Source organism: Danio aesculapii, chromosome 12 (assembly GCF_903798145.1).
Source record: "Danio aesculapii chromosome 12, fDanAes4.1, whole genome shotgun sequence".
NCBI lineage: Eukaryota > Metazoa > Chordata > Actinopteri > Cypriniformes > Danionidae > Danio > Danio aesculapii.
The window spans coordinates 15,421,558-15,493,646 of record NC_079446.1 but is presented as its reverse complement, the minus strand read 5'-3'; the positions used below and the strand labels follow the sequence as shown (position 1 = coordinate 15,493,646).

Sequence of the window (72,089 nt, the reverse complement as noted above, 5' to 3'; positions counted from 1 at the left end):
AAGAAAACAGGAAGTGCATTTTCTGGCTTTCAATTAAAGATTGGAAGGGCAAACTATTTTTAATGACATCACAGATGAATAGTTCACCACAAAACCAGCTAACTATGTGAGCTAATGAAATTATATGGTTCGTTTTGATTTCTTGGGGACTTTAAAAGAATGAATTGTTTCACACAGTAATATTTACATCTAAAAGCAGCTGTTCAATCAATTGTCCAGTTCCACATAAGAGGTCCCAGTGATCTCTTGAATGGGCCTGAAGATCCTGAGGACAAAGAAGTTGGTATTTAGAAAAAGCAATGGCACACATATCATTACAGCTTCACTTTGAAGAATTATTATTGTATTGAGCCATTTTAATCCATAACAAATTTTCAAATTTTAATGCCTCAACAAATTGTCCTTGCTTGTTATTCTGCACTGGTTATCTCTTTATCCTCCAAATACAGCATTTTTTTTTTGTTTGTATAAAGACATTGCTTCACGCAGATCAGGGTTGGACCAGTTCATCATCAGTAAATGTGATGCTATTTCGAAACTGTATTGTTTACCGCTGCCACCATGAAGTGCTACTGGATGATATTATATGTTGGTGTGATCTATTTACTAGGTGATCAACACATGTTCAGCATCTGGTACATCGATGCAGTGTACAACATAATATATTACATACCATAATAGATGAATGCCAATTGTGGCTAAATCACTGTAGCTTATTGGTGTCAAGTGACGTAACGGAAGTGGGGGTGGAGCTAGAGGGGGAAGCCGGTGGTGGAGCGACGGTGGGAAAAGCATGTTACTGCTGGAGAACGTAATAAAAACAAGCTAGAAGCTATTATTTGTGTGTGTGTGTGTGTGTGTGTGTGTGTGTGTGTGTGTGTGTGTGTGTGTGTGTGTGTGTGTGTGTGTGATCATCTAACATCTACATGGTGTAAGAAGTGGGTTAAAATGGCGCAGGCACTTCGTCGCATCGATCGTTGTTTTTTGATGACAACATTGCTGACAACTGGGGAAAGTTTGAAAAGGAATAGTGCCTCTACTGCTTCGCTGGCCTGTCTGACAAATCAAAGAAGGTACAGGCTTATACATTGCCTAATTTAGCCGGTCCCGAAGCTGTTGATAAGGCTGAAACGTTTGTGTATGCGGATGAGGAAGATTGTAAAGATCCAGATGTGCTTTTAACTAAATTCTCTGAGCTGTGTTTACTTGCAAAGAACGTCATCATGGATAGACACGTGTTTAATACCGCCGTTCAAAGACCTTGGGAATCCATACAAGCTTACGTGTCCACGCTGAAGATTCTGGCAAAGAAATATGAATTCGGAGCCCTACATGATGAACTCATTAGACCCGTATAGTGTGTGGCATTGAAAATTATACAGTTCGCAAACAGCTGCTCTGTGAAAAATAAACTCACTTTGGACGTAGCTATTAACATATGCTTGCTGCATGAACAGTCTGAGAGAGGCATGAGAGAGCTGAAAAAAGACACTGAAGTATGTGCGCTGAATAAAATACGCTTCTCAAACTGTAATGGCCAACATTCACCAGAGAAAAGTCAATGCTTTGCGTACAGCAAACGTTGCAACAACTGTGGCAAGCTAAGTCACTTTGCGAGATGCTGCAGATCTGCACGTACTCAGCCAACAGGTGCTAAAAATTACCACCAATCTGGGACTCAGCAAAGAGATAAAATCCACGAATTAGAAACACAGCCTGATAACGTGCAGGACACATTCTACTGTGACCCTGTTGATTCTAGCAGTAAAAAGGGTGAAATTTTCACAATACTAAAACTGAAAAATGGAAATGGCCAACTGAAAGTGAAAGTGGACACAGTTGCCAAATGCAATGTTGTATCCAAACTAAGTCTGAACAGCCTGAAACACAACAACCCCATTAACAAATCAGAAAAAGTAAATCTTGTGGCTTATGGAGGTGAGACAATCAACACTGAGGAAACCACAGTGCTGCAGTGTGATCGTGGTGATTTCAAATTTCATGTCGTTGATCGAGATGTAAAACCCCTCCTTGCTCTTCAGGACAGCATTGCCATTGGACTCATTCACCTGGGACCTGATGTACATATGCTTCAGCATGAACTACCAGAGGTACGTGAATACAGAGATCTTTTTGATTATGAAGTCATTGGCTGCTTACCTGTCATTTGTCATATGCGATTGGATGAAACAGTTGCTCCTGTAGTCTGTGCACCTCGAAAAATACCAATAGCCATGAAGGATAAAGTCGAAGCAGAACTGGATCATATGACTGAGTTAGGTGTAATAACACCTGTAGATGAAGCAACGGAGTGGGTATCTGCCACGGTTGCAGCTAAAAAAAAGATGGCTCAGTGAGGATTTGCATTGATCCAGTTAATCTCAACAAAGCCCTCCTCAGACCACGACATCCCCTAAAAACAATTAAACAGATCATTGCAGATATGCCTGGTGCTAAGGTGTTTACCATTCTGGATGCTAAGTGTGGGTTTTGGCAAATACCCCTTGATAAAGCTTCATCTAAACTAACCACGTTTATGTCCCCATTTGGCCGTTATAGATTCCTGAGGATGCCATATGGAATTTCACCAGGCAGTGAGCTATTTCAGAGATCAATGGGGCAACTATTTGCTGGACTTCCTTGCGAAATTATAGTAGATGATATTCTTATCTGGGGCTTCACACGTGAGGAACACGACAATCACTTATGACAGGTACTGAACAAAATCCATTCCATCAACATGAAACTCAATCCTGACAAATGCAAGTTCAGAGTCAATTCAGTCCAGTACGTTGGTCACCTGCTAACAGCCGATGGTGTCAAACCTGACCCTGAAAAAACAAAAGCAGTATGTGACATGTTGACGCCTTGTGACAAACATGCACTGCAGCAGTTCCTAGGCATGACTAATTATCTATCTAAATTCATTCCCCAATATAGTGAGTTCACTGGGCCATTGAGACAATTACTTCATCTGGATTCAGAGTGGTGCTGGCATGAAACCCATAATCAAGATTCTGCAATTTTTTTGATACATCTGTACCAATGGTTCTCTCTGCTGATGCTTCTCAACATGGTCTTGGTGCAGTATGCTTACAGCAGGGACAGCCTGTAGCTTTTGCATCACGTGCCCTCACACCAACCGAAACACGCTATGCACAAATTGAAAAAGAAATGCTAGCAGTTGTGTTTGCAACAAAAAAATGTCATGATTTCATTTATGGCCGCCCTGTCACTGTAGAAACTGTTCATCTGCAGATTTATGTGCCCTCCAGAAACTTGCGTTCTGTGAATGAATGTCGCCTCGTGGTTCCATCCCTAAGAGGGAAGAAATCACTTTCCCGAATTCTCGCATTCAATCTGCCCAGTTGGTGGAATGAACTCCCTAACTGCATCAGAACAGCAGAGTCACTTGCTGTCTTCAAGAAACGACTAAAAACTCAACTATTTAGTCTCCACTTTCCTTCCTAATCTGTAACTGCCTCTCTGGCTATACCACTAACTGTACTCTCTCTCTCTCTCAAAAAAAACTAACAAATTTTTTTCTAATGCTTTGCTTCTTAGACTTTACACACCTGAAACTTGTCTATAGCACTTGTTCACTGCTGCTCTTATAGTTGTGTAAATTGTTTCCTTGTTCTCATTCGTAAGTCGCTTCGGATAAAAGCGTCTGCTAAATGACTAAATGTAAATCAGCCTTTGATAACAATATTAACAAAAACACTTCACATTGCCTCTGCCCACTTACAGGGTATGATGATGAAACTGCATCGCTACCACTTGGATGTGATTTTCAAATGTGGCAAGGAGCTTTTGTGGCTGATGCTTTATCTAGAGCCCACCTTCGCACATCTGACCCTCAACTAATAGATGACCTACTGGAGATTATGACCGTACAGATACTCTCCTCCTGCCGCACTGACGAACTCAAAGCTGCCACATAAAAGGATATCACATGCCAACAGCTTTCTAATCTCATCAGGAATGGCTGGCCACCTACCTTAAAAGAGCTTCCATACTCATTGCGTCCCTTCTTTTCAATGAGAGATGGGCTGACCATTCATGATGACCTGCTACTTCGCAGAAAGAGATTCATTATTCCTCCGACACTGCAAAAATTTTATGTTGCCCAGCTACATCAGGGTCATTCTGGCATCGCAGCAACAAAGCGCAGGGCTAAGAAAACTATGTACTGGCCATCCATGTACATTGACACTGAAATTTCTTGTTGTGCACCATGTAATGCGCTTAAACCTCATCAGCCAAAAGAACCACTACAACTGCATAATGTCCCTGATTTTCACTGGTCCATCACTGCTGCTGACCTGTTTGAGCTGCATTGAAAAATACATCTAGTCCTTGTGGATACCTTCTCTGGCTAGTTTGAACTGGACTACCTGCGTGACATGAGAAGCAGCACAGTCATTGCAAAGTTGAAAAGGCACTTTTCTGTACATGGTGTTCCACACAGTCTGATGACAGATAACGCGACTCAATTTGTGTGCAAGGAATTTGAAGATTTTGCACTAACATGGGACTTTGAGCACATTCGCAGTAGTCCACACTATCCCCAGTCCAATGGACTGGCTGAACATGCTGTCAGATCTGCCAAGCATCTTCTGGAAAAATGCTACCATGACCTGATATCCGTGCTGCTCTTTTCCATGCTAGTAATATTCCCAGAGATGGATTGCCATCCCCTGCACAATGCATTCTTTCTAGGCAAACAAGGAATTTTATTCCTGTGACCAAAGCACAGCTTCAGCCTGTTGTTCACATTAATGTGAAGGAAACTATCACTAAGCTGAGGAGGAGGAGGGGAAAAGACTTTTATGACAGAAATGCTCATCAGCTTCCTGCACTCAAGCCAGGGCAAGCTGTCAGGATGCAGACAGCACGTGGTTTTGACAGGTTGGCAATGGTGATTTCTCCTGCAAAGCAACCAAACAGTTATGTTGTCACATCACATGGTACCAAGTATACCAGGAACAGGCGACATCTTCTCCAGGTCTCAGAAACTTCCTCAGCAGGCGCTATGGATGACTTTTATGTAGCAAATGCTGCTTGCGCTACACCCTTAAATAGTGAGGAGTCCACGCAAGAACACCAAGTCCCTAAAATGGGTTGTTCCAGTAACACAGATGTTAAATGTAGAGTGATAACTCGTTCAGGGAGAGTCAGCCGTCCTAACCAGGTGCTCTCTTATTTCTCTTTTAGAGCCTGTTTTTCTTTTTCTCCGATCTAATATTGTTTATATGTATATACATTTACCTGATGTTATTTTTTCCTTTCTGTTGCCTTGTCACCTGGTAAAAGAGGGGGGATGTAGCTTATTGGTGTCAAGTGACGTAACGGAAGTGGGGGTGGAGCTAGAGGGGAAAGCCGGTGGTGGAGCGATGGTGGGAAAAACATGTTACTGCTGGAGAACGTAAAAAAAACAATCTAGAAGTTATTACTTATGTGTGTGTGATCATCTAACATCTGCAGGTACAGTACCTTCAATCTAACAAGCTTTCCTGATTTAACTGTCTGCTACTGTATGTCTACGTGTTTATAATTGTAAAATTTGGTTAGCAGAACAAACAAATTAAATAAAAACAATTGTCTTCTTTATAAGGATAGTCAGTAAAACCAAAAAGTTAAATTTCCCATTACAAGGTTTTGAAGAATGATATTATCATTAATACATTTTTGAACCTCACACCATACTATAGTGGATTATGCACAATACCATAATAAATGTAAGGCAAGGCAAGTTTATTTATATAGCACATTTCATACACAGTGGCAATTCAAAGTGCTTTACATAAACAGGAATAAAAGAAACAAGTATAAGAGAAATAAAAAACAAATAATAGAAATGGTAAAAATAGAAATAAAATAAAATAAAAGCTGATAAAATGTGTTATAAAAGAATTAAAAAGAAGAGAAAAACATAGTAGTTCGATCTGTCGGACGTAGCACAGTGCTCATTCAGTAAAGGCACAGCTAAACAGATGTGTTTTCAGTCTTGATTTGAACGTGCCTAATGTTGGAGCACATCTGATCATTTCTGGAAGCTGATTCCAGCAGCGAGGGGCGTAATAGCTGAAAGCCGATTCACCCTGCTTTGACTGAACTCTTGGGATTTCTAATCTATTTGATCCTAAAGATCTGGGCGATCTGTTAGGTTTGTATTCAGTGAGCATATTTATAATGTATTGAGGTCCTAGGCCATTTAGTGATTTATAGACCAGTAATAATACTTTATGTAAATAAATGTAAATATGAGGTCTCCTCATATTCATTGCAAAAATGACACTTTATATCAATACCAGTTTTAAATTTTGGTAAATAATGTTTTGCTGGAGGGTGGCGCAGTGGGTAGCCTCACAGCAAGAAGGTTGGTGGTTCGAGCCTTGGCTGGTACAGTTGGCATTTTCAGTTTGCATGTTCTTCCTGCGTTCGCATGGGTTTCCTCCGGTTGCTCCGGTTTCCCCCACAAGTCCAAAGACATGTGTATAGGAGAATTGGGTAAGCTAAATTGTCAGTAGTGTGTGTGTGTGTGAGAGAGTCAATGATAATGTATAGGTGTTTCCCAGTGATGGGTTGCAGCTGGAAGGGCATCCGCTGTGTAAAACATATGCTGGAAAAGTTGATGGTTCATTCTGCTGTGTCGACCCCTGATTAATAACGGGACTAAGCTGAAAAGAAAATGAATAAATGTTTTGCTGGATAAAATCTGTGAATAAATTTATAGGATTTTCTTTAATTGGATTTCTAATTTGATATTTCTGTGGTAACAGCCACACTTTTCTGCAGCAAATTGATTTATTTTTTAATAACGCCATCCAATGAGACTGAATATAAGGTACAGTAATGATTTCTTCTTCTTCTTCTAAAATTTTACAAACAGAGGATTTAGTAGTATCAAAGATCAGGGGTCTGTTCTTCGTACGGATTTAGCTGGATTTGGTTGTTGACGATTTGACACGATCCAGGATCATTTCGTTCTTCAAAATTCATCCGAGAGTTGTTGTCATACTGTAGCAACAGTTCTGGTAGCTCAAACCTGCTAGGGAGCAGGCATATTTCATGTAAACAGGATTAGATCAGGTCAGTTCAAGCAAAGGTAATACAAAAAGTATGTACCGAATGCTGATATTTTCTTACAGTTGTAATCTATAGATTATATATACACTTGGTGAAACAATAAAATTGTTTTAAAAAGTTTATATATATACACATTTATAATTTATAATAATTAATAATATTTACTATTAAATAATTTGTAATTTTTATGTTTATATACATATAAGTTTAAATATATATATATATAAATAAACTTTACAAAAATGGGGTGGTTCTCCCCAAGGGAATCAAAGAGAACATTTATTAATATGGATTTTTTTTACTGTTTTTTGTTTGTTTGTTTGTTTGTTTGTTTTTATAAAAGAATAATAATTTATGCAGTTATGCACGTTTTGACAGCTAATATGCCGGTGATTTGATGCTTTGCCAATATCAAAATGCTTTTAAATTTAAATTCTTTTCGCTGATTAAGAAACTAAAATATGGCCTAGGCTATAGTAAAGAAAATCTGATCTAAAATGTAAAACTAAATAAATTGATAAATACTGTTGACACGTGAAAGTATAAAGCCTGCAGCCCTCAACAAAAAAGTTATTGCATATCATATTTACCAAACCGTTTACTATGAATTTTATGTAATTTTTCTCAAATGGGTAATTGAATATTAATCAGATGATGTCATTATGCTGCTGTGCCGTCAGCCAATTGTTGCAAGGCTGATCATGATTTCGTGGATCGATAGATCTGTTCTTCACAACACACGCAGCAATCTCAAATCAGTTCATCCAGACCTTTTAATCATCACCTCCTTTTAATTAGTTATATGGGCAGGGGCATAGATTTAGGGTGGACGGAGGTGGCGTGTCCCCACCAATGTCCACCGACCATACTGTTTTAAGTGAGTGATAATAAATTAGTATTTTAAAAATAAGTATCTTTTCATATTTTTTATTAAAAATGTCATTATTTATATAACTGTAATATAAAACTTACAGTTTAAATATCATTACTTTTTTAAAAATCTGTTAAAACTTGTTTTAAATTAAAAACTTCCTCTGTTCTGGAATATATCAACACCACCATAGACAGTGTTACAACCCAGAAACAGATCACCACATACCCAAATCAAAAGCCATGGATGAACAAGGAGGTGCGCCTCCTGCTGAAGGCACGCAACACTGCCTTCAGATCAGTGGATGCACAGGCCTACAGCACTTCCAGGGCTAATCTGAAGAGGGGCATCAAAAAGGCCAAGCACTGCTACAAGCTAAAGCTAGAGGAGCACTTTTCCAACTCTGATCCTCGGCGCATGTGGCAGGGCATCCAGGCCATCAGCAACTACAAACCCAGCCAGTCCACCCCCACAGCCACAAATGTCTCCTTCCTGAATGAGCTAAATGACTTTTATGCCCGCTTTGAAAGAGACAATACAGAACCCTACACCAGGAACACTACCTCAACCGACCACTCACCTATCACACTCACCTCCTCAGAAGTCTACACCACACTGAGTCGGATCAATGTGCGCAAGGCTGCTGGACCAGACGGTATTCCTGGGCGCATCCTCAAAGCATGTGCAGAACAGCTCGCTGAGGTATTCGAAGACATTTTCAATCTGTCGCTTAACCTAGCAACTGTGCCAACATGATTTAAAACCACCTCTATTGTGCCAGTCCCAAACACTCCAGCCCAACATGCCTGAATGACTACCACCCTGTAGCACTCACACCCATCATCATGAAGTGCTTCAAGCGGTTGGTCCTGGCACATCTGAAAGACTCTCTGCCATCCACACTGGACCCCCATTAGTTTGCCTACCGTGGCAACAGAAGCACAGAAGATGCCGTCTCTATAGCACTGCACTCTGTGCTCACTCACCTGGACAATAAAAACACTTATGCACGAATGCTGTTTGTTGACTTCAGCTCAGCATTCAACACTGTCATACCCTCTAAGTTACTGATCAAACTCAGAGACCTGGATATCGACGTGTCTCTCTGCAACTGGGTTATGGACTTTCTGACTAACAGACCTCAGAATGTTAGATCAGGCCACACCTGCTCAACCAACGTCACACTCAACACTGGTGTACCACAGGGCTGCGTGCTGAGCCCCTTCCTCTACTCCCTGTTTACGATCGACTGTAGGCCTGTGAACAAATCCAACACCATCATCAAATTTGCAGATGACACCACAGTGATTGGTCTAATCAGCAATAATCATGAGACTGCCTACAGGGAGGAGATACAGCATCTGGCCACTTGGTGCACCGACAATAATCTGCTCCTTTACACCAACAAGACCAAGGAGCTCATTGTGGACTTCAGGAAGGGACGAACAGGCTCACATGATCTCATCCACATTAATGGGATGGGTGTTGAGCCTCTCTCATCCTTCAAGTTCCTGGGGACCCACATCCTAAAGGACCTTACCTGGACCACCAACACCTCCAGCCTGGTCAAGAAGGCTCACCAGCGCCTATTCTTCTTAAGGCAACTTAAGAAGAACCAGCTTTCATCAGCCGTCTTGGTGAACTTCTACTGTTGCACAATAGAAATCATCCTGACCAACTGCGTCACAGTCTGGTATGGAAGCTGCTCTATTGCTGAGCGTTAGGCACTGCAGCGGGTGATGAAAACTGCCCAACGCATCACAGGGACTACACTGCCAGCCATTGAGGACATCCAGAAGAAACACTGTCTGCGCCGAGCATGCAGTATTTTAAGGACACCTCTCACCCTGCTCACAGACTGATTTCTCTCCTGCCTTCTAGCAGGCGCTTCAGGCTACCCCAGACAAAAACCAGCAGACTGAAAAACAGCTTTTTCCCCAGAGCTGTCTCCCTTTTGAACTCTGACCCTCACTGACTCTTTTGCACCCCCCAATACACCCTCCACACTCCTCTAACTTATACTCCTCACAATCACTGCACTATTTAACATTTGCACATTTAAAGTTTGCACATATTCATTGCAATGATTCATTTTTTGAACTGTACATACCCACTGCACATGGACATTTGTAATTATGTACACACCCACCGTACATAAACATTTGTAATTATGTTTATCTATCTGCACACTTCAGATTATTAATAGCTACCTGTACATATATTCAATTATTGTTAATCTCTGTTCATAGCTAATACAACCTGTATATAATGTTCATAGTACATCCATCCGTAAATATTACCATAGTTTTTCTATAACTGCACTTTATAACTTATACCTGTATCCTGCACTTGCTGCTATTGCACTGCTGGTTAGACCGAAACTGCATTTTATTGCCTTGTACTTGTACATGTGTAATGACAATAAAGTTGAATCTAATCTAATCTAATCTAATATATTAGGAAAAACATCAAGAGACATTAAGTCACAGTTATAATATTTCTTAAAGGTCACTGGTTTAGCAAATAGGATATAAAGTGTAATATGTGTAGTTAGGTATGAAAAGAGTAAAAAAAAGAAATGGGTGGAGAGGTGAATATAAAATAATAGGGTACAGTAATTATCTCTGTCTAAATCCAGTCCACATTCCAGTACAGAAGGGGGCGGTAATGCACCATTAAAGATGGATGCCAACCTCCATTAAACACCAAAGAAGAAGAAGCATCATCGCAGAGTGTGTCTGGTATTTTTTTAATAATTCTCTCCCCTGTTTCAGGTATGTGATTTTATAATCAGTTTAATGGAATGTGTTAATGTTCTGAAAGTAGTGGTGGGAAAAGCGAGGCTTCGTGAAACGCTGAAACAGTTGGAGGAAATGTGTCGAAGCTTCGGAACGTTTCGAAACGCTACTCTACCTAGTGGTCATTTTTATGTATTGCACTGAAATAGCTTCAGCAAAGAACAGTTGAGCAAATTGAGGTATTAAACCCCACTTTGCAAGATTGGATCTACAACTGATTTAGTGGAGCGGTTAGGGTTCCTGACTGCCGTGTGGGGGTACTGGGTTCAGATCCAGACTGATAAAGCATATGATTTTGAAATGCTAAATATCAATTTGAAATGCTTTGTTCTTGTATTATTTTGTTTCAACATTGGTCTGACATCCGAATAAACACTTTGTGAATAAATATGTCTTGTTTTGGTCATAAAACAGGGTTGTTGCTAGATCAGACATGGTTGTGGCCAGAAGTTAACAAGAATTATTTATATTATTCAATAAATTTCCCATTGTATTTTATTAACATCTACCCAAAACGTAAACCCAACCATCACAGTACTGTAAAATATTCATTATTGTTTTACAGTGTTACAAAAATGATGCTATATTGATGGCGTATCAGCAGCTGTATCGTATCTAGACTACACTATAAAACAGTAACATTATTACAATAGATAAAATCATGAATTCGGAGTATATGTACAAGTCGGGATTCGAACCCAAAAGTCATTTGAACCTCAGTAACAACATGCACACGCATGGTCCACGAGGCTATATGACACAGAAGTTTTATTGATCCTGTCAGTCAAACGCAGATTCGCCTGGTCTCAAAGCGCTTCAGAACTGATTGATGCTTTGAATCACATTAGTCACGTGACCAGGTGTTTTAAAAACACTTTAGTCACGTTATCTGGGTGTTTCAGATCATGCTTCGGTGCAGTGTTTCAAAACACTTGCGCTTCGGGATCTTGATACTGTGTCGAAACGTCAGTTTCACGTCAGCCATCCCTATCTGAAAGTGTTAAGAGTGTATATCATTGTGGTATTGTCCGGATTCTGTTGAAAATATTAATAAGAGTATTTAGTTTGGAAGAGCACAAACTCTGGGCTCCATTTTGAGTATGACTAAAACAAGGCCACATTGAAGTGACAATATGAGCGTGCACATTTTCAACTATTGTTTAAGTCGGTTATTTAATTTTCTGTGCGTGTATCGCTGGGAAAAGTGGAAGTAATGAGTACTGTAACGGTGATAGATAAATAAATAGATAAAGACTATGCACATCCTGCTAAAATAATAGTTTAAAAAGAGTAATTGTATGTTGTTTGAATTATTTGGTTTTAGTTTATTTATGTAAAAGTATCGGGTTAAAAAGGATAAGTGATTTTCCGATGTTGATAAAATGTATAACTTTATAAGTATTCTATAGTATTGTTAAATGTGAAGAAAATATCTATAATATAAATATAAACTAAATAGTGTTGTTAAGTTTACGTAGCAATTTTTGGAAATTGTGTGACATTAAGATGACAATGATGCTGTTTTGAAGAATATGTTTATTTGAATTTGTAAACAAAAAGATTATGCATAAAGTTAGCAGTGGAGAAGCATCGCAGAGTGTGTCTGGTATTTTTTAGTAATTCTCTCCCCTGTTTCAGGGGTACAACAGTATGGCAGGGCTATGTGAATTACACTGAAATCTCAGCTTGTCCAGTTTTCACCTTACATTTTATGTGCTGGAAGCAGGACTTCACTTGCGTTTCAGGCAACTACTGTATCTAAAGCACATATAAAAATGGTATGGCCACGGTTAAGAATACTGCTCTGTAAAGATATGGTGAAAATCCTTAATCTTGGCCAACACTATCTTCAGTTTATCCTTCAAAGGAAGAATTGTCATTCTGTAGAAGAAAAGTGAAGAAAGAAACGATACATTTAATCAACAGAGGAACTAAAAAAAGTGAAGAGAGAATAAAAGAGCTCATATATAAAACATATACATGATTTTTCCAAATGTCTAAAAAAACAACAACTAAAAAACAACAACAAAGGGCTATATATATGTATATATACAAAATGAAAAAACATTAAATTAAATTACACACAATTTCCATATCAGTAGCTGTCTTTAAACTGTGTGCAAAGGGGAGAGTAACCTGAAATGGTAGGTGCCCTCTCGCTGTCCAAAACCACTGCCCGGAACCAAACAAATGCCTGTTTCTTCCAGAAGCTTCATACAGTAGAACATGTCTGGAGATTGTCCATTCTCCTAAAATTGTTGGAAATTATTTAGTGTTTCATTTTACTACTGCCTGTATCACAAAGTAAGCTAACGCACTAATATGCCATCAGAAATATGATTTTATGCAAAATTCAGCAAAAAAAACCCTAATTTAAATGAAAGAGCTGACACTAATATTATAATATCATGAGCAAAATACTCTGCGTGAGTAGAATGAATATATCACACTGATGTATGGGGTATCCTGGGGCATGAACAAAATATTCTGGGCAATGTTGAAAAGTGTGGGTCATTTCCCACACAAGCTTGGTGTAAATCGATAGCTCTGGTCTTGGCACTGCAGTGCCAAGTATCAGACTGCACACAATTATTTTAGTCATTTGTGTTTCAAGTAATTCAGATCATTTAAAAAAAGCCATCCCAAAAATAATTAGCAAATCAATTATAGTCCTAATTTCATACCATATTGCACACACACTGTCCATTTTATTAGGTACATCTGTTAACATTTTGTTATCAAATGTATCTAATTAGCAAATAATATGGGACCACATATTTAGAGATGGTAATAAAAATATATACATTTCTTAAATTTAACTGAAAAGAGATTCATTTTACCTTGGCCTTCAGTATGGCTTTCGGTGGGAGGTGAATCCTTGGGAAAGTGTACATTGCACCCTGCACTGGGTTACATTTTATTCCAGGTACTTGATTTAAGATGTCTTGCGTCATGTTTGCTTTCTCTGCTAGAGCAGCCAAAATGTCTGAGCGTTCCTGATGACAAAGAAAAAAAATATGTTTCCATTTTAAATCACTAAACTCTTTATATACCTTACTAAATAAGAATTGTGAAACAACAAATAAATCTACGATTTGAGTAAGTTTAAGGATAAATCTAAATAACTACAACTGGTAGAATGACAAAAAAGACACAATAAAAGATAAAACTTAGAGGGCGACCTACAGCTTTCTTGGGATTCAAATTTACTTCGCTGCTTTGTCCTAATTAAAGTACTTAAAAGAGTATATGAGAGTTTTAAAAGCATATATGAGTCATAATCTGAAGCACAGTTTAAAAAAAAATGTATGAGTTATGTAGACAAAATCAGACAATCCTTACAGATATCTCACACTTATTGGTGTTAGTTTAATCATGTGTTATTAATTTTAATGATCTGACAAACTTTATTTAACTGATGATGACAGTGATAGCAATGTATATTTTTTCTAATTCCAAATATGTGGTTTCTAGAATGTTACATTTTTACAAAATTACTATTTTAAGCCTCCCAAAAGGCTGGTCATCCATGAGAAACAAATACACAATGCAAAGATAAATGCATACAATTTTACAACTGAAAAGGCGTTACACAGAAGAAGTGCTTATTATACAACGGGACTGTTAAGCTGCGGTCACACTGGGCTTTGTGTGTGCGAAATTCTGTCATATGGCGCTGCGAAGAGGGGCAGGATTAGACAAGATGATTAGACATTAAAAAAAGCGTGCGATTGCTCCATGTTTTAAATTTCTGTGCAGAGAGGTCCTGTTTTGATACTCGATTGGTCTCACACAGTCAAGTGATGCGATTTTGCAGGTCAGAGTTCACCAAGCTTGAACTTTGCACCGCAGCAAACTGCGAAACTTGAATGATGAGGTTTTGGAAAGTGACTTGTAGCCTCTCTGTGATGGTACCACAAGGCAATGCTCACTTTTCGTTTGTTGAGGTTTAAGGGTGCAAGACGGAAGTCCAGCTAAGAGAGCATTGCAGTAGTGTAGCCTTGAAATTATAAGAGCTTGGACTAAAAGTTGTGCAGCATGATTTGTTCGGAAGGGTGTGATTTAGTGCAAACCTGCATGTTTCAGCTGTGTTAGCAATGTGCTCTTTGAAGGACAGCTGATCATTCAGAATCACCCAAGATTCCTTGCAGAATTAAATGGACAATAGTAGATGATCCCAGTTGGATTGAAAAATTGTGTTGATTGTGTGGAGTGGCATGGAAGACGAGAAGTACTGTTTTTGCCAGATTAAGCTGTGTGACTTTTCATCCAAACTGAGATATCTCCAGGCAATGCAAGATCTGGTTGAAATGAAAGATAGAGCTGTTTGTCCTCAGCTTAACAATGGTAAGATAAACTTTGTGTTATAAATGAAATTTATGAAATAGAAAATAGAAAGATCAAGAACAGATGCCTGAGGAACCCCTGTGACCAGCTGATGAGTTTGGATATCTCTCCTCTCCAGGCAACTCTGAATGGTCAGGTTAGGCTGGTGAGGTAAGACTCCAATCAGCAGAGTGGAGTTCCAGTGATGCCCATTGATGCGAGGGTGGACAGTAAAATCTGATGATTCTGCTTTGCCAGTCCGCAAAGCCTGCTTTGTCAATCCACTTAAGTTAACATTTTCACGTAAAATCACTTTTACAGAATAAATGGTTATGTGACATTTTATCTCCATCTGATATTTTTTAAGTAAGGCAGACTATCACAGCCATGCCAGGTTCTCCCCTTCCTTAGTCACCTCATCCCCCACAATCACTGCCACCTGATTACTAATCAGACCCGCACCTGCGCGTCTTTCTAGCACAGTGTTTCCCAACCCTGTTCCTGAAGGCACACCAACAGTACATCTTTTGGATGTCTCCCTTATCTGAACCATTCATTTCAGGTTTTCAAGTATTTTCTAATGTTCTGATGATTTGATTCAGGTGTATTTGAATAGGAAGAGATTGAAAATGTGTACTGTTGGTGTGCCTTCAGGAACAGGGTTGGGAAACACTGTTCTAGCACATCATCTTCTCACTATAAAAAATGAAGGACTACACTCTTCAAAAGGTAAGTGATTTCTAATCAGTGAGTAGTTACCTAATTGTCTCAGTATACAGTATGCATCCCAAATCGCTATTCACTATTCTACGCCATTTTACAGTATAAATAGTGAAAGTTTACACTGAAAACTCTAATAGGTGCACTTTAATTACCCGGATGATGCACTCATTCAACTGGTAAAATGAAGTGTGTAATGTTGGACACTTCATGCACTCAACGACCGCAGTTTTGCTCACGTAGTGGAAGGGGCGGAGCTATCGGGCACACATGTTGGATAATTTTATTTATTTTGGATTGTGAAAGCGAAATTCTCTTATGAGAGTGATTATAGCGCCTCCCGATGGAGAATGCGGCAATACTCAAGGCAGGTATTATTTGGTACATTGTTTCTTTATTTCACTAATTTGGCAACCGTCAAATGTCATCTGGAAAACGTGTTGAATTTTCGCTTTGTAAAAAAAATTTGTGTTCAATTTGGGACGACACCATATACGTATACTATGCTGTTGAGTGTGTAATTGCATAAGTACATAGTGCATGAGTGCATAGTGTGCCATTTGGGACACAGTAAGATTAAGATTACAGCCACCTCCACCACCATCACCATTGCCGAGCACTCCTGCCTTCACCCCATATTCTTCACCAGCAGTCAACACCAGTCCCATATCTCGACCAGCACCATACTCAGGCTTGGTGAAGGAGTGCAACGGCTTTTTGCTCCAGGATTCGCTAGTGTTGGAGATGCAACCTTTACAATACCCCACTGATCCTTCCAAAATTGCGTTTTATTTTAATCATTTTAATTGAACAATATAATTAGAGTTTAAAGTATACATCAATTCATATTTTATATATTTGAATTGCATTAATATATTTCTTTTGATCATTTGTTTGTTAGCATGAATGCAAGATTTGCATTAACAAATTAACATTACATTAGCTTACAACTAACCTGTGGAAAGGCTGTCATCAAAATCAGTGAACTCTTTGGGGCTTGAGACATCATTAGCCCCTTTCACACAGTGATACCGGTAAATATTCAGAAAATTACCAGAACGACTTTACTGGTGAATTCAAAAAAGAGAAATTCATTCTGGAATTTTTTCCGGAAAAGACCGTTCACACATCCATTTCAAAATACCAGTAAGTTTTGACATCACTAACCAGAAATGAGCTCAAAACGGCTGTGATTGTATTTGTAAAAGTAATAGGGATCCGGCTTGATGGTTTTACTTTTATTTAAAGCTTTAGCATTCATGCAGGCACTCACCGGAGCACTCCTGTACTTCACGTGCACATGCGTCAAGCAGAGCTTGAAGGTAAACAAACAACGGTTTATCATAAGCATTTTATTGATAATTTTTCAGATAGAAATTTTTAACATAGAAATGTTAACTGACTAACATCTAGCGGCTAAATGTGTCTGGGAAAAACATTAAAAGGCTTTTATGTTCATAAACCGCACGGAAGTGAATGCGTCTGAGTGTTCTGATTGGTTAAAGTAGACGTCTCACGTCAGCACGTTCTAGACATGAACGTGCTCTTTCCGGCAATCTTCCTTCTGCGTTCACACAGCGGAGCATTCCGGCAAATTACTAGTAATGTTACAACTTCTCTTTCCCGAATTTACCAGTATTTTCAAAAAGGTTCACACATACAGACCTTATGTTTACATGGACACCAATACTCAAATTTTAATATGATTAAGACAATACTCTGATTAAGAGTCTACCATATAAACAGCAAGTTTTAATGACCTTAATCTGACTAAAGTCATAATTGCACTAAAAAGAAATTAAGTAGGCTATGCATATTTTAGTGGCATTATTGAAGTTCAGTATAAACATGTAAACACCTTAGTCAAACTATTACTATCATGTAGGACTTCTTGTCACAATTGACGACAGGATATTCCATACACACACACAGCTGTTTGACACTAACTCACCCGCCACGCAGATCATCGTTTCTGGACCGCTTCCTACCTACCGCAGAGGAAATGAAAGGTTCGGTAGACTTTTTGCTCCGAATGAATGGCTATTAACATGGTGTAAAGAACAGAAATTGCTCTTTGCCAATAACTGGAATCTTTTCTGGGAGCGTCCTAGGCTTTTCCGTGCTGACGGCCTGCACCCCAGACGAGCTGGAGCTGAACTCCTGTCGGACAACATCTCCAGGATACTTCGCTCTATCTGACTAGTAAATAAAAATTCACATTATAGCCACATAGACTCTTGTTCGTCCCACTTAAATATCAGTAATGCATATCTGGCTAACCCCATAGAGACTGTGTCTTTGCCTCGTATTATTAGATCAAGAAATAAATGTACTGTGTGCTCCAGAAATGATCTATTAAAAATCAAACCAGAAAAAAATGGTAAAAAGTGAAAATACAAATTTCGCAAAGCTTGGTCTCCTAAACATCAGGTCACTAGCACCTAAAGCACTTATCATAAATGACATAATAACAGATAACAATCTTAATGCTCTCTGTCTCACTGAAAACTGGCTGAAACAAAATGACTATATTAGTTTAAATGAAGAAACTCCTCCAGGATTCTTATTTGAACACGAGGCTCGTCAAACTGGTCGTGGTGGTGGAGTTGCATCAATCTTTAGTAATTTTCTTACTGTTAATCAGAAAAACAGACTTGTGTTTAAATCCTTTGAAGTATTAGCGCTTACTGTTATGCTTCCAGATATTAATGCAAAAACCTATGTTATCTCTTGCTTTAATCACCATATGTAGACCCCCAGGACCCTATGTCAATTTTATAAAAGAGTTTTCTGAGTTTATTTCTGACTTACTAGTCAAAATTGATAAAAATACTAATTGTAGGAGACTTTAACATCCACATAGATGATGCTAATGATACATCAGGACTCGCGTTTATGGATTTACTACATTCACTTGGGATAAAGCAAAACTTTGTTGGTCCAACCCATCGCTTAAAGCATACACTAGATCTAATTCTGTCTTATCAGAAAGATCAGAATCAGAAAGAGCAAGGGTTGTACCAGTGATTCGCTCAGCAGTCCGAACTATTCGACATAGTCTTTGGAGATCGTATTTAGTAGCTGAGCTAAACCAGACAGTTATTGATGTGCAGATGACTGATTCAATGACGGAAGTGTAGAACTGTTTCAGCAGCTCCTTTGGGAGGTTAAACTTTCTCAGCTGACGAAGAAAGTACAGCCTCTGTTGAGCTTTTTTGACAATGGAGTCAATGTGAGTGTCCCACTTCAGGTCCTGAGAGATGGTGGTGCCCAGGAACCTGAATGACTCCACTGCTGCCACAATGCTGTCCATGATGCTCAGTGGGGGGAGAGCAGGGGGGTTTCTCCTAAAGTCCACTATCATCTCCACTGTTTTGAGCGTGTTGAGCTCCAGGTTGTTGTGACTGCACCAGACAGCCAACTCCTTAACCTCCTGTCTGTAAGCAGACTCGTCACCGTTCTGAATGAGGCCGATAAGTGTGGTGTCGTCTGCAAACTTTAAGAGCTTCACAGAGGAGTCTTTTGAAGTGCAGTCATTCGTGTACAGGGAGAAGAGCAGTGGGGAGAGGACACACCCCTGGGGGGCGCCAGTGCTGATTGTGCGGATACTAGATGAGAATTTTCCCAGCTTCACCAGCTGCTGCCTGTCCGTTAGGAAGCTGTTGATCCACTGACAGACAGAGGTGGGCACAGAGAGCTGAGTTAATTTGGGCAGGAGAAGTTTTGGGATGATGGTGTTAAACGCCGAGCTGGTCAACAAACAAGATCCTCACATAGGTCCCTGGTCTGTGTAGGTGTTGCGGAGCATAATGCAGTCCCATATTTACTGCATCATCCACAGACCTGTTTGCTCTGTAGGCAAACTGAAGAGAGTCCAGTGAGGGTTCAGTGATGTCCTTCAGGTGGGCCAGCATCAGTTTTTCAAACTATTAATTATGTGTTAATGGTGGCGTGAAGAGCAGTTCAGAGTGGGTGTGGGGGTTTTTCTCAAACCGGCAGTATAACTCATTTAGGTCGTTTGCAAGTCGTTCATTGTCTACAGTGCTGGGGGATGGTGTCTTGTAGTTTGTGATGTTTTTCAGACTTTTCCACACAGATGCTGAGTCGCTGGAAGAGGACTGACTCCTTAGTTTCTCAGAATAGTTCCTTTTTGCGACTCTGATCTCCTTTTCCAGTGTGTATTTGGCCTGCTTATACAAGGCCCTATCCCCATTCCTGTAAGAAACCTCCTTTGCCTGACGTAGCTGTCTGAGTTTTACAGTGAACCATGGTTTGTCATTGTTGTATGTGAGTTGAGTCCTGGTAGGAATGCACACGTCTTCACAGAAACTGATATAAGATGTTACAGTCTCTGTGAGCTCATCCAGATCGTTTGCAGCAGCTTCAAAAACACTCCAGTCAGTGAGGTCGAAACAGGCTTGTAGATCCTGCTCTGTTTCGTTAGTCCATCTTTTCACAGATCTTAATACAGGTTTGGCTGTTTTCAGTTTCTGCCTGTAGGTTGGAATGAGATGAATCAAACAATGGTCAGAGTGTCCCAAAGCTGCTCGTTGGACGGAGCGGTATGCGTCCTTTATTGTAGTATAGCAGTGATCCAGTATATTTCTGTCTCTTGTGGGACATGTAACATGCTGTCTATATTTTGGCAGTTCACGGGATAGTTTTGCTTTGTTAAAATCCCCGAGAATGATTAAAACAGAGTCCGGGTGTTGTTGCTTGATCACCGTGATCTGAACAGCTAGTTTCTGTATCACCAGGCTCGGGTGCGCGAGCGGAGGAATGTAAACACTGACGAGGATGAACGAGCAGAACTCGCGCGGGGAGTAAAAAGGCTTACAGTTAATAAACAGTGCTTCGAGATCTGGACAGCACATCTTCTTTAAAACTGTTACATCTGTACACCACCTTTAATTGATATAAAAGCACGTCCCGCCACCGCGTGATTTCCGCGTTGATTCTTCGTCGCGATCCACTCTGAACAGCTGATGGCCCGGTAGGTGAAGCGCGTTGTCCGCTATGGTGTCGTTCAGCCAGGTTTCCGTGAAACACAGAGCAGCTGAATGCAGAAAATCCCTGTTTGTCTGAGAGAGCAGAATGAGTTTGTCTATTTTGTTGGGTAGAGAGCGGAGATTTGCCAGATGGATGCTAGGCAACGCGGTCCGAAATCCGCACTGTCTGAGTTTCACAAGCGCGCCTGCACGCTTTCCTCGTCTGCGCACTTGAAAGCGTTTGAGCAGCACCGCGGCTCCTCCGACTACAATGTCCAACAGAACATCAGATAAATCCAGGTATGGAAAAATATTCGGTGGTGTATGTGCCCGAATGTCCAACAATTCGTCTCTGGTGAAACTAATTGTAGGAATATGACTCGAGACAGGACAAACTAACAAAAACCCAAACACTACTGCAGAGCACGACACGGAGGCTGCCATCGTCATCGGCGCCATCTTGGTCATCTATATATAAAAAATGTGCGTTTTATGGAATTGAGGTCATTGATGTAGACATTATACCACAAAGTGATGATTTTACAGACCACTACCAGAACCTCTTCTTAACATTATCAACTCTTCTTTATCTTTAGGCCATGTTCCAAATCCTTACAAGTTAGCTGTTATTAAACCTATTATTAAGAAACCACAACTGGACCCCAGCAACTTAGCTAATTATAGGCCTTTTTCAAATCTTCCATTTATATCTAAAATACTAGAAAAAGTTGTTTCTGCTCAATTATGCTCCTTTCTGCAGATCAACAATGTTTTTGAAGTGTTTCAGTCAGGTTTCAGAGCTCATCACAGTACAGAAACTGCATTAGTGAAAATAACCAACGATTTACTCTTAGCTGCTGACCAAGGGTGCATCTCGCTATTAGTTCTACTCGATCTTAGTGCGGCATTTGACACCATTGACCATGGTATCCTTATTAATCGCTTAAAGTCTACAGGTGTCCAGGGACAGGCCCTACAATGGTTTAAGTCATACTTATCTGACCGTTACAAGTTTGTGAATATTAATGGACAGCCTTCACAAATCAGCCCAGTAAAATACGGGGTGCCTCAAGGATCAGTTTTAGGCCCTTTGCTGTTTACAATATACATGCTACCCCTGGGAGACATTATTAGAAAACATGGGATCAGCTTTCACTGCTATGCAGATGATACTCAATTATATATTTCAACTAAACCTGACGAGACGTCTAATCTGGCCAAGCTAACTGAGTGTATTAAAGATGTTAAAGACTGGATGACCAGCAATTATCTTCTCTTAAACTCAGACAAAACAGAATTATTACTTATTGGGCCAAAATCCTGTACACAGCAGATCTCACAACTCGACCTACAATTAGAGGGATACAAAGTTAGCGTTAGCTCTACTATAAAAGATCTGGGTGTCATATTAGACAGCAATTTAACTTTTAAAAATCATATATCCCATGTCACAAAAACTGCTTTCTTTCATCTGAGAAATATCGCTAAGTTACGAAGTATTCTATCCATCTCAGATGCAGAAAAGCTAGTCCATGCTTTTATGACTTCTAGGCTGGACTACTGTAATGCACTGTTTGCTGGCTGCCCAGCATCCTCCATTAACAAACTTCAATTAGTACAAAATGCAGCTGCCAGAGTTCTTACCAGGTCTAGAAAATTTGATCACATCACCCCAATTTTATCCTCCTTACACTGGCTGCCTGTTAAGTTTCGTATTGAATTTAAAATATTGCTTCTTACATATAAAGCTTTAAATAATCTAGCTCCTGTTTATCTAACTAATCTTCTGTCTCGTTACAATCCAACTCGCTCTTTAAGGTCTCAAAACTCAGGGCTTCTGGTAGTACCTAGAATAGCAAAGTCGAGTAAAGGAGGTCGAGCCTTCTCATTTATGGCTCCTAAACTCTGGAATAGCCTTCCTGATAACGTCCGAGGCTCAGACACACTCTCCCAATTTAAAACTAGATTAAAGACCTATCTGTTCAGTAAAGCATACACTTAGTGCACCACTTAGGGGGCTTCCACACAGGTTATGCATCTTGTTGATATACACTGTGAACATCAGCTACGCTAATTATTTTCTTTATTCTCCATTTCCACCTGGGGATACTCATCCCGAGGCCCTCAGACTATGCAGAGTCACTGATTCGATCCAAGACCAACGACGAGATGATCCCAAGGTTTCCATATCCTGGACCTGGCCGAATCCTGAGCAGCTACTGTGATGGTCATGGAAGAGTGGAGAACATGAGACTGATTCCTGTGACGCTCCAGAGACAGACGAGTCTTCGCTGAGGCCAGCTTCCAGCCTCCACCACTGAGACTGCAGCTCTGCACAAGACGTTTGGCCAGCGGAGAAATTAAAATGGTCGTGCCCAACTGAGTCTGGTTTCTCTCAAGGTTTTTTTTCTTCACTTCTGCCATTAGTGAAGTTTTTTTTCCCTCTCCGCTGTCGACACTGGCTTGCATAGTTCGGGATCTGTAGAGCTGCGCATCGTTGGATTTGCTCTTCAATATTTGGACTCTCAGTAGTGATTATTAAACCACACTGAACTGAGCCCAACTAAACTGAACTCAAACACTACAAACTGAACTACACTGTTCCTATTTACTGTGACCTTTTATGTGAAGCTGCTTTGACACAATTTACAATGTATAAGCGCTATACAAATAAAGGTGAATTGAATTGAAATATATAAGCTGTGTTTACCTGAAATTAGCAGATCCGCTCCGATTTATCATCTTAGTAGAACTATCATTCTGTCCACCAAAGATGAATTTATAAATAACTTACCTGATCTTTCTCTATTTCGAAATGCACCCGCAAACACAAATGACCTAGTTGTAGTAACCAGCAGTATGGATGTCATCTTTACTAGCACACTGTGGCACCCATCAAATAAAAAAAAGGCTAGAGAGAATAAAACTACAACATGGTATAATAGTCATATTTTGCGCTCTCAAAACAGTAACCAGTGCCCTGGAACGTGAATCGAAAAAACTAATTTAGAGGTCTTTAGAATTGCTTACGAAGACAGTATGTCCAGCTGTAGGAGGGCTCTAAAATCTGCCAGGGCTGAGCACCTCCGCAAACTGATAGAAGCTAATCATAACAATCCTAGATTTTTATTTAACACCATCGCTAATTTAACAAATAATCTGTCATCTTTGGAACAAAATGTTCCGCCGCAAATTAGTAGGGAGGACTTCATGAATTTTTTTCAGTGATAAAATAGAAGGCTTTAGACAGAAAATAGGAGATGTTAAACTTTCTGCACCGCCTTATACTTCAGATCCAGTAAACATTCCACTGAATCAAAATAACCTAGTGCTTTAAAATCATAGAACAACAAGAGCTAGATAAAATTATAAATAGATCTAAACCAGCTATGTGTATATTGGACTCAATTCCAACAAAATTACTGAAAGAACTGCTACCTGTTATAGGAGAACCTCTTCTTAACATTATCAACTCTTCCTTATCTTTAGGCCATGTTCCAAATCCTTACAAGCTAGCTGTTATTAAGCCTATTATTAATAAACTGCAACTGGACCCTAGCAACTTAACTAATTAAAGGCCTATTTCAAATCTTCCATTTATGTCTAAAATACTAGAAAAAGTTGTTTCTACCTAATTATGCTCTTTTCTGCAGACAAACAATGTTTTTGAAGTGTTTCAGTCAGGTTTTAGGGCTCGTCACAGTACAGAAACCACATTAGTGAAAATAACCAATGATCTACTCCTAGCTGCTGACCAAGGGTGCATCTCGCTATTAGATTTACTCGATCTTAGTGCAGCATTTGACACCATTGACCACAGTATCCCCATAAATCGCTTAAAGTCTACAAGCGTCCAGGGACAGGCTCTACAATGGTTTAAGTCATACTTAGCTGACTGTTACCAGTTTGTGAATATTAATGGACAGCCTTCACAAGTCAGCCCAGTAAAGTATGGGGTGCCTCAAGGATCAGTTTTAGGCCCTTTGCTGTTTACAATTTACATGCTACCCCTGGGAAACATTATTAGAAGACATGGGATCAGCTTTCACTGCTATGCAGATGATACTCAATAATATATTTCAACTAAACCTGATGAGATGTCTGAACTATCTAAGCTAACTGAGTGTATTAAAGATGTTAAAGACTGGATGACCAACAATTTTCTTCTCTTAAACTCAGACAAAACAGAATTATTACTTGGGCCTTAATCCTGTACACAGAAAATCTCGCAACTCAATCTACTATTAGAGGTATACAAAGTTAGCATTAGCTCTACTATAAAAGATCTGGCTGTCATATATCATATATCCCATGTCACAAAAACTGCTTTCTTTCATCTGAGAAATATTGCTCAGTTACGAAGTATGCTATCCATCTCAGATGCAGAAAAACTACATTTACATTTACATTTAGACATTTAGCAGACGCTTTTATCCAAAGCGACTTACAAATGAGGACAAGGAAGCAATTTACACAACTATAAGAGCAGCAGTGAACAAGCGCTATAGACAAGTTTCAGGTGTGTAAAAGTCTAAGAGCAAAACATTAGTAGAAATTTTTTTTTTTTTTTTTTTTTTTTTTGAGAGAGAGAGAGAGAGAGAGAGAGAGAAAGAGGGCACAGTGGTATAGCCAGAGAGGCAGTTGCAGATTAGGAAGGAAAGTGGAGACTAAACAGTTGCGTTTTTAGTCGTTTCTTGAAGACAGCCAGTGACTCTGCTGTTCTGATGTAGTTAGGGAGTTCATTCCACCAACAGGGCAGATTGAATGTGAGAGTTCGGGAAAGTGATTTCTTCCCTCTTTGGGATGGAACAACGAGGCGACGTTCATTCACAGAACGCAAGTTTCTGGAGGGCACATATATCTGCAGAAGTGAGAGCAGATACGAAGGAGCACAGCTAGAGGTCACTTTGTAAGCAAACATCAGAGCTTTGAATTTGATGCGGGCAGCAACTGGCAGCCAGTGCAAACGGGTGAGTAGCGGAGTGACATGTGCTCTTTTGGGTTCATCAAAGACCACTCATGCTGCTGCGTTCTGAAGCAGCTGAAGAGGTTTGATAGAACTAGCTGGTAGCCCGGCTAGCAGAGAGTTGCAATAGTCCAGTTTGGAGAGGACAAGAGCTTGAACAATGAGTTGAGCAGTATGTTCAGATAGGAAGGGTCGGACCTTTCTGATGTTGTAGAGTGCGAATCTGCAAGATCGAGCAGTTCTAGAAATGTGGTCAGAGAAGTTCAGTTGGTCATCAATCGTAACTCCAAGGCTTTTTACCATTTTGGATGCAGTGATGGTTGCTCCATCCATCTGGATTGAAAAGTTATGTTGAAGAGTCGGGTTGGCAGAAACTTCAAGCATTTCCGTTTTCATGAGGTTAAGTTGGAGATGATGATCTTTCATCCAGAGTGAAATGTCAGACAGGCAGGCTGAAATGCGAGCTGGAACCGAGGGATCATCAGGGTGAAAAGAGAGGTATAGCTGGGTGTCATCAGCATAGCAGTGGTAGTCTATGTCCATGCTTTTATGACTTCTAGGCTGGACTACTGTAATGCACTGTTTGCTGGCTGCCCAGCATCCTCTATTAACAAACTTCAATTAGTACAAAATGCAGCTGCCAGGGTTCTTACCAGGTCTAGAAAATATGATCATATCACCCCAATTTTATCCTCCTTACACTGGCTGCCTGTTAAGTTTCGTATTTAACTTAAAATATTGCTTCTTACATATAAAACTTTAAATAATTTAGCTCCTGTTTATCTAACCAACCTTCTGTGTCGCTACAATCTAACTCTCTCTTTAAGATCTCAAAACTCAGGGCTTCTGGTAGTACCTAGAATAGCAAAGTCGAGTAAAGGAGGTCGAGCCTTCTCATTTATGACTCCTAAACTCCTAAGCCTTCCTGATAACGTCCGAGGCTCAGACACACTCTCCCAATTCAAAACTAGAATAAAGACCTATCTGTTTAGTAAAGCATACACTCAGTGCATCACTTGGCGGGTTTCCACACAGGTTTCTGCATCTTGTTTATGTACACTATGAACAGCAGCTATGCTAATTATTCTCTTTATTCTCCATTTCCACCTGGGGATACTCTTCCCGAGGCCCTCAGACTATGCAGAGTGACTGATTTGATCCAAGACCAATGACGAGATGATCCCAAGGTTTCCATATCCTGGACCAGGCCATATCCTGAGCAGCTACTGTGGTGGTCATGGAGGAATGATGAACATGAGACTGATTCCTGTGATGCTCCAGGGACATATGAGTTTTCGCTGAGGCCAGCTTCCAGCCTCCGCCTCTAAGACTAAGGAGAAATTAAAATGGTCGTGCCCAACTGAGTCTGGTTTCTCTCAAGGTTTTTTTTCTTCACTTCGCCAATTAGAGAAATTTTTTCCCTTTCTGCTGTCCTCTCTTGCTTGCATGGTTTGGGATTGGTAAAGTTACGCATCGTTGGATTTGCTCTTCAGTGTTTGGACTCTCAGTAGTGATTTTTAAACCACACTGAACTGAGCTAAACTGAACTTAAACACTATAAACTGAACTACACCATTCAAATTTACAATGACCTTTTATGTGAAGCTGCTTTGACACAATCTACATTGTAAAAGCGCTATACAAATAAAGGCGAATTGAATTGAACTACTCTCTGTACCTACCGAGTCAATACAGGATTGCAGACACCCGCATCGCAAAATATGAAAGTTTTTTTCTTTCCATACGGCATGCTGTATTCAATTGCCTGCTCCATATGCTCCTGCTCCTGTTTTAAATAATTACTGTTAAAGTCATTTAAAGAATGATTTTACACTACACAACATTGTTGGTTTACAAAAAACGTAACACACATAATCCTGTTGCACTACTATGCTTGATTTTGGTTTTGATTTATGATTTAGTATTCAAAAATGTTTTATTTTGATTATGTTTTTGAATATAATCTAAATCTGGTCTTACGCTTCATATTGTCTGATTTTCGTATGTATTAATTCCAGTACTTTTACCATAAACCGACATATCAACCATTTGGTAGAGGTTGAAATCTTAGAAATTATGTGCTGTAACATGTAAAATGGATCATTAAAGGAACATTTAAAAAGTAACTAATTTAATATTATTGCCATTCAGATTAAGACAAATAATTAGATTACTGATGTCCATGTAAATGTAGTCACTTAAAGTCCCAGATGATGTTGCAAGCTGTCAAAGATGTGCCCTCAAATGTTTAATTTGTTAATGTTACGTGTTTTGACATTTTTATAAAGCATCTGCTGCATGTTGCTGTGTCAGAATTCTTGCTTGTAAACAACAGCCATACTTTAAACGCTTAGTTTTTTTTTTGTCTTTAGCAAATTTAATGAATGTGATCATGTCTGTTAAATCTGAAGGTTCAGGGGTCACTTACTGGGTGCGCCGTACTGCGTGTGTTGCCTTCTATAACTTCCCAAGCAACAAGTACAAATGTCGACGGTGTTTAATTAAGTGTTTAGAGATGCATACCTATCTGTGCCTTTGATGCACCCCTTGATGCTTTATACATTTTTGTCGCAGCACCAGTGGCACCAAAATTAGGCACCGAAATTCATATGCTGATTTGGTCCAGTGCATAACAGTTAAATAGGTACTGGTGCCATATTAGCATCAGGTTTCGGTACCCAACCCTAGTCAATACGTTGTTCATCCCACCTAGAAGCCTGAAGCAGAGAGCTTCACACCACAGCAATGCAATCACTCCTCCTTCAGCCTGTGTTTTCAACCCCTCAAGAACCCAAGTGTATTCATGAAAACATAAAAACATGCCTCCACTCAATACTGTTGTGATGCACTCATTGACTCCAGTTCAGCAGGCATTTTTATCTTCAGAGCCCTTTGTTGTCAACTCCACTGTAAAATCAGATTCTTTGAGAAGTGCAATGCTTCATCAGAAAGCCCTTAAACTGCCGTTATGTTAATCGAGTGGCAGATTCCATCCTAATGCGGATCGGGCTGTTCCATGAGGAGTCCATTGATCTTCTGGTTTGGGGTGGTCTACAGCGTATATCATCTTAAAAAGACCCTGGCTGGTAATGCACAATCCTGTTGTGTGTTCACCGGGAAAATTTTGAAGTGGGAAAAGGACTGTTTTCCAGATTGTTTTTCCAAATTTCCCATAAAAAGAAATCATGCCTCTAACTCATTGTCTCTCCACTTATGTAGAAAACCCAGTTAACCAATGTTCTGAGAAGATTCCCCTTTGCTACAGAGAGTATCAAGAAATTTTCTGCCCCAAGAGTGCGACCCTCATAAGCCATGGGACTGTGCCATCAACCATGTAAAGGGTGAGCCAGTGCCCCATGGAAAGATCTACCCCTTACCTATATCTCCGAACCGAAGGCCAAGAAGGAGTACGTACAGTAGGTGAGAGTTCAAAGTGACTATTACCGCCGGTCCTTATACCGCCGCCGTTTGAAATAACTGCTGCTCTGTTTTTAGTGTAGGACCGCAGTTTGTGAAAAAGCCGCCAGGGGGCGCAAAGGGACGGGATGCGAACGGAAAGAAATAGCCTTTACAGCAGCTTTAAATATGCTACTGTGCTTGTAAGTGATATTAAACAATAGGTCAAAGCATTATAAGTCCTTCATTAATCATTTAAAATTTGTTAACACACTTTATTGTAAACTTTTTAAGTGCAAAGAGGATTCGTTTTGGAATTGAAGAAATAAAAGACAACTAACATGACACACACATTCAATACAAATAAGTAGTCTTAAATAAATAAATAAAGCAGTCTTTTAGCCTGCTTTTAGTGTTTGCCGTTTGATAGGACTAAGACAAGACTTTTTCATTTATGTTTTTATTTATGTTTTTATTTACATTTTCGTTGTTGATTATATTTTACTATCTTGTTTTATGTCTGAATTATTGTACATAATAATAAACGAATAATGAAAATAAATTAATAATGAAAATATGCCTAAATAAATAATTTATTTAAAGATATTGCGGCGAAACACTGAGAAACGGTCAGGGGCATGGTCTAAAGATCTTAAGTTGAATGCTGCTTCATCAAAGGCAAAAAAAAAATTAATTGACCTACCTTAAGCAGATCACTAAAAGTATAATAAAAATAATTTTTTGCTCTCTCTCTCGCTCTCTCTCTCTCTCTCTCTCTCTCTCTCTCTCTCTCTCTCTCTCTCTATATATATATATATATATATATATTATATTTTATATAATTATAAATATATTCTTAATAAACTTCCCAGGCACAAATATTAAAAAACACAACTTGTATTAAAACTGGGCGAGGATTAGAAAGAATACGATGCTTGTTATATAATTTAAAATGTTATTCCTCTTGTCCAATTTCTTTATGCACATTTTTTCACTCGCTACTCTGCAAGGAACTTCGACGCTAGAGAGCACCTTCAAAAATCTCAATCTCATGGCTCATTCTTCACGAATATAGAATTAAAATAATGGCGCGTTTGGTTCATTGTGCATCCCGCGGGTGCAACCAACAAGAGTTGTGCATTTTAGTTTAACTTTTTGAGCGTTAAAAGCAGTTCGGTGTTAGTTTTTATTTAAATATATCAAGCCGAAACTAAACAGCGCATTCTCTCCGCCTCCTCGTTCATAGACCGGGACGCACTGCTGAAGCAGGCAATAGAGAAACTCCGTCATTCATCATAATCTTAGCTGATGTTTCGGAGTCGAAAGAATATATTAAAGAGAAATGTTCTTTTAACAGTCCCTATATATTTAATCTTTTTCTTTCTTTTTTTCCTGTCATTTCTCTTCAGCAAATTATATTTTTTAAAGCTGCTTGATTCTTTTAAAACCGAAAGCAGAGCCCGTCAATTGGTGTTTTTCCATAAGATACGTTTATCCTACGATAATTTATCCTCTGATCCTTTGCATAAAGGTTTTAATAAAAAAAACAGGTCACTTAATTACTTTCGATGTGCTAAAATATTTGTTAAACGAATATTATTTAAAAAAAGCATATGCACATATTACAATTGTAAAATAGTCTTAAATGCATGGTCTAGTCAGAAATAAAGGAATTAGTTATATTTAATGCATAAAATAGGCTAGCCATTTTATAAATTGAGTTTAATTGATTTGAAACTTTTAATTGCATTTTAATGTCCTGTATAAATAATAAAAGTTGCATCAGATTGACGAAAAAACGAATATTAATACCTGCAAACAGGGCCACGGTTACTTTTTTTTCACTGACTGGCATGACTGGCAAACGCGTCAGAAAAAAAACTGCTGAATCTCTGCGAATATTTGGTTAACTTATAAAACAAATGTCTGGTTTAGTGATGTTAGTAATGCATAGAAAAATGCAAAGCAGAATTCTCCTGAGCTCATTAAACCACTGATGACACCGACGGAATCACTGGCCCACCACGTTCTTATTAACATATTTTATTTATTAAAGGTATTATTTAATTGACCTGAACATAACCAGTTATAATATAATTACCAACCCATCGTTTAAAGCAGGCAACACTCTATTCAGCTATGTTCTGTGTTTTTACTTAAAAATATTTTCGTTTTGGCGAATGCTTGGAGCGTAATATAGATATTTTAAATAACTGGTAGTAGGGGTGGGCGGTACACCGGTGTCATAGTCATCACCGGTGTGACATTGCGCCACGACATGGATTTTCTAATACCGTCAATACCGTAATAAATCAATTATGCGCCTTGAACGGCTGCGTTTACATCAATAATAGCTAATTCTAAATAATAAGGCATTCAATTTTCTTCAAACGTTCAGTTGTGGTCTGAATACATGTCCTTATACTACAGGGCTCGAAATTGCAACCATTTTGGTTTTTGTTACTGCAGGAAATACAAACGGCTGAAGAGTGAAATATGCACAGGTTTGCAAACCTCACCTAAAGTTATAATAATAATAATGGCGCAGATGACAGCGATCATGACATGAGGTAAATGTTGATCCGCCAGCTGAGATCAATCGAGTGTTTTCGGAGAAGGTGACCGAATCTTGATGCGTTGCATTCACCGTGTGTTCAGCGCAAATGTCCGCTAAATATAAAATCTAACACTGTACACATCATCGCCAAAGAAACTCACCTTTACTAAGTTTACACTGAAACTACTGCTCATAACAAAGAGCGGAATTGCGCTGGTGGTCATCGTGAGAATCCTGCTCTGTCTGCTCATAAATTGGTGCGGCTGACTCGCCTGCTTTATTCCACCAACACAGAGAAATGAAGATCAGCTCATAACGAGACTGAGCATTGACCCAAACCAAAACTTTTAAAGAGTGATAGAAGTGAGACTTTCTTTTGTCCGTTCTTCCTTGAGATGTTTTTTATTTTGCTATTGAAAGTAATTCCATGATATTATGCCGTCACCGTTCAAAAGATGAAAAATACCATGATATTAATTTTAGGTCATATCGCCCACCCCTAACAGGTAGCCTAGTTCAGTTCAGAAGTTGTTGTGCATAGAAACATTCATTTTCATAAGGCTCCATATTTAATGCGGTTTCGTTTTTAAACGCATAGGTTTTGTTACGCCATCCGTCCTATAGGAGTTTTGGATTTTGTGTATTCATGTTTGTGAAAAACACTTAATAGTGGAGACCCCTTCCCCCTTCTCATAACCAAAAGCTTGTCTGTCAGGTGTTAATGGGCATCAGTGAGGCCGAAATCATGTCGCGTTTCACTGTCGGGCTAGCTTGCAAACCCTGCCCCCAGAACTTCCCCGGAATAAGATGTTGCATATTATTCTGTGATCTTAAGGAAAGTGTTAAGTAGACTATTTAAGTGTCTTTAATATGGTGTATAGATTATTATGCGTTATTGAAACATCAAGGGGGACGCAGCAAAGTCACTTATAAATTAAAATTGTATTATTTTAAGCAATTTTATTATTTTATGCAACAGCCTTACATTTAAAACGGAAACTTAATGGCGATTATAATCAAAAAGAACTCAGCCTATAAGGCTAGATGTTTTCTTTCCCTTATTTATTAATTTATTTGTTCATGTGTTTGGCGCATGTAACTCGTGTGCCATCGGAAAACTAGTGTAATGACGGCAAGCCATCTTTCCCAGACTCGGGGCAAAGTCCTGCCTCTCCTTTCACTCCGTCCCGAAGCCCCAGCTGGCCCTCCTGGCATCCTCTGCGTAAAACATATGCTGGATAAGTTGACGGTTCATTCCGCTGTGGCAATTACAGACTAATAAAGGGACTAAGCCAAAAAGAAAATGAATGAATGAATAAATAAATAATAATAATAAAATAAAAATAAGGTAATAATCTTTACACACAGATGCCGCGTAAGTGGCCTTTTTTAATTTAGAGATGGTGCATTTGAATTGCCTCTGCCACTTCTTCCCCCACCTCAAACCTGAAAGTTGAAGAGAGAACTATATTCTTTGAATAAAACTATTGAGCTATAAAGGGAAAAAACGCAGAAGAAATTTGCCATTATATTAATTTTAGCACAGCTGCCAGTCATTTTCACATTAGTTTTTCAGTTAGGGATTAATATTAAAGTAGCCTAGTAAAAATGTCTATACTATAATATTATAATTTGCTATATCCATTATTATTATTATTATTATTATTATTATTATTATTATTATTATTAAAGCTATACAATTGACAAAACGCAGAACCCTTAAAAAAATTTGCTTTCATTTTGACATAGCTAAAGCACACGTTTAAAGTTATGTAAAAAAAACATCCCATTCTACAGCAGCAGTCAAGTTAGGACACTTAAAAATGCCTTTTGCGTTTGAAGATGATCGACCTGCGAAGTTATGTTTACAGTGTTATAAAAGAAAAAGGTAGGCTATTTAGTGCGTGTGGATTTACCGTAGACAGGCTTTCTGTTTGGCTAATGCCTAAAAATGTAACTAAGTAACACATTAATTTTAGCAACTATTTTTAAATGGCATTTAAAATTTAAATTCATTTTTTAATTTAATTTAACATTTAAATATAATTTAATTTAAAACATTTATTTTTTCCTCGCTGATTTTGGTTAGGTAATAAAGCGTGATGACTCAGATATGATCTAGTTTAGCTTGCATGTGTGGGCATATTTTGACGTCTTTAACTAAAACTTTAAACATTTATAATATTTAAAATAAAACGGAAAGAAATAAGGAGACTAACATAATTTAAACCACTTATTTGGTGCTTAAACCACCTTCAGAAAGTTTTGCCAGCTGTGGTAGAGCGCAACGGAGGCTCCACTGGAATGTAGCAGATGTGTTAAAACTTGGTATTATTTATATAGTCGAACATTTCTGCTCGACATCGGTAGAAACAAACTTCACAAGTTAAACTCCGCGGACACTGATGAGCTGCAAGATCTCGGCTTGCTCCGGATGCCTACCCATCCTCCGACCCCCACCTCACCACCTCGCCCACAATGGAGGCGCTTCAAGCCGTCTACTTCGTTCATCACATAGGACTGTAAAGGACTGTTGTGCTTTTGTGTTTACGGAAACTGCACATTAGTGAGCAGCAGACAGCCCACCCCGATGCTTTTCTCATCCTGGCAGGGGACTTTAACCATGCAGACCTAAAGAGTGTGTTTCCAAAAATACAACAAGACTTTCCAACACGGGGCAATAACACAATGGACTTTGTTTACACTACACAGAGAGGAGCTTACAAAGCCTTCCCCCTCCCCCACCTTGGTGGACCACTTAACTGTCATGCTAATGCCTGCTTACAGACTGATCGTTAAAGTCACCAAACCGGTTTTCAAGGAGATACAAGTGTGGCCAGAAGGTTCTTCAGAGGCTTTACAAGACTGCTTCAATACCACAGACTGGGATATGTTCTAACAGGCTGCCACTCAAAAGAGCAAGAGGCCAGCTCCAATCATGTACACCTTCTACAGAGGCACTATTGAGAGCATCCTGACCAGCTGCATCACTGTGTGGTTTGGAACCTGCAATGCATCCTGCAGGAAAACACTTCAACGCATAGTGAGAACAGCTGAGAAGATCGTTGGTGTCTCTCTCCCCTCCCTTCAGGACATTTACAGCACACGTCTTACCCGTAAAGCCCTCTGCATAACAGCAGATGCCACCCACCCATTGCACAACTTCTTCAGTCTGCTGCCATCTCACACACACACACACACACACACACACACACACACACACACACACACACACACACACACACACACACACACACACACACATTAATTTATATATATTTGGTTGACAATAAATAAATAAAAGAAAGAATTAATGAATGAATTCTACAGTCTGCTTGTGCCTCTATGTTTGTTAGTTACTGGAGACATCCAGTAAGACACAGTCAAATATTCAGTCCAAATGCACTGGAGAGACCTGAAACATGTTAATTTTTCCTTATTGGCTATATGACATTTAGATGTTGCATATTATTCTGTGGTCTTAAGGAAAGTGTTAAGTATTTCAGCACATAAGAGCAAATATAGCTTACAGCCCATTTCGTTGCGCTCGGCAGCTTTTCACTAATAAAGCTCTTCATACAAATTTCATTTTTCAATTTTAGCACGTCATATAAAAACATCGCCTTTGCGCCCTCATTTATGATATCCTGCCGCCGGGCCTGCTATAGCGAAACTTTATTGTTTGAGAAGAAACAAAAACGGAAAATGTGCATGAAAACCTGGCTGGGAAGACGGCGATAACATGAATTTTCTGTTCTTCAACGAGAAAAAAAAATCGCAGACACGACACAATGACGGCGTTAATTATACAACGCAGTGTTTACGATCATATTAACAACTAACATTAATATCAATAACTCCTCTCGCTTTAGACTTTACCTTTTAGAGCTTGTTCTTGTCGGCGCAATATAAGTTTATTGCATGTATAGCTACGAATCAGATTATGAAGAATGATTAAGAGCATGCTTTTCCTTTATTTCATCCTTTCCGTAAGGTGTTTTATTTATTTATTTATTTATTTATTTATTTATTTATTTATTTATTTATAATTTTTTTAAATAATGATGACAATATTCACTGTCTAAGCATTCCTCGGTATACTACCAACAAATTACGCCCCTGTACCCAAGTAGCCTACCTAAGTTAATTTACATTTCATGTAAAAAATAAGAAATCAAAAAAGACCAAAGTATTATGCTAAATATCCGTACAAACGAACATGTTTGTTGTTTAACTTTCGTTGATAAAACAACACAATACAGCCTATAATAATGTAGGCTAGTTAAATAGAAATAACTTTAACTGCTTGAAACAGTAAACGTTACATTTTAGAAACTTCACAAATACTAATCAATAATAATATAAATAGTAACGAAGAACAAAAATATTAGCCTTGGATTGTAACAACATAAGTCAGATGTTGAAAAAAAACTGCGTCTCTCCGCCTTTTGTTTTCTATTAATATTTTAAATTCTTTGCCAGAAAAACTAACATGTTGACTTTGTTCGGTTTAAGTGGAGACTTATTTGAGATTACAATGTTTCCAGCAGCACTGAGACGGTGTGCCTGTAGCGCATGCAGATACTTTTTCGCAACCGTGGCAAAGAGGGTATCTTGCTCCGCCGCCTGCATTTCTCGGAAACCAGCTCTACATCGCGGAGCGGCGCGTTCTCAACTACCAAATATGCTGCTCCATTTCTCATCAACGTCTACTATTTATCAGTTTCTCTTTTGTATTTGGCCATTTTTGAAAAGGCCTCTCTGCCATACCTGGCTGGACTAGCTGGGCATTTGCGTTCAGTAGATGACACCGGAGCTGGCTCCGCATTTCATGGGCTGGGTGACATGACCGCAGCTCTGGAGGTTCGACGTGTTTGTCCATTTAACACTTATTTTTCTAAACAAGCCCAACTAATAGCTTCATCCTAATTATTGATTCGCCTTTCTCGTTCGCCACGAATATAATAAGTAATATAAGTAATATATCCAGCGAGGTTCATTGCTGAACTTGAACTTGCTGTATCACGTCTAAGTTAACGTTATATTCATAAATGTATAGGCTACTTGGCAATAAAACAGAAAACGTGTGTTCTAGAGTGATTGTCATCACGGTGACCGTCACAGCCCTTACAATAATTACAATGTAATTTATCAGCTATAAAATGAATGCCTCAGTTTGGTGCGGAGTTATCATTATACCAAAATCAAGAAAATCTTTGGTGCCGGAATACTTTAAGCCCTGGTAAGATCATGTTTATTACTAAGAAAACTAAATCAAAATTATATTTTAATTGAACACATCTGATCACATAAGGTACGCACAGAAAAGTCTGTTTAGTGTTGTGAAAAGGCAAAGCTGAATATCTGTGGTTAAACTGCCACCCAGCGGTCAAAAGCTGCTGGCGCACCAAGTACCGCTGTCGCCGCAGTATGAATGGCGCCAAAAGGAACACATTGAAGTAGTAACATCTGTAGAAAAGGCCCTCAAGCAAGGTTTCATCCACCCTTGTACATCCCCTGCCGCTTCCAGTTTCTTCTTTGTGGCCAAGAATGATGGGGGGTTACGCCCTTGTATAGATTGTCGTGCCCTAAATAAGATCACTATCAAGAACCATTACCCTCTTCCCCTTGTCCCAGCAGCCCTGGAACATTTACGCAGAGCCTGAATTTTTTCCAGACTGGACCTCCACAGCACAATACAACCTTATTCATATCAGAGAAGGAGACAAGTGGAAGACTGCTTTCATGACCCCTAGCGGCCACTACGAGTATCAGGTGATGCCCTATGGATTGGTCAATGCCCCTTCTGTATTTCAAGATTTTATGAATGAGGTACTCAGAGAGTTTCTGTACAAGATAGTTCAAGTCTATATCAATGAAATCTTGATTTATTCTCGAAGCTTGGCCGAACACCCACATCATGTTGCAGAGGTCCTCGCCCGGCTCCACGAACACCATCTTCTCCTAAAGGCAGAGAAATGCTCCTTTCCCCAGACCATCATTCACTTTTTCTTGGATATGTCATCAACGAGAACGGTGTAAAGATGGACAAGGGAAAGGTGGAAGCCATCACATCTTGGCCACAACCCTCTTCCTTCAAGGAGTTACAATCCTTCCTTGGGATTGCTAGCTTTTATAGAAAGTTCTTTAAAAATTATAGTCAAATCTCTAGTCAGCTTTCTGGCCTTCTCAAGAGAAAACCCAAGTCCCTAATCTGATCCAAAGAGGCTATTCATACTTTCCACACACTCAAAGCCTTTACACAGGCCCCCTCTTGGTACATCCCAATCCTGAACAGCTATTCTTCGTTGAGGTAGATGCTTCCACCACCAGATCAAGGGTCATTCTCTGACAGCAGCAGGGGTTACCACCAAAGCTCCATTCATGCCCCTTATTCTTCCATAAGTTCAGCCTGGTGAAATCTAACAATGATATGGGAAACAGAGAACTTCAAAGATCATAAGAACTAGCAATACCTGAGAGAAGCTCATCATCGCAATCCCCAGTAAGCTAGATGGTCCCTATTTTTCACGTTTAATTTCTCTATTTCATGCCTTCTAGCAAAGAAGAATACCAAAGCCGATGCCCTGTCCTGTCTGTATAGACGATGACTCGTCCAAGTATCCTGAACCCATTAACCTGTCTAAACTCATTGTTAGCCCCATTGAGTGGGAGACCCTTCCAACCTCTCAAGAAAGGTCACAAGCCATTCTGCTGGGCTGTCCTCCTGGTATGCAATATATTCCCAGAACACAATTTACCCCACTCATTCAGTTTGTTCACTCCCGGGGCCAATGAGATCCTGTCGTTGCTAAAGACCACTTCTGGTAGCCAGGAATGGCAAAGGATGTGAGGAGGTTCATGCAGCAGGAAGGAATGCACCATGGAAAAACTCCCCATCATCGTCCTGCCAGAAAACTAGTACCCCTGCCCTGCGGTAACACATGCATTATGGTCATTGTAGAGAGATTCTATAAGTTTTGTAAATTGATCCAACTACCTGTGTTACCCACTGCCATGACCACAGCCGAGTTATTGTTTAATCATGTATTCCTCAATTATGGTTTGCCTGAAAATATTATTTCAGATCGAGGTCCCCAGTTTATTTCCAGTGTCTGGAAGGCTTCTAGGTGTGACCGTCAGTCTGTCCTTGAGGTACCACACGCAGACAAATAGACAAACTGAAAGGAAGATCCAGGAGGTGGGGCGGTTCCTACGAACCTTCTGTCATGGTCACCAGCACTCTTGGAACCAGTTTTTGGGCTGGGCCAAGTATGCGCAAAATTCCCTGCGCCAACCTGCCACAGGACTCACGCTCTTCTAATGCTCTTCTCGGTTTCCAACCCCCTCTATTCCCCTGGTCAGGGGTACCCTCTGATGTTCTGGCAGTCGACGACTGGTTCTGCCATCCTGTTAAATAAACTGTTTAAACTTTCAACATACCATCTGTGTCCCGGTTTTTCTGTGACAGATATGCAACATTGCTTTGAGTGCATCATCAAAACATAAAGAACAATAAAAGACAATTTTCCTAATAATTGCCATACCCCACCTGCCATGACTTCATTCCCCACCAGTGAAATCCCCCACACTTTGAGAAAAGCTGTTGTAACCAATTAAACAATTGCATGGCCAGCCCATTTCCTCACTGACATTATTACAGTCTGACAGACAGCATGCAAGAGAGCCATGATATTTCCTGGTGACGTAAAGCCGATCCGCCAATCACAACACATTAGGTTATCTGACTAATCAGAGCCCTTTGAGGGCGAGCCTTATAGGAGAAACCAGGAAATATGATGGTCATTTTCATGTTAGCTCAATAGCTGTATAAAATTAAGGTAAGATATGTGAACATATAACGTGATTTTTTTGCAAATCAGTCACGAACTGATAAATAATGCAATAAACAAAAACCTTAAAAAAAAAAAAACATTGCGTATACATTGCATAAACATAACTTTTAGTATATGTTCTTAACACCTATAAACTGCCTGTTGTTAATCCTCAAAAAATGTAAAGGGCTTCTGTCACCAGTATTTGTGTAAGCTCCTGTTGTAATACAGCTCTTTGCATCCACTATGTTCAAATAATTCCCTAAAATTGATTATACCTAAAATATCAAAATTCACTGCAGTCAGTAGATCTTTTTTAATGTGTGCCTAAACTCTAGGACAGTGTTGGTAGCACACTTCAGAAGACAAATACTCTGTCAGTTTAAATCTAAATTAAAAGACACATCACTTTGTTGTGACTTGACAGACCAGATGGTTGTTGTGAACTGAGGACCTCAACATAGCACCTGAGAGTACATAGATGAGTCAAGAACATCAGTAATGCTCAGAGATTTTGAAGTATAATTATTATTATTGTGAGGTTTTACATATAACGTATTACAGTTATTTTAATGTTGAGAGTAAGCAATTTAGATCAATGGGATGTTGCAGACCTTAATAAATGTGTCATATGAGGGTTCATCTGGTTGAGGTGGATTAACAACCACATCTAGAAGAGCCTGTCCTGGCACCGGAGGACACAGACGCACAGACACCAGCTTAGTAAGTTGAACTTTCACTTCAGGGTCAAGGTTTACCACCTCCATGTAACCGCCACGAAAGCCACACCTTGAAAAAGCAAGACAGACAGGTTAACAGATATTTACTTGATCTATTTTAGGGCACTTATACTTCATACTATAATCTTTAAATTGCTTGCAGAAGTGTTTGTAATTGACAGATAACACATGATGCTATTGCTCAAAAAAATCAACCCGTTACTTGTTTTGGAAATATGTATTGGTTTGTAACTTCACCAAATATTAGACTGGTGTAAATCATATATTGTCAGGCAGTCATTGGATTCACCCAATTCACCTGGACTCATGCACACCCGTTCACAATCACCTGATTACAAATCACCAGCACCTGCGCACACACACATGTACACACACACACACTATAAAAAGCACCTTAGTCCATTGCGCCAGTGTCGGTCCTGATACTCACACTCTGAGCTTCACCCAATCCCATCTCCAGCGTTTCACCAGTGACTTTAAATACATTGTTGTTTTCAATAAACTGCTCTGATTTCTACACTTCTCGTGTCAAGTCCTCAGTGTGCTGTGACAGAGAGGCTGACCGAAGACAGAATTAGAGATGGATCCTGGACACATGACACCGAATTGGTCAACGCACTTAAGGCTTCACTCCTTCCCGCACTTCAACGCCCAGTGACTGCCTCGGCCTCAGTAAGTCCCTCATAGTTACTCTGGAGAAGCAGCTGAGTGTAGCAGTTTTCTGTTACAGGTGAATTTGTACATTGCGATGCATCCTGGTCAATTTCCTACTGAGCGATCCAAAGTAGCCATCCTGATTTCATTGCTAACCAGAAAAGCTCTCCTGTGGGCAAAAGCAATATGGAATGTCAATAGTTCAATAATCAACTCAACATATTTGCTGTTCACCAACCATTTTACTGAAGTTTTCAGTGTGGCTACAGGAGCACTTTCTATTTCCGATCAGCAGTTTAACATCCGCCAAGGAACTTCTACAAATCTTCAACTACACTCTACAGTTTTGAACTGGCTTGAGTGGCTAGCGGGTGGATTGAAACAGCACTCATATGCGCTTTCAGGCAAGGTTTGGCCATCTACGATGACACCATCGGTATTGAAAATCTCCTTCAACGAGCAACCCACATAGCTCAACTCTTAACCGCTTGCCACACTCATGAAACCGCTCACCAGTCTGCTTTCAGCGCTGCCTGCCCTCCAGGACCAGAACCCATGCAGGTCGATTCTACTGGCCTCTCCAAGACAGAACGGGCCTGTCTCATATCATGTAGGGAGTGCTTATACTGTAGAAAGACTAGTCACTTCATCAAGGAATGCCCAGTGAAACTCCAGTGTTCTCTCGATCTGTCTCAGCCCTCATAGATTCTGGATCCTCTGCTTAGTAACATCATCTATACTCAGTTGAAGCCATACAAGGAAAGTCACTAGGATGAGGCAAGGTACGATATCACTCCCCTGTGGTCACCTTTCAGATCAGTTGTCTTCATCAAGAGGAGTTGAGTTTTCTGGTACTGGAGGAATCCACCGTCAATATCATTCTGGGACTCCCCTAGTTATAGCTCATAATTCTCCAGACATTAGGTGGGAACAAAGTGAAATTACTTTGTATATCTTTACTAGCATACTAACTGCTGTGGCACCCATCAAATTAAAAAAGGCTAGAGAGAATAAAACTACAACATGGTATAATAGTCATACTCGTGCTCTCAAAACAGCAACCCGTGCCCAGGAACGTAAATGGAAAAAAAACTAATTTAGAAGTTTTTAGAATTGCGTACAAAGACAGTATGTCCAGCTATAGGAGAGCTCTAAAATCTGCCAGGGCCGAGCATCTCCGCAAACTGATAGAAAAGAATCATAACATCCTAGATTCTTATTTAACACCATTGCTAAATTAACAAACAATTGGTCATCTTTGGAACAAAATGTTCCACTGCAAATTAGTAGTGATTACTTCATGAATTTTTTTCAGAGATAAAATAGAAGGCTTTAGACAGAAAATAGAAGATGTTAAACTTTCTGCACCGCCTTATGCTTCAGATCCAGTAAACATTCCATTGAATCAAAATAACCTACAGTGCTTCAAAATCATAGAACAGGAAAAGCTAGATAAAATTATAAATATCTCTAAACCAGCTACGTGTATGATGGAACCAATTCCAACAAAATTACTGAAAGAACTGCTACCTGTTATAGGAGAACCTCTTCTTAACGTTATCAACTCTTCTTTATCTATAGGCTATGTTCCAAATCCTTACAAGCTAGCTGTTATTAACCCTATTATTAAGAAACCGCAACTGGACCCCAGCAACTTAGCTAATTATAGGCCTATTTCAAATCTTCCATTTATGTCTAAAATGCTAGAAAAAGTTGTTTCTGCCCAATCATGCTCTTTTCTGCAGATGAGCAATGTTTTTGAAGTGTTGTGTTTCAGTCAGGTTTCAGGGCTCATCACAGTACAGAAACTGCATAAGTGAAAATAACCAATGATCTACTCTTAGCTGCTGACCAAGGGTGCATCTCGCTATTAGTTTTACTCTATCTTAGTGCAGCATTTGACACTATTGACCACAATATCCTCATAAATCGCTTAAAGTCTACAGGTGTCCAGGGACAGGCTCTCCAATGGTTTAAGTCATACTTAGCTGACTGTAACTAGTTTGTGAATATTAATGGACAGCCTTCACAAGTCAGCCCAGTAAAGTATGGGGTGCCTCAAGGATCAGTTTTAGACCCATTGCTGTTTACAATATACATGTGTGGAGAGGTGAGGGTGATCGAACACCCAATAAAGGGGGAGAGCATGCTCTGAGCCCAGCGGCTAATCAGCAGGTCAATCAGAAATGATAAATAACACCTGTCTTTCTAATTATTGGGCCGGAGAGACTCCCTTCTTAAGGAGAACGGGAGGAGCAGACCAGGGAGAAGAGAGCTCACACACACTCGCACGCACGTACAGCTACACATGTGAGAAAAACAAAATAAAAGATTTGTGCTTACCTAAATCACCGACCCTGTCTTCTTCTTCCCACAACAACGAACTTTACTACAACATGCTACCCCTGGGAGACATTATTAGAAGACATGTGATCAGCTTTCACTGCTATGCAGATGATACTCAATTACATATTTCAACTAAACCTGATGAGACGTCTGAACTGTCTAAGCTAACTGAGTGTATTGAAGATGGTAAAGACTGGATGACCAACAATTATCTTCTCTTAAACTCAGACAAAACAGAATTATTACTTATTGGGCCTAAATCCTGTACACAGCAGATCTCACAACTTGACCTACAATTAGAGGGATACAAAGTTAGCATTTGCTCTACTATAAAAGATCTGGGTGTCATACTAGACAGCAACTAACTTTTGAAAATCATATATCACATGTCACAAAAACTGCCTTCTTTCATCTGAGAAATATCGCTAAGTTACGAAGTATGCTATCCATCTCAGATGCAGAAAAGCTAGTCCATGCTTTTATGACTTCAAGGCTAGATTACTGTAATGCTCTGATTGCTGGCTGCCCAGCATCCTCTATTAAAGGGCACCTATGGTGAAAAATCTACTTTTCAAGCTGTTTGGACAGACATATGTGCGGGTATAGTGTATAGACCGTTATATTGGGGTGATATAAACACACCCAGTGCTTTTTTTTTCAAATTAACAACATAAAAACGGTGGACCAATTGGGGCAGTTTTCAGACCGACTGCAACTTTATGTAGGAGTGCAGTCCCCCCGCCCACCGAATTGATTGACAGCTGCACGTATTAACATGTCATTAACAGGATCATCAATCATCATCAAATGGGATCAAGAAGAGTGAGTTTTACAAGTTTAACATGTTTTAAAACAGTGCACGTGTGTAATGATTTACAGCGATTCACTTCAGCTTTACTTTATCTCCACAGCCGTGTCAGAACAATTATAAAGGAAGATGCTTCAATCTCGGTTTGTGGATGTTAAATCAGGTTTATTTTGTACATTAACATAACAGATATTCATACAGCAGTGGGGATTAACCTGTATCCTGTCACATATGCGTGCAAAAAAAATGCAGAGCTAAACGCGTGCTCTGTCTGTGTGTGTGTGTGTGTGTGTGTGTGTGTGTGTGTGTCTCCTGTGCTGCGTGTGTGTGAATCTGTGTGTGTGTGCGTTTGAACTTTGTAACGACATTGTGTGCGGCTCATCGTTAAGTTGACTCAACACAACAAATGCATCAAATACCAATTGGTAAAGTTCTTACTGTAGTATTTCTCACAAATGCTACATGAGATCTGCTTCCTTTATGTCTTTTTGTTGTCTGACGCAGCCGAGGGAGGCGATTAAGGCACGCTAAAAGGCACGTAGAAAGGGTGGGCGGGGAGGACTAGCCTTAAAGGTGTAGTACAACAAAACAGCCTGGTGCAAAAATTTATAAAATAGAATCTTATAAAAGGTATAATAAAAAATCTGATTGGTGTTTTGAGCTGAAACTTTACTGACACATTCTGAAGACACAAAATACTCATATTAAATCTGAAAAAAGGGGTAACCTAGGTGCCCTTTAATAAACTTCAACTAGTACAAAATGCAGCTGCCAGAGTTCTTACCAGGTCTAGAAAATATAATCATATCACCCCAATCTTATCCTCCTTACAGTGGCTGCCTGCTAAGTTTCGTATTAAATTTAAAATATTGCTTTTCACCTATAAAGCTTTAAATAATCTAGCTCCTGTTTATCTAACCAACCTTCTGCCTCGCTACAATCCAACCCGCTCTTTAAGATCTCAAAACTCAGGCCTTCTGGTAGTACCTAGAATAGCAAAGTCGAGCAAAGGAGGTTGAGCCTTCTCATTTATGACTCCTAAACTCTGGAATAACCTTCCTGATAACGTCTGAGGCTCTGACACACTCTCGCAGTACAAAACTAAATTAAAGACCTATCTCTTTAGTAAAGCATACACTCATTGCATCACTTAGCGGTATGATACATAAATGTGCTCCTCACAGGTTTCTTCATCTCATTTATATGCACTATGAACTGTCTAAGCTAACTGAGTGTATTGAAGATGTTAAAGACTGGATGACCAACAATTATCTTCTCTTAAACTCAGACAAAACAGAATTATTACTTATTGGGCCTAAATCCTGTACACAGCATATCTCACAACTTGACCTACAATTAGAGGGATACAAAGTTAGCATTAGCTCTACTATAAAAGATCTGGGTGTCATACTAGACAGCAACTTAACTTTTGAAAATCGTATATCCCATGTCACAAAAACTGCCTTCTTTCATCTGAGAAATATCGCTAAGTTACGAAGTATGCTATCCATCTCAGATGCAGAAAAGCTAGTCCATGCTTTTATGACTTCAAGGCTGGATTACTGTAATGCTCTGACTGCTGGCTGTCCAGCATCCTCTATTAAAGGGCACCTATGGTGAAAAATCTACTTTTCAAGCTTTTTGGACAGACATATGTGCGGGTATAGTGTATAGACTGTTATATTGGGGTGATATAAACACACCCAGTTTTTTTTTTTTTCAAATGAGCCTTCTCATTTATGGCTCCTAAACTCTGGAATAACCTTCCTGATAACGTCTGAGGCTCTGACACACTCTCACAGTACAAAACTAAATTAAAGACCTATCTCTTTAGTAAAGCATACACTCATTGCATCACTCATTGCATGATACATGAATGTGCTCCTCACAGGTTTTCATCTCATTTATATACACTATGAACTGTCTAAGCTAACTGAGTGTATTGAAGATGTTAAAGACTGGATGACCAACAATTATCTTCTCTTAAACTTAGACAAACAGTATTATTACTTATTGGCAGCAGCTACGCTAATTATTCTCTTTATTCTCTATTTCCACCTGGGAATACTCATCCCGAGACCCTCAGACCACGCAGCGCCACGGATTCGATCCAAGACCAGCGACGAGATGATCCCAAGGTTTCCATATCCTGGACCAGGCTGTATCCTGAGCTGCTACTGTGGTGGTCATGGAGGAGTGGAGAGCATGAGACTGATTCCTGTGACGCTCCAGGGACAGACGAGTCTCCGCTGAGGTCCAGCTTCCAGGCTCTGGCACTTGGACTGCAGCTCTGCACAAAATGTTTTTCCAGTGGAGAAATGGTTGTGACCATCTGAGCCTGGTTCTCTCAAGGTTTTTTCTTTACCTTCGGCAATTGGTGAAGTTTTTTCCTCGCCGCCAGGGGCGTTGCTAGACATAAAGCTCTGCTGGGGCACACCCCCCATATATATATATATATATATATATATATATATATATATATATATATATATATATATATATATATATGAAAAAAAAAAAATATATATATATATATATATATTTTTTTTTTTAAGAAATATTTATTATAAATAAAATCATTCTTGTTATTATACAACTATTATTCTAAATAATCTTAAATGTAACTGGAAAACAATGATTAGACACAACTGGTGTGATATGCTAAGATCTTTTGCATGAATATTAATTAAATTTGAATGAAATTATATATAGACGATTCAATAGAATACAAAAAATATGTTTTATAGAATTATCTGTTGTCTTTGACTTGACACATGGCAGAGAATTAGGTTTATTAAGTCTTACCTCTGACTCGTCATCCGTCCTTTTTGCTTCATACAAAAAATCTATCAGGAGGCATGCTTAGTAAGATCACTATCATATTGTTTAAACTTTAGTTTTGTCGGCTTGCAAAACAAAAAAGGCTGTTATGCCGCTTTTATAACGCATGAGCAGCGTGTGACAAGCAAGTAGCCTGCTTTTTTGCCGTGCATGTTAACTACCGGGACTCGCACCGGCAGAAATGCAGATTTGATTAAACACATTGCTTTCACCAGTGTTGGTTCAGTTGCACATAGAGAATAACGTCTTTATTTCGGAATTACCACTCTTAATAAATACACTTGCATATGAAGTAAATCATTTCTCTTAATGCATTTACTGGGGCACTGGAGATTTGGGTCTAGCGACGCCCCTGCTCGCCACTGTCGCCGCTAGCTTGCATGGTTCGGGATCTGCGCGTCGATGGATTTGCTCTTCAGTGTTTGAACCCTCAGTACTGATTGTTAAACCACACTGAACTGAGCTAAACTGAACTGAACTTAAACTTTGAAAAGTGAACTACGCTATTTCAATTTACTGTGATCTTTTATGTGAAGCTGCTTTGACACAATCTACATTGTAAAAGCGCTATACAATTAATGGTGAATTGAATTGAATTGTTATGATGGAGTAAACTGTATTGAGAACTGCATTGTACCTGTTAAGCCCCCGGTCTCCAGGTCTATGTCTCTCCTCATAGCGGCTACCAGCATCGAGAGCCCTGCAGTCCAATGCCCACTGAAAGTCCCACCTGAATCTTCTGCCTGGCGCTAAACTCCCCAAAGGAAATATCTATCCCGGAGTGCAAGGCAATAGAGGACTACATGTCTAAGGTGCTCCAACAGGGATTAATTTAACCGTCCACCTCACTGTCCACTTCGTAAGAAGGATGGATGTCTGCGTCCCTGTATCGACTACCGTGCTGTAAACTGTTAATTCCCCAGCAGTATCCACTTCCCCTGGTCCCAGCTGCTTTGGAAAAACCCAGTGCAGCTCGCATCTTTAGTCAACTAGATCTGAGGAGTGCTTATAACTTGGTTCGTATCCGGGCAGGGGGTGAATGGAAGACAATTTTCATCACTCTGGCCGGCCACTATGAATACCGGGTGATTCCTTACGGCCTGTCCATCTCACCAGCAGTCTTCCAAGCATTTATGAATGAGGTACTCAGAGAGTTTCTTCACCACTTTGTGATCGTTTACATAGATGAAATCTTCATATACTCCAAGAATCTAACTGAACATCGCCAACACGTCACGAAGTTCTTCGGTGTCTCAGACTGCACCAACTGTTTTTGAAAATAGAAAAATGCAAGTTCCACCAACCATCTGTGCAGTTTCTTGGGTACATCATTTCTGCCGAATGCATCCAAATGGACCAAGGAAAGGTAAAAGCCATCCATAAGTGGAAACAACCCAGTACAGTCAAAGAACTCCTACGCTTCCAGGGCTTTGCTAACTTCTACAGAAGATTCATCAAAGGATACAGCTCTAAAACTGCCCGCCTGACCTCCCTCCTTCGCGGCAAACCCCAAGTCCCTGGTCTGGGACAAGCCGGCCCACGAAGCCTTCGAAAGAACACCTTCAGTACAGCCCCTCTCCTGAAACACCCTGACCCTCATAGTATGTTTACTGTCGAAGTGGATGCTTTCACTACCAGAGTAGGGGCTGGGCTATCTCAGCTGTCCGGTGAGCCTCCACGCTTGCATCCTTGCGCTTACCTTTCTAAGAAGTTGTCCTCCGCGGAACAGAATTATGACATTGGGAACAGAGAACTTCTTGCCCTCAAGCTTGCTCTAGAAGAGTAGCGGCACTGGCTGGAGCGGGCTGAACACATGCTGCCACCCTCAGTGAGCCTTTTTCAAATTACTGGGTGTTACTGTCTGTCTCTCCTGAGGTTATCACCTCTAGACGAATGGCCATACTAAGCGAAATATCCAGGAACTCGGATGCTACCTCCGGTCATGCTGCCATGACGATTAATACATCTGGAGCCAATTCCTCCCCTGGGCCGAGTATGCACAAACCTATGCACAAAAAGAGTCCACAGGATTGACACCATTCCAGTGCATGCTTGGGTACCAACCACCTTTGTTCCCATGGGCGGAGGAACCATCAGAGGTTGAGCGAGAGAGTGTGGGACACAGCTCATATCCAACTCCAGAGAATGGTGAGATGGAACAAGAGGTTCGCAGATGCCAGACAATGCCCCACTCCTCGGTACAAAGAAGGAGACCTCAAATGGTTATTCACCAAGGACTTGTGACTCTGTCTCCCATTGTAAGCGGAGTCCTTGCTACATTGGTCCTTTTTAAGATTCTGAGGCAGATGAATGAGGTCACGTATCAGCTCCAACTTCAGCCCAGGCATAGAATTACCTCACTTTCCACGTGTCATTACTGAAAACCTGTACCACTAGTTTAGGGCATCAGGGGCCGCCCCTGGTGGAGGGGGTAATGTCAGGCAGTCGTTGAATTTATCCGGTTCACCTGGACTCATGCTCACCTGATTACTAAATTACCAGCACCTGTGCACACACACACACACACACACACACACACACACACACACACACACACACACACACACACGCACACACACCTCAGTCTATTGCACCAGTGTCGGTCCTGATACTCACACCCTGAGCTTCACCCAATCCCATCTCCAGTGCTTCACCTGCACCAGCGTTTTTCCTGCTCCAGTGTGTCAGTGTTTATTCCTGGCTCCTCGTGCTCCTGGATTCCCTACATGTGTGTTATGTGTCTGCACCTGGTTTCTCCATCTCTTTCACAAACTCTCATTCAACAGTTAAGACTTTAAATACATTGTTGTTTTCAATAAACTGCTGATACACTGATTTCTACACTTCTCGTGTCAACTCCTCAGTGTGTTGTGACACATATTGCATTTGGATGATGAGGCCCTTTTCCATTGAGAAACTAAGAAACTAGATTACAGGTAGTGGGTTAAGAAAATGGAGAATGCTTGAATTAAACTGATCACTCAGACTGATTGCTCTTCATTACAATAATTTTTGAGTGAGCTACAAATTGTTATTAACAAAACAAGGAATCTGAATAATTCTTACAAATAACATTTGATGTTTATTCTGTGTTGGACACTTACTCTCCCATGTAGCACTTTGATGTTGAGTGAAATGAAGCTAGTTCCACTTTACTAGAGTATTCTGGACCCATTTCAAACAGCACCTTCTTAAAAGAGTAAAACTTGCATCCGTCGGCATAAACGTTGTCCTGATAGACCTGGATAAAGCAGAGCATATTGAAAATGTGTAATAATAATTTAATAAATAATAATACCAATATAAATAATGTTTTTTATTTATTTAAATAGGTAAACAAATCCAAAACTTTTATCTGTTCATATAGATAATATAATATAAATCACCTCGTCAGACATGAGAAAAAGGTTTTCTTCTGCAGCAAATCGTATCACGTCCTCAATGCACTGCCGACTTTGCACTTGACCTTGATGTAAATGCAACATGCATTAGTTGTATGTTTTCCAGCATATGACTATTCATATTTTTAACTACTGCAACAACAATACAAATAATCAAGACAAACTTTCAATTACCCATTCTTTATATTTAAATACATAGTCTGGGTGTTTTTTAAATTGTGCATCGTTGTTTTCTTGCTTCAAAAATATGAGAAAGGGATTCAAGGAACAATATAAGGACAAAGGAAAAAGAAGTTAAAAGTGACAATTTTTTTAAACTGACACTTAAACTGTATACGCTTTCAATTGATGTTTACTTTGTTAGGTTAGTTTGGCTTAGATAAAAAAAAAAAATGTTTGTAAATCTGGAATCTGAGGGTTCGGAAAAAACTAAATAAGCTGAAAATTGCTTTTAAATTGTCTTAATGATGTGCTTAGCAATGCACATTTCTTGTTAAACATTTGAGTGCTCCGAACTGGGTCTCGGAGTGGCTGTAGCCCATCAGAATATCGAATAGCCCTGTTTTAGTCACCCATAAGGGTGATCAGATATCCCACTTTTCCTAGGACAGTCCCTTTATTTTAGCACTACTGCGAGAACCGTCCAGTCATAGGTAGGCTTACCAAAACTCATCGTAAAACAAAAAATAAAAATCAAACAGTCTTCATCATTGATTAACATGTACATGTAGTAACAGAAGCTGGGATAGGCGGAATCATGCTAAATGAACTTATAACCGAAGCACAGTCTCAGCCGCGCGCCTGTAACAGCTAGACTCAGAGTAAGACTAGAGATTCAAAGGTTGCAGGTTCAAGTCTTGGTACCATAGTGATTGTTGGTGAGGAAAGTGAAGGCACTGCTCCCTCTGTAGCCCACTGCCCTGGGTGTATTCATAGGTGTAAGTCGCTTTGGATCAAAGCGTCTGCTAAATGAATACATGTGAATAAATTATATGTAAATGTAATTTGTCACACCTGTGGGGTTGCCGGGATTGATAATGCACAGTGCTCGAGGGCTGCAGTGTTTCTTTGCTTCCTGCAGGGCGCGTCGTAACTCATTAATGTCCAAACTCCAGCAGTTGTCTTCATCCAAATAATAATTGATTTGCACTGCACCCAACTCAGCCAGAGCAGCAGAATATAGTGGGTACTGAGGAATTGATATCATCACTCCTGTACGAGACGTTCCTTCCCCTGACACCATTAACTTAAGCATGGTCTGACAAAAAAAAAGTCAGATCTTAAATCTAATTTGCATATAATTGCCCATCTGTATATTAACATGCAGACAAAACAATATTATGTCTTCTCATCTGACATATGACAAATGTAAATTTGAAAGATGCTTGATTATTTTTACTCACCATTTTGTACACTGAAAGGTGTGTACTCATTTCTTCACATAAACATATTATAAAAAAAGAAAATAGGCCACACTTTACATTAATTCATTTTTTTTTCGGGCTTAGTCCCTTTATTAATCTGTGGTCACCACAGCGGAATGAATCGCCAACTTATCCAGCATATGTTCTACGCAGCGGATGCCCTTCCAGCTGCAACCCTTCACTGGGAAACATCCATACACTACGGACAATTTAGCCTACCCAATTCACCTATACCATGTTTTTGGACCTTTGCGAACACGGGGAAAACATGCAAACTCCACACAGAAATGCCAACTGACCCAGCCAGGGCTCGAACCAGCGACCTTCTTGCTGTAAGGTGATTGTGCTACCCACTGCGCCACGGTGCTGCCCCCACACTTTACAATAAGGTTTCATTAGTTAATGTATTTTTAAAGCAATTATGAACAATACTTCTACAGCATTTATTAATCATAGTTCAATATCTTCAATATATTTGCTAATGTATTTTTAACAGCCAAACTCATGCTTGTTAGTTAATGTACCATGAGTTAACATGAACTAACAATGAACAACTGTATTTTCATTCAGAATAACCATTAAATTTATTGATATATTATGTTCAGGTGTTTGTATATGTTGTTCTTATATAAGCCCTTTGTGTTTGGTTTTTCATTGCATCTGGTTTTTGTGATGTGAGTACTGTTGGTACTTTGCTATGTCCAGTCTGTTAAGAGTATTTTTCTAGTTTTGTGATTCTGTTGTTGCTAATAAATTTTGCCTTCTGGAGATGTTTTGTCAGATATCACTTAGACTGTGATATGTAATAAATCTGCACTTGCGTCCTAACCACAGTGACTAGCCTCATTTTGTGACATAATCCAGATGCCAGTATGGATCCAGCAGCTATATTTGTCAACCTACAGCAGGGTTGCTTCAGGAACCTATGGACTTTGTATTGAAGAAGAATGAATCCTTTCACAGGGTCTATGGTGGGAAATTCAATAAGGTATTTTTTAAGCCTTGTTGACTCTCCAGCCTCAAGCTTCATTGTCACTCCGACCTTAGGCTTCACTTCAGCCTCAAAGTTTGCTTACTCTCTGGCCTCAAATTTCGTTGATTTTCCGGCCACAAGCTGTTGATCACTCCCCTGAACATCAATAAATATCGCTCACCATTGTTTCTGAATTTGTCCTAGCACCTGTATCTGAGTTTTTCACACAGCTGGTCCTCAAGCCATCTCTTGTGGGATAAAGTACCATCAGACCTGCCATGGTGGTCCTTGGCGCCACCCTAGATTTAGGCACAACCCTTTCTTCTCTGGCCAAATGAGCTGCAATCTAGGTGCCAGAGGCTTCAGAATGATGGAAGTCCATTGTGGAGAAGCTGCAGGTCTGAGTAGATCATTGGATCAACGTGGAAACTCATCTATCACTGGGGTCTTTCAGGTATCATAGTCTTAGTCTATCGTAGTCTTATGACAGCCATAACAGCAATCTGTTTAAGATACGGATGGTTCTAGATAAACAGTTGGACATCAATTGAGCAGGACCTTGTAGATGAGTTTAGACAGATTATATAATAATAATAATAATAATAATAATAATAATAATAAAAATAATAATTTCTTACATTTATATAGTGCTTTTCTGGACACTCAAAGCACTTTAAACATTTTTAGGGGAATCTACACATCCACAACCAGTATGCAGCATCCACCTGGATGACGTGACGGCAGCCATATTGCACCAGACCGCACACCAGACAGAGACAGAGGGATGAAGTCAATTATGATATGGGAATGGTTAGGATGCCATGATAGACAGGCCAGTGGGCAAATTTGGCCCAGATGCTGGGGTTAAACCACATACTCTTTTTTTGTTTTTTGAAGGACATCTTGGGATTTTTAATGACTTCAGAGTGTCAGGACCTCGGTTTAATGTCTCATCCGAAAGATGGTGCTCACTGAGAAGTATAGAGCCCCCGTCAATATACTGGAGTGTTAGGACCCACACAGACCCTGCTCGTTAACTAACACCACTTCCGTCAGCAACCTAGCTTTCCCATGTGGTCTCCCATCCAGGTACTGACTGGGCGCAACCCTGCTTAGCTCAGTGGGTGACCAGTGTATAGTCCAGAGTATTGCTGTTGGATCAACGGTGTATTTGCAGGTGTATTTAATTATAACTTTTATTATATGCAGGTATTTATAAACACAGTAGTCAACATTTGAAGTGGATCCCAACCTTTCATCAAAGTTGTCCTAAAACTACAGAACAACACCCATTCTTGTCTTAAGAGATTGTTTTTTTTTTGATACACTTCAAATATTGACTACTGCAATCACACAAAAATTTGCCTAAATGTGGCCTAAATATGGACAATTCCAGTATTTTGGATACATTTTAAAACAAGTTTTTAACTTAATGGTTTATAAGGTGCATATTTTACACATTTTTGGATAAAATAAATACAACAGAAAAATACATTTAGGATTTTGATAAGGGATTAGTGTGTAATATTTAAATCAATGCATTTTTACAGTAAGGACACCATATGCATGTAATAATTTAAAGGTTAGTATAGTAATCAATGTTACACTGTAAAATGGGCCATTGACAAAGTCGATCCTATTTAACATTAAGCATAGTCTTTGCCTTTATTTTTGTATGTTTGTTATATTTGCTTACCACAATTGCATCACTGGCTCCTGTAGAGAGATAAATGTTGTCAGGATCACATGCAATCCCTCCATCACGGCGTTCAATGTAGCGTGCAACATCCTGTCGAATCATTTCAATTCCCTGACTAGTACTGTAAGCACCTGAAAGATCAAAAAAGACAAAATTATAAACACTTTTTAATTGATCATTAAACCCAATATAAATATTTTAATAGTAACTTAAAAGGTCTCCTGTCGTTAGAGTTTAAATTGAGGCTTTACGGCACAGTGTTAATGTACAACAGCCCTAAAAATATTGAGAAAAATTGTATACAACATTCAGTATTGGCCAGATAAAAATGTGAAAATGTTAATATTTTAGCTATTAAGCAAAATAATTAAGTCTCCCAAGTATTTGGTGCTGTGATGAACACCACTGGTAATACAATGTGAAGATTCTTAAAATTCAGATAATAAATAATTATTCATGGTATTTTGAAGTGCCCACCATATCAATATTTTGATAAAATGTTGGATCATTGCGTATCGGTATATGTGTAATATACTAAAAAAAATAAATAAATTTTAGAGTAGGAAGTGATATATAAGGAAGATATATAAATAATCTAGATAATAACAACCTTATCAAGATGATAATAAACAACAATAGAAAAAGCAAAACAAGAAGATCAATAATGAAAAGTTCGAAAAACAAACAAACAAACAAACAAAATCTGGTCTGGACAGAAAATGGTCTTACTTAGTCATGTCAAACTTGTAGCAAGTCTCGTACATTGCAGGAGTCCAGTTTGGTATTTTAAATAAGCTAAATATGAAGTAAATACATTTGAAATGTTGCTGCTTTTACACACTTAAAGATATACAAACAAGTAATTCAATTCATATGTTATTATTTTATTTATATAATTATTTACCCCTTTTTCTATTATTCCCAAATCTGTATTGTTTTTGTCACATCCTCGGTCTGATCACCGGTTCATTCCTTGTGTTTTGTTTTTCCCCTTCAACTCGTTTTGTGTTCACTCACACCATGCTTTGTTTACTTCTCACTTCCCCACCCATCCGCTCTATTACTTTCCATCAGGCTATCTAGCAAATTCCACTCACCTGGTTTCCTTGATTTCTCACCCTATTTACTCCTCCCTTGACCGTAATTCTGTGTCAGATTGTAGCTGTTCCCCTTCCTGCATGTCGGGCGATCTCCCGGTCTAGTCCTGTTCCTGCTTAGTCCTGTGAGTTTTGTCGTGTCTGATGTCCTGTTGATTTTCCTAATATTGTTTTCTCCATCTGCCTTCAAGCCATTTCCCACCCATTTTTGTATCGCTGCCCATCTGACTCTTCGTCTCTACTCAGCCGGCTTTCGTCTCTCTCTCGCCAGTCTCAAGGCCTCCGTCTTCTTCGTGGCCGGACTCATCGCCCCCTGCCGGGTGTCTGGATATTGCACCCACTTGAGGATAGTTTTTCTGGCCTCTTCGGAGTGGTTTCATTTTATATCTTTTGGAGGACTATATTACCTAACTTTTCTGTGTTTTTTGTGAATTTTGGGCCACTGTGCCAGCTCCATTACGGAGGAACTTTCAGTTTTTTTGTTGCCCCCTGGAGAAAATTCAGGCTCTATAAATAAACATTACTGAAGACCTGCACCTGTGTCTCACCAATTTTCTCTTCATCCAGATCCCTGACATTACAATCTGACCAGGATGGACACAGCAGGTCAAGAATCTGTCAGGTCGGCGTTAGCTCAACAAGGAGTTTTGTTAGGTCAGCACGAGTCACGACTCACCAGCACCTCCAGGGAAGTGGAGTATCTGACCAATCAGGTGGCTGACCTCACGGCGCGCCTACAAGAGCTTCAGTTCGAGGCCCTGCAGGGGGCTCAGGTGTCCCATCAGGCCCGTGAACCGCGCTACAACAATCCCCCCACCTACGATGGGGATCCCTCTTCATGCCGGGCATTCCTGTCCCAGTGCTCGGTTGTCTTCTCCCTCCAGCCACGCACTTATGCCGCAGAGGAGACTAGAGTGGCCTTTGTACTTACCCTTCTCACGGGCAGAGCTCGTGACTGGGGAACATCTGTCTGGGAGGCTAGAGCACCATGCTGTTCCTCTTTCAGTAGTCTCCGCCATGAGATGATCCGGCTCTTTGACCGATCTGCCAGGGGTCAGGAGGCGGCAGACCAACTAGCGCGTCTTCGTCAGGGAGGTCAGTCTGTCACTGAGTATGCTATTAAATTTAAGACGCTGGCGGCCTCATGTGAGTGGAATGAGGAGGCCTGTCATGCCATGTTCCGAGCGGGACTGAATGAAGACATCCAGGATGAACTAGCTACCCACGACCTACCACAAGACTTCGACACCCTCACGAATTTGGCGCTTCGCATAGAGGGCCGTCTCCGTCGTCGAGATCATCGAAGACTATTTTACTCTTCAACCAGGAGGGAGGACCCTTGTTCCCTTTCCACCACAGTACCTCCCTTGGACCCTGAACCTATGCAAGTGGGACGTCTCCACCTTACGTCTCTGGAGAAACAACAGCGACTAGCTCAGGGCCTGTGTCTATACTGTGGCAAGCCAGGACATTTTGCTGTGAAATGCCCAGTAAAAGCCAAGGCTCACCAGTGAGACGAGGGATCCTGGTGGGCGCTATTCCTTTCTCTACCCCCTCATCTCGCACCCTCCTCCCTGTTATGGTTCAGTATGAAGGCATTTCCAGTTCCTGTTCTGCTCTCATTGACTCGGGAGCAGAGGGAAATTTCATGGACCGCGCTGTGGCTGCCCAGTGGGGAATTCCGACCATTCCTCTTGCTGAACCAATTCCCGCCCACTCCCTTGATGGTACTATTATCGCCACCGTTTCACACACTACCCCTAGTGTAAGTCTTATTGTATCCGGCAATCATCGTGAGGTTACCACGCTTTACCTTCTAGACTCACCCAGTGCACCTATAATTTTAGGGCATCCTTGGTTGGTAAAGCATGGCCCTCACGTGGATTGGTCTGGAGATTCTGTCTTGTCTTGGAGTCAATCATGTCTTAAGTCTTGTCTTGGTCCTGCCCCGTTTCCTGTTTCTGTACCTTCTGTGTTACAGGTGGAGTCGGTGGATTTGACTGGGGTTCCGGCGGAGTACCGCGGCCTGCACCTGGTCTTTAGCAGGTCCCGGGCCACCTCCTTGCCTCCGCATCGACCTTACGATTGTGCCATTGAGCTTCTCCCAGGCACTTCTCCGCCTAAGGGACGTTTGTACTCTCTGTCCCATCCTGAAAGAAAGGCCATGGACAAGTATATTAACGAATCCCTTAAAGCAGGCCTCATCCGTTCCTCCTCATCCCCTGCGGGAGCTGGGTTCTTCTTCGTCAAGAAGAAGGACGGCTCCCTCCGTCCCTGTATTGATTATCGAGGGCTGAATGACATCACTGTTAAGAACAGGTACCCCTTACCTCTTATGTCCTCAGCCTTTGAACTCTTGCAGGGGGCCCAAGTCTTCACTAAGTTGGACCTCCGTAATGCATATCATTTGGTTCGCATTCGGGAGGGGGATGAGTGGAAGACAGCCTTCAACACACCCACGGGACACTTTGAATATCGGGTCCTTCCTTTTGGTCTGACCAACGCCCCGGCTGTCTTCCAGGCCCTGGTCAATGACGTGTTGAGAGACATGGTAAACCAGTTTGTCTTTGTGTACTTGGATGACATCCTTATATTCTCTCCCTCTCTGCAGGTACACACTCAGCATGTTCGCCAGGTGCTGCAACGACTCTTAGAGAACCAACTCTTCGTTAAGGCGGAGAAGTGCGTCTTTCACACCCAGTCAGTATCGTTTCTGGGGTTTGTAATTTCGGCGGGTGAGATCTGTGCTGATCCTTCGAAGGTAAGGGCTGTTGCCGAGTGGCCAACTCCTGACTCTCGCAAGGCACTGCAGCGGTTCTTGGGTTTCGCCAACTTTTATCTGCGTTTCATCAGGAACTTTGGCCAGATTGCTGCACCCTTAACAGCACTCACCTCCTCCAAGATACTGTTTAGGTGGGGGAATAAGGCTCAGGTGGCCTTTGATAAACTCAAGTCCCGTTTTATCTCTGCTCCTGTCTTATCTTTTCCAGATCCTAAACAGCAGTTCATTGTCGAGGTAGATGCTTCTGAGGTCGGAGTAGGCGCAGTTCTATCACAACGATCTCTTCGGGATGGGAAAGTTCATCCCTGTGCTTTCTTCTCCCACCGTTTGACCCCCACGGAACGAAATTATGACATAGGCAATCGGGAGTTGTTGGCAGTCAGGCTCGCTTTGGGGGAGTGGCGCCACTGGCTGGAGGGCGCAGAGCAGCCTTTTTTGGTCCGGACAGACCACAGGAACCTAGAATACATAAATTCTGCCAAGAGGCTTAATGCAAGACAAGCCCGCTGGTCCCTCTTCTTCAGCCGTTTTAATTTCACTCTCTCGTACAGGCCTGGGTCTAAGAATGTTAAACCCGACTCTCTCTCTCGCCTGTTTGAGCCTCCAGAGAGGGAGGTTTCAAAGGACACCATCCTGCCCAGGGGCGTGGTGGTGGCCTCTCTCTCTTGGGAGATTGAGAGTCTGGTCCTGAGGGCCTTACGAGAGTGCCAACCCCCTCAGAGGGTTCCAGCAGGCAAATTATTTGTTCCTTCTGCTCTGCGTTCACAGGTCATCCAGTGGGGTCACTCATCCAGATTAGTCTGTCATCCAGGAGTTCGGAGATCGCTGGCAGCCATCCGGCAGCGATTTTGGTGGCCATCCATGGCCAATGCTGTCAGGCAGTTTGTGGTTGCCTGCTCAGTTTGCGCCCAGAACAAGAGCTCTAACTCTCCTCCCACGGGTCTGCTCTGCCCCCTTCCCATCCCCTCCCGTCCCTGGTCACACCTTGCCCTTGATTTTGTAACTGGTTTACCAGTATCAAGAGGAAACACTGTCATCCTTACAGTGGTGGACCGATTTTCTAAGGCCGCCCACTTCATTCCTCTTCCTAAATTGCCCTCAGCCAAGGAGACTGCTCAGGCGGTGGTGGACCACGTTTTCCGGATTCATGGTCTTCCGGTCAACATGGTTTCTGATAGGGGTCCCCAGTTTGTCTCCCGGTTCTGGAAGGAATTCTGTCGACAGATCGGGGCCTCTACGAGTCTGTCATCGGGATTTCATCCTCAGACCAATGGCCAGTCTGAGCGGGCTAACCAGGATTTGGAACGCACTCTCCGCTGCCTGGCATCCCAGAATCCGAGCTCCTGGTGCCAGCAACTGTCCTGGGTAGAATACGCTCATAATACTCTACCAGTCTCCTCCACAGGTATGTCACCATTTCAGTGTTGTGTTGGTTATCAACCACCCTTGTTTCCCTCACAGGAACCCGATGCTGCGGTTCCGTCTGCCTTGGCTTTTGTCCAACGGTGTCGACGCACCTGGAGTAGAGCCAAGGAAGCCTTGGCCCAGGCTAGTAGGCGGACCGTCTCAGGACAGTCTCACGTAAATTGGCTCCCAGGTTCATTGGCCCATACCGGATCACCAAGGTGTTAAGTCCCGTGGCAGTTCGGCTCAAGCTCCCTCCTACGCTTGGTCGGGTACACCCAGTCTTTCATGTTTCTAGGGTTAAACCTGTTCACTGTCACATCCTCGGTCTGATCACCGGTTCATTCCTTGTGTTTTGTTTTTCCCCTTCAACTCGTTTTGTGTTCACTCACACCATGCTTTGTTTACTTCTCACTTCCCCACCCATCCGCTCTATTACTTTCCATCAGGCTATCTAGCAAATTCCACTCACCTGGTTTCCTTGATTTCTCACCCTATTTACTCCTCCCTTGACCGTAATTCTGTGTCAGATTGTAGCTGTTCCCCTTCCTGCATGTCGGGCGATCTCCCGGTCTAGTCCTGTTCCTGCTTAGTCCTGTGAGTTTTGTCGTGTCTGATGTCCTGTCGATTTTCCTAATATTGTTTTCTCCATCTGCCTTCAAGCCATTTCCCACCCATTTTTGTATCGCTGCCCATCTGACTCTTCGTCTCTACTCAGCCGGCTTTCGTCTCTCTCTCGCCGGTCTCAAGGCCTCCGTCTTCTTCGTGGCCGCGCTGATTCAGTCAGCGGCTGCCGGACTCATCGCCCCCTGTCGGGTGTCTGGATATTGCACCCACTTGAGGATAGTTTTTCTGGCCTCTTCGGAGTGGTTTCATTTTATATCTTTTGGAGGACTATATTACCTAACTTTTCTGTGTTTTTTTGTGAATTTTGGGCCACTGTGCCAGCTCCATTACGGAGGAACTTTCAGTTTTTTTGTTGCCCCCTGGAGAAAATTCAGGCTCTATAAATAAACATTACTGAAGACCTGCACCTGTGTCTCACCAATTTTCTCTTCATCCAGATCCCTGACAGTTTTCCTTTTGGGTTAAACAAGAGGTTTGTGGTTCAAGCACACACACTGAAATTATATTAAGTTAAACGACAATAACTTACTTGTAATAGGTTTATTATAAGTTAAGACTAACATTTTGGCTTTCATTTTATTGTTTAGCATTCCAAAAACATTTTTAGTTGTGATTGTAATGTTTAATCAAGCAACTACTTAACAAAAAAAGAAGACATTTCGAAGAATGCTTGATGGGACCATTCAACTTCTACTGTAAGAAGAAAAATACTATGGAAGTCAATGGTCACAGTAAGCAACATTTTTTCTAAATACTTTGTTTTGTGTTCAACAGAAGAAAGAAACTCAAATACAACCCCAAATTAAATCAGCATGGAAAACATAAAATTTACAAAATTTACTTTGACTTGTATTTCATTAAAAGAAATCATATACAGAAATCTTATACGGTGATGATTTCTGATTTGTGTGTGTATATATATATTCCTTTTCAACACACTTAAAAGATATTTTAATGACTGAAGACACCAAGTAATGAAGTATGTAATTTTATATTAACAAATGAACTAAAGTTGACCAGACAAAACATGAAATATTTATGTTCATATTGTCTGCAAAATATAAATTAATTAAATATAAATCAAAGTAAATTTGGAAACCACTACTTTCTTTTTTATTCGCGTTTTCCATACTGTCTCAACCTTTTCTGATTTTGTGTTGCAGATTTTGAACAATTGAAGGGTGAGTAAATGATTTTTTTGTGTGTGTATGTGTGTGAACTTTTCCTTTAATTGAAATTTTTGTTTTTTTTATATCTATATGTTTCTACTTTGTAAAATGTTTATATTAGTTAGGCTAGCAGTTAATGTCATTATATATTTATATCTCCTTTTTTTAGGGGTCAGTGAAGATTTTAGTTGGACAATATATATATATTGGAGATTCAATTTGCAGATTCATTGAGAAGCTGAAACACAATTTTAAAACTATTTGAATGTTGGGTGGTAGAAAGTTAATATCAATTAATTTCAGAAAAAATATTTAATTAATTTTGACAAAATGTAAACAGCTGTTTTAAATTCATGTTTACTTAATAATGTAAAACCTAATTAAAATATTTTCCAGTACCAAGGCTTCCTCCACCACAAGCTTGTAGAATGCGGTGTGCTCTACTTTTGGCATCTACTGGAAATTTGTTGTCTTCAAGAAGATCTGGATAAGAGCACAACGCCAAGACCTGACAAATAAATGAAGCATACATACTGTATGTACAAAAACAACTGCTCAGAAAATAGCAAGACATCCACAATAGCTCAAAAACACACCTGTCTGAAGAAGGTGATTGGTTTCTGGCCCATTGCATGGCAGTCACCGATGTTGGCTTTAATAACTTCTGTAAATGGCTTTTTTATGCCCTATGTTGATTGAGCAGAGAGACAGTGGGAATGGAAGAAAGCCAAAGAAAGAAGGAGACAAAGAAAGAAGAGAATACAGAACATTTTCAACTTTGCTTCCTAAATAATTTGAAAAGTATTCGATAGTTATCTCACAACTAAGTTATCTTACTTTGCATATTACATTTCGGATTATAATAATGATAAGAATTTAAAATAATATAAATATTTATTATTCATTTATTCAATTTCATTTGGTTTAGTGCCTTATTTATCAGGGGTTGCCACAGCGAAATAAACCACCATCTTATCCAGAATTTCAGCTATTCCAGAGATTAAAAAAAATAAAATCAAAACAAAAGGCTGTTTGAGGACAAAATGCCAACAAATGTCTTACAATACAACATCTGAATGATGTGAACAAGATGTGGTAACAATTTGAACAAATCGGTAAGCGTAGTATAAGAGGATCGATGGCTTCTGAGGTGTCCATCTGAATTTATGAAGGCATATTTAACTTTTGTCCTTTTTTGTGTAAGAGCAGTGGGATATACAATGACAAGACTGGTGCTAGTGTAATTTATTCGCCATTTTTTGCTTTTACTGTGTCAAATAATGTCTAAAAAAATGTGTGTAATGCATTTCGATGCTGTATTTTATTTTATTCTAGCGTGTTCTTACCAATAAAACGTCCCTAGGCATTACCTCTGGATTGCATTGTTTTTCTAATAATTTAATGGCCCATGATACATTGTTCCTTACTCAATCAATAATATTACAATTGGCAAGAATATGGCAACATTTTTTATTAAAATTTATTTTGTATTCACTTAAGAATATAAAAAATGTCAGCAATTTCTGTAAAATGGGTGATCTGCATTAAGAGTTTGCATTACATGTATGAATTCCTAACTTCATGTGACATATGCCATTTTGTGTAAACAACAACCATTTATTTCACAACTGCGGTTTGGGTGCTGTATAAAATAGTCATATTTAAATTAAATCTTAAAATAAATGGGTGATTATTTCAGAGAACTTGTCACAAGTCTATTTTTTTTTCTTTTTTTGCCATGTTCAGTGTTCTAATTTGTCCACTATTGTGCAAACCTCTTCTGTGGTTTCACTGTACACATGATGAGAAATGGAAGAATACGTTTAGTTAATACTGTGTGTCACTGATGTATTAAATAGTTCGGAATATGAGACTAATGATCTAATGACTAATGATGTTTTAAAATCTCACATGCCAAACAGTATGACATCGCATTATAATTGTTCCATATTTAAAAATAAAATATATTCAATTTTTTTTTAACACAGTGTTAAGTTTTGTTTTAATAATTACTCGAGATATATATGTGTAAATTATATACCTAAAATGTAAGAAGCAGGAGGAGTCATGCAGAGAATGTGTGTTTGCAGCAGATAAGAGATTGTCTTCTGTGATAAGCTGACAGTGGATAGCCAACAAACATAACGCGTACAAGATGTCAGCTTTCTATATGAAACAAAAATATGAACCATAGGACCAGACTTACAAACAGCCTACATCAGAGCAAACTCTTTTTTTGGCAATAAAAATGGATATTTGTGGCTGATCACGCGCATTTGAAAAAGTTTTAAAATGTTTTATTTTTTGAGCAAAAATGAAATACGAAGTTGATGATGTATTCACAAACACCTAAACCTGTGTTTAAGATTTTTTTTTGAAAGAGAATTTCATATCACATCAAATTTTTTTTTACATGTAAACGGATACTCACCATCTCGAGTTCTTTATCGATCTGAACTGCCCTCTGGACTATGGGACCCCGTACAGCATATTCCACTTGCCTAATGTTTGGGTTCATCGTGTCCACCGTCAACACTCTCTCATGATACTCACACCCATTCTCAGACATAGTTTCTCCCTGTATTCACAGAAATTCTGGTATAAACCTACAGATAACAGAAAAAACACTAAATACTGAAACAAAACGGCATTAATCAGTGGTGTCATGCTGTCACCCCTCCCCCCCTCCCCTCTCACCCATCCTCCTTCCCATTCCTCAGTGGCAGTGACAGTCAGGGAATTTTTTTTTCTGTGATCGTGATGAAGTTTGTGAAAAAGGTTTTATAACATATGCAATTACAAATAATTTATTGTAGTTATAATGGAAACATTTTAATTTAATTAATTAGTTAATTGTATTCTTCTAAATTGTCTGCATAAGAAATCAAATACCTTTTCAGGTTTAAATTAAAAGTATAATATCTATTATTTCTGATTCTGATTCTAATTCTGATGATGGCATAAAGACCACCTTCTAATGATTGAGCAGACACCCTCTCAATAGTTGACCTGAAGAGAAGTAAATATGCATCTATGTTCAAGAATGAATAAACATTTAAAGGGAGGAGGGTTGGGGGTTGGGCTGTGGGGATAAATATATAAATAAATGTATAATTAATATATAATTATTTATATATTTATTCATTTATGCAGGGATTTTTTAATACATTTATTTATTTGTTTGCATATTTATTTATCTATTTATTATTTTATTTAAAGAGCAATTTGTGGATTTATTTACTTATTTATTTATAAATTTGTGTGTTTATTTATTTATGGTTTTTGCAGGTTTCATCCTGCATACCTGCAAAAACAATAAATAAATAAATAAATAAATTAATTAATTAATTAACTAATTAATACTCAAATATTTAAATAAATGTGTAAATAATTCCATAAATACCTGCATAAATAAAATAAATAAATTTGCAAATAAATAAATAAATGTATATAAAAATCCACAAATTCCTGTAAGACCAATTCCTACAAAGGCCCCCGTGACAGACCAGTCTCTGCATGGAGGGCGGGTCTTACGACCCACTGGTGACCCCCTGAGACCTGCAGCTTCGTACCATGATGGGACATATGCTGAACCAGCATCCTTTAAAGGGGTGGTCCAGAGTGTATTTTTAAAGCTTGGTGTCAGGGTTCTGCCACTCTTGTCTTGTTAATTCTTGTTTTGTGGCAGAGTCCGGACACTAGCTCTGTTTTGTCCTGTCCTGTTAGTGCTCGCCTCGAGTTTTTCTTGGGTTGAGTACTTTTGTCATTGTCTGGGTGCGCGTCGTCATAGGTGCGCGCGGACCATGCGGGCGCGCTGGGTCTGTGCGTCCTTGGGACGCACGCTCTTGTACTCGTGTTTGTGGTGTTTCGTCAGCATCGCGCTGTTTCATTCTCAGCGTCTCCGTCTAGTTGGTTTCGGTTTTGGTTGGCGCTGAGATGAAACATGCACGTTGCATTTATGTGAGCGCACGGTAAGGTGTTTTCACTTATCGTGTGCTCGTGTCTTGCGTCTGTCAAAGCACGTGGCTCTGTGTTTACATTGGTCGCGTGCTTTTGTTGTGTGCTTCAGTGTTGTGTTTTGTCTTGTCATAAGAACACGCCGTTAATGAGTTCTCTCATTGGCTGCGTGTTCTAGTCTTGTTTTGTGAGCACCTGGCTTGTGTTGTCTCTTTGTGTCAGGTGCTCTCCCGTCTATCGTCCAGTCCCACCCTCCTTGTTAACCCATTATTAGTTAATTATGTTCATCTGTTTGTGTATTAATTTACTCCTGCTTATATTCTCCTCATGTTTGCTGTCCTGTGCCAGTTCGTCGTCGATATTTCCCTGTCCTGTTGTGTCCAGCCCTGCTTCGTCCAGCCAACCCAGTCAAGTTTGTTTTTACCTTTTATTCATGTTTTCCCCCTTGGGGTAGCTTGTTTTGCTGCTTTTGCCTTTTATTTTGTTTTATTATAAATAAATTCTTATTTACCCTGCACTTGGGTCCTCGCCCCTTTTTCGCATCATCGAACCATGACACTTGGTTGTGTTTTAGATGCAAAGCAATGTGTGCTTATGCTTCATTTGTAAAATAATAAATAAATGATGTTGTTTTTATATAGATTTTGTTATTTCTTTGTCCACTTTTAGTTAAAATTTGGGTTGGGGTGGGTAATAGTGCACCACCTTTTTGTAGGACTACACCACTTTAAACAAATGAGATGACACACCAGATACTTATCAGCTCACTTCTTTAATGTGACCTCTGACCTTCTATACTGTTTGTCACGTACATGTCCTTCCCTGACATCATGTCATGTGACATCTTTCATCTCCATTTTTTTATATTTATCAACAGTAATCAATTAATCAAACATCCCATAATGCATTAACTAACATAAGCATTATTCCTGACTATATCATCAAATATTTACTCTGAATAACAGTTACAGCCACCATAGAACCCATGTTTACAATAAAATCTTACCAAAACCTAAAAGATTTGAATACAAAAATTCAAGCTGTTCCTGATGGTCTGTGGAATTGAGGATAAGTCAGAAAAATTGCAGTGTGCCACATTTCTGCATGTCACGGGTGGGGAAGCAATTAAAGTTTGCAATTTTGTAAGTTTGCAAATTACTTTTGAGTTTTGTGACGATGAGAAAAATTTGTGTTTGCAAACAAAAATTAAGACTACTGTAAACTGAGAAAAAAAAACTTGCTTACATTTGTCACTTTCTTTACGAGGGTTCAAAGTCAGTCAAGGAATTTTGATTCTTACGTGGCAAATCTAAAAAAAATAAAAAATAAAAAAAATTCAGAAACAGAATTGTATGTGTGCTTTAGAGATAATACTGTAAGTTCAAGATTGCTAAGAGAAGTAAATCTCACATTAGTAAAAGCTGTGGACATTTGTAGAGCAAACAAAATCACATCCGGCTAAATGAAGAGATGGACGTGCACAATATTAAAGTTGTGAAAAATGAAGCTGTGAAAAATGAACAATTAAATAAATTCCGCCAGAAGAAAATGAATCAAGTGACGATACAAAATGTGGTTAAAGCATGAATTTAGAAAATGTCCAGCCTTTGGACAGACATGCAGAATGTGCACTGAAAAGAATCATTTTGCAAAAATGTGCAGAAATTCTCGTAAACATTCAAGAAAGATGCACAGGATTGAGCAGACAAAGGAATGTAATGAAATAAGAACATGTTCAAATAAACAAGCAGAAATATATTCATCCTCTCACCATAGAAACACAAAAAGGCCACAAACACTGGTCTGAAGTGTTGAAAATTAGAGACAAGAAAGTCAAATATAAGTTGGATACAGGTGCAAAATGTAATGTTAACTTTATTAATCTGGGGTTGCCACAACGGAATGAACGCCAACTTATCCAGCACATGTTTTACGCAGCGGATGCCCTTCCAGCTGCAACCCATCTCTGGGAAACCTCCATACACACTCATTCACACACATACACTGCGGACAATTTAGCCTACTCAATTCACCTGTATCGCATGTCTTTGGACTGTGGGGGTAACCGGAGCACCCGGAGGAAACCCACGCGAACACAGGGAGAACATGCAAACTCCACACAGAAACACCAACTGACCCAGCCGAGGCTCGAACCAGTGACCTTCTTGCTGTGAGGTGACAGCACTACCTACTGCGCCACTGCATCACCCTCTTAAATTCCATCTGGAAGTTAATTACCTACTCTGGACACCAGATGTCTCATAATAGAGACATAATGTCTTTGCTGAGGATGACATTCTTAAAGATTTTGAAGCATGCCAGGATATCATCACATTCAAGTAGATCCATCAGTAAAGCCTGTTGTACATGCTGCATGAAGAGTCTCTAAAAAATAATTGAAGAACTGCACTGAATGGAAGACATGAATGTAATTGGAAAACAAACAGATCCAACTGACTAAGTGAGTAGCATTGTGACAATTGTTAAACGAAACAAAATATGTGCAAATGCATCGACCCACAAGATTTAAACAAGGCAATTAAACATGAACACTACCTTATACTTAAAGTAGAAAAAAAAACTCCTCCAGAGGGCAAAAGAGTACAACCTTAAAGTTGAACAAAAAGAAATTTCAGATCAGAGCGTTGCAAATCAAGTACCGGTATATCGGTCATGTACTTACAGCAGAAGGACTGAAATCTGATGAAGAGAAAGTGAGAGCTGTGGTTCAGTTACCTCCACCAAGAAACAAGTAAGCACTGAAAAGATTTTTGGGTATGCTGCAATACATAGTCAAGTTAATTCCTTTAAAACCTTTAATGCTGTCATTCGATGCAAGCTCCGAGGGCATGGGTGCAATTTTGCTACAAGACAAGAGACAAGTAGTGAATGGATCAAGAGCGCTCACTGATTGCCAACATCGACATGCTCAAATCGAGAAGGAACTACTTGTGATTATTTACAGATTTGAAAAGTTCCAAAAATATGTATATGGTAGAGAAGTAATGGTAGAAAGCGACCACAAACCACTTGAGAGTAACTTTAAAAAGCCTTTGCATCAAACACCTCTGAGGCTGTAGAGGATGTTACTTAGACTACAAAGGTAACCTAAGAGTAAGCTACAAGCCAGGCAAGAAAATGCACATAGCAGATGTGCTGAGTCGTGTTTACCTGGATTGCAATGAGAACCTGCTAGAAGAGGAATTAGTTCCTCACCTCTGTCAACCTGAGTTATCAACCTAACTCTCTTCTCTCCTCCTTCCAACTCTGTGTGCGTGTATATCACAGAATTTATTGTTGAGTTTCAATTCACTTCTTTCAATTCAATTAATCTTTATTTGTATAGCACTTTTAAAATGTAGATTGTCAGTCTAGTATTCAGAATTGAAGTTCAGTTTATTTTAGTTCAGTGTAGTTTAACTTTCACTGCTGAAAGTCCAAACACTAAAGACACCGTATGCTGCTCCACAAGTCCCAAACCACGCAAGACCAATTGACAAAAGTGAAGGAAAAAAAACCCTTGATAAACCAGGCTCTGTTGGGCATGACCATTTCTCCTCTGGCCAAACCTCTTGTGCAGAGCTGCAGTCTAGTCATCGGAGGCTGAAGAACGTTGAACATTCATCGTGGAGAAGCTGCAGGTGTGTGTAGATCAACGGCGGGTATACTATGGAGCTAAAAATATGCCAAAACAATCTGATTTTGAATTGTGTTATTCAAATTCAGAACATCAAATTCAATATCCTAAAATTCAAAACCAGAAATTCAGATCGTAAAATTCAGATTCAGCAGAAAGTAGGTCAAAAGTGATCAACAGGGAAGAGTAGCCAATCACCGAAAAGTCAAAATAAGCATTTTGGCCAATCACAGAGCTGCGTGAGTTTACTGGTGTATGTGAGGCTCAGGAGGACACAATTCTTCTGCAAACTGACTATCGGGGGTCAGCTATTTTCAGTAGTTTGTGTAATAAATATTCACATGCTTCAGTGAACCTAATTCATATATTCAATTCAATTACATCTCATTGGTTAATCAATTTTATTTACGTTTTTGGTGTTTTGAGGGATAAAGAGCTGATTCTGACCTATTCTGTAACCTCTGATGGGTTATTTCAAAAGACACAGGGCTCTTACACCTTTACCAAAGTCACATTAAGAGAGTTTTCAAGCTCTTTCCAAGTGCGTTTTCAAATTGTCCCAGCATTTTACAACTGTGGTAAGTGACACATTTAGGGGCATGGCCAGAGGCACTATAATATTATAGCAGAGAAAGCTAAAATTCTGTTAAAACGCTGTTGTTTTCACAGAGCTTCTTCTGTTTCTGTATTTTGGCTTTCAAAGGACATGACAAAACAAGAATGTAAACAAAGAAAAATGCTGTTTGGCACCGGTAACAATTTAGCTACAAATTCATATTAATTCGTCAAACCCCTGTAAACACCCACAAAATTCACCAGCGCTGCAGTGTCTCTCTATGTGGCTGCTTTCCCTGCATTCTACATCTCAAATAACCAACTCGCAAAAGATATGTGAACGTTTACTTCCACATGCTTATTCCGAATATATGTGAAAGACACTTGTCAGATTTTATTTCAGAGAGCAGGTGTGAGGTTCAGCTGTGTCCTCTGTATCATTTTCTGTCCTATTCAGGCACAAACTGATACAACTTCACTGACAGACAGTATTTACACAGTGCAAAAGTGCATGCTTGTAGGAGCGTGATGTGGTGACATGGAGCCGATCCGCCACATTATCTTAGCTGACCATTCAGACCCTCTTGAGGGCGGGCCTTTCGGAGGAACAAGGAAATATGACAGTCGTTTTCATGTTAGCTGAGTAGCTGTATATAATCAAAGTAACATAAAAACGTGATTTTTAAAAAAAGAAGCATGAGCACACATTGCTTTGCATCTTATAAACACAACCAAACCCTTAAAAATACACCCTGGGCCACCCCTTTAAAGCAACAGAGACACTGCAATGGAAATAGAAAGAAAAAATAATTTTTCTTTACACAACATGACACTAATTCTTCCTTTCCTTCTTCTATTCCTTTTCTGCAATAGGTATGAATATGTGTTTGTATTAGTTTTGTTTGTAGTCATAGTGTCCTGTTTATATTTATAAATATCTACTGCCTTATAGTAGATCTGCTTAGCCTGCTTAAATATTAAAGTGTTTTTACTATTTTCAGATAATGTAGCAATATTTGTTTTGGAGTCTTGACCATACATTTATCTTGCATGGGATTCCATAAAGAGTGTTTGGCTTAAACTTCTGGATCAATGCATATACTGGAAGTAGAGGATGCAAATTTACTTGCAATTTCAGTGGTGATTTACATTAGATCCTGTAATACAATAAAAATCTTTTTTTGAAATAAACTTTGAACCACTCAGGCTGTGTCCTGTCAGACTATATTTCATATCTGAAAGAACAAATGTGGTTCTCTGCCATGAATGCAGTGATATTCATACATACATCTCCCCTGCCAAAACAATATTTTGCTTAATGACTTTCAGGCAGTGAATGTAAAAATTACTCTAATGAACATATAAAGTTAGCTTGCCTCAAAATTTCAGTTGACACAGTAAGTGACATTACATTAATTATCTGGATTTTTCCATCTGGCAACCAGTGACATTTGTTGTCATAATTTTCAAAGCTTCTGCACAGAATTTTTAAAAACCTAGTTATGAAATCTGAGGAAAATGTTTATGCTGTATGCAAACAACATATGGTTAAAATGCTTTTTAAATTGCACAGTACCTTGTTTGATCAATTGTGGTCCTAACTCTCTGTCTTAAGTTTTTAATCACCTCTTCTATGCTCAGTTTTAAATACAGCCCCACCAGCGTGAAGACCTTGTGTTCATAAATGACATCAGAGCTTGTTTATGCCCACCCCTCTCATTCCGTTCTATTCAAGGAAAGTTTCCAAGACATTTCTTAGTGGACATTTGCCTCTTTGGATTGTAACTGCTGAGGAGAGAGTGACATTTGATCTTGGTGGACAGATGATGTTGACCCAGATGACATTTAGTTGTGAAGAACATGACAAACTGTACAAATGCTGTAGTCCATCAGCATAAATATGCAAATATCCATATTATATTTCACATCAAACATCTGCCAAAACTTTTGGACCACGTCTAAATATAACACACATGGTTGACCTCTAATTGTCAGACGCTGGTTGGTCAATGGAAGAAGAAAACTGAGGTAGGGAGTTTTTGTAGCATTAAGAGTCCAATCACAAAATGCTTTTCATTCCTCTGACTTCCATTCATGTGCATCCTAGTGGGAGACAGAAAAAGGAAGCAAAGTTCAAGTTTGGTGACTTCTGAATATATCACATGAAACATGTTGGATAATATGATCAGTGTGACCTCTTTAAATCCATGTGAACATGTAGTAAAGAGCAGTAACATGTAATCTACTACAAAAAGTAGATTAAAAATACTACAAAAACACTTAAATTATTTATTATGGCTTTATTTACCCTATGAAAACAACTGAATTGAATAGAGGAATAAAGAATGATATGCGAACAGCTGAAGATGCATCTGTAGCGTCAACATTTAATTCTCCAACAATAGCACTCCCTATATAAGAGTCTG

At 39.7% G+C, this 72,089-nt stretch overlaps 1 protein-coding gene across 3 annotated transcripts; it reads right to left on the bottom strand.

Moving 5' to 3' along the window:
• Positions 1-12,280: 12,280 nt before the first annotated feature.
• si:ch211-217a12.1 (alanine aminotransferase 2-like) lies at positions 12,281-71,348 on the bottom strand. 3 transcript variants are annotated; one of them, XM_056469704.1, is made up of 13 exons: positions 71,240-71,271; positions 66,717-66,780; positions 63,946-64,120; positions 62,111-62,200; positions 61,914-62,022; positions 54,433-54,566; positions 51,354-51,597; positions 50,325-50,404; positions 50,043-50,179; positions 40,164-40,338; positions 13,602-13,757; positions 12,898-13,010; positions 12,281-12,642 (listed from the first exon to the last, which is right to left on the bottom strand). In XM_056469704.1, exons 3-13 carry the CDS (start codon positions 64,081-64,083, stop codon positions 12,552-12,554), a joined length of 1,467 nt encoding a protein of 488 aa, XP_056325679.1. In that variant the 5' UTR covers positions 64,084-64,120; positions 66,717-66,780; positions 71,240-71,271; the 3' UTR covers positions 12,281-12,551. The 3 variants fall into 3 exon arrangements, with proteins under 3 accessions (XP_056325679.1, XP_056325678.1, XP_056325680.1); XM_056469703.1 differs by lacking the exon at positions 66,717-66,780 and having other exon boundaries at positions 71,240-71,348; XM_056469705.1 differs by lacking the exon at positions 66,717-66,780 and having other exon boundaries at positions 63,946-64,092; positions 71,240-71,340.
• Between the last annotated feature and the right edge of the window lie 741 nt (positions 71,349-72,089).

What these genes read in the sequence shown, in the direction of transcription:
- si:ch211-217a12.1 (XM_056469703.1), bottom strand. Translation starts at nt 64,083, where the DNA reads ATGTCTGAGAATGGGTGTGAGTATCATGAGAGAGTGTTGACGGTGGAC. An exon ending in GAGCCAGTGATGCAATTGTG is followed by an intron (nt 51,598 to 54,432) that starts GTAAGCAAATAT and finishes TTTTTTTGTCAG; the next exon opens with ACCATGCTTAAGTTAATGGT. An exon ending in TTTTTCTCATGTCTGACGAG is followed by an intron (nt 50,180 to 50,324) that starts GTGATTTATATT and finishes TGCTTTATCCAG; the next exon opens with GTCTATCAGGACAACGTTTA.